Raw genomic sequence first — 72,089 nt, forward strand, 5'->3', positions numbered from 1 at the left:
TCCAAATACAATTTTGAGTCTCCTCAGTGAGGTCTTACCTGGTCCCTGAAAGCAGTCTAGGTCAAGCTTGGCCTAGGTATATAACCATATGCTTTCCCACCCATCAAATCAAATCAATCGCATTAGGATTAGTAGAATAGCGAGATGGGGTGGAGAGGGATTCTGGGTTTTGAGTATGGAATAGTCCAAGCACCACTGGGACCTGATATTGCTGGACCGGAGCTTGTAGCTGCTGTTGCTAACGCTGGTGGCCTTGGCCTTCTTAGAGCTCCTGATTGGGTATTAAATCCTAGTATTTCCTTTTGATGTTCATAGTTTTGAATGATCTTCCTCAGCAAATACTATTTACTTCGCTGTTGTTAAGTCATCTCATGAGACCACCTTAGTTACTACTCAGTTACTAAGTTTGGTTTCTGACTTTCTGTTTTTGTTTATCGTGGGAAACCTTAATTAATGAAGGCAGTTAATGTATAAAGAGAAAAACTGTACTGTTGGTTAATTTCCAAAATAACAAACCAGATACCAACTTGCAAGAAATCTTTTAACGGTTGAGCCATTATGGTCATCTTACTATTGGCAGTAATCCAGGGTTCAAGATTGGCAATTTCTAGTCAGCGATAGTGAGTTGTATTGACTATTAATTTACTTTCCTAAGTTTCTCAATCTTGAACAGCTTTCGTAATAATGGGCAGTTATCCAAACTATACAATTTGTTTGGGACAAGTAGATGAATTAAAGGTCTTGTTCCGTTTGTTTTTGATTCCTAAGTAGATGTTTTCTAAGTAATGCTGAATTTTTGTAGTCCAGATAATATAAATGGGCTAGCTGTTACTACTCTTATTTCAGTTTAAGCTTATCAATGGGCTGTTGCTTTTCCCGTACTCTGCTGTGTTAGGAATCTCCGGAGTACTTGAAGGAGCTGATAAGGAAGACCAGAATGTTAACTGACAAACCCTTCGGGGTTGGTGTTGTTCTAGCATTTCCTCACAAAGAAAATATAAAGGCTATACTAGAGGAAAAGGTAGCAGTGTTGCAACTATATTGGGGAGAATGCTCGAAGGAGCTTGTACTTGAAGCCCATAATGCCGGGGTCAAGGTTGTTCCCCAAGTGAGTATCGTGTTTCTCCTTTTGTTGCACAGATAAACATGCTTTATGTCTTATTATGGAATGCTGATTTAACCGAAAAAGCAAAAAGATACAACAGACAACCTATATGTTATATTGCTTTGTTTAGTCTATTAACCTTAATTTGATCTTATTTTTTATAAATGGGGAGTTTCATGGGAAGGGGATGGGGGCAGGGGAAAGCCTGGACACAAACCCAGGACTTTATGTGACACCACTATAGTTGGTTATCACCAGGTTATGGAGTAACTTTGCCTGATGTGATTCTCTGAACACTTTGAGAATACATTCATAATCATATTGCATTTCTTGTTCACTAAGATTTTCCTTTGATGAGATTTAGTTACCTTAATGTACATTTAATGGAAAGTAATACCAGTAGTTTTTGCCTTTTTGGGTCCAAGAGAGATGGATAAATTGTAGGGACACGGTTTGCATTTGTTCCATTAATTAGCACTTATTAGGTTGACGTGCAAGGATGGTGTGGGAAAGTAATATAAAAGGTCTTTACTGGGGACAATAACATTTATTTGTGAGGAAAGTTTGAGAACACTAGTTTAGAGGGTTCATGTTGGCATCAATTTCTCTTTTCAAACTGAAGGGTAGAATGACATATTTTGCATGTATTATTCTTCCTCTTGGACTATCTCATGAGCCAAATGTAACTCCATTGAAGGTTGGGAGTGTTGAGGAAGCAAAAAAAGCACTTAATGTGGGTGTAGATGCAATCATTGTCCAAGGCCGTGAAGCAGGAGGGCATGTAATTGGACAGGTATGAACAATTTTTTTTGAGTTTTGTTATGTTGCAACTATATAATAAATCTCTTGGAGCCTCTTCCTGCCAAAATTAACACTGTGTCTCGATACATTCAACAATACGATACATTGAAAATTAGTAAGATTCTGATACTTAACTACATCTCCATGAACCACACCCGAGCATTTGGTTCATTGGTTGGTGCATAATCCCCCTGCTTAAAGAGTAGGGTTCCGAACCCCCCCCCCCCCCCCCTCCTCCAATTATAAAAAAAAAAAATTACATCTCCATGAACTAACTTTTTATTTGCTTTTCTCGTTCCTATAAAACTTGTAAAACTGAAAAATTAGAAAATGTTGACTTCCCTCTCATGGTGATGTCTAATTTATTTTCAGGAGGGTCTAATTTCATTGTTGCCACAAGTAGTTGATCTTGTTGGTGATCGAGATATTCCTGTAATTGCTGCTGGGAGTATTGTAGATGCTCGTGGCTATGTTGCTGCTTTGACTCTTGGTGCTAAAGGCATTTGCATGGGCACTAGGTTTGGACTATCTCAATTAAAATTATGCATCACTAACAGTAATCTGGAAATTTGGCTGCATTTTCAAAACTTGTGGTGCTCATTTGAATACCTCATGCATCTGAAATAATCTCATCTTTGTTTCTATTGAATTTCATGGTGTTTTTCCTCTTTTGCATGTCTTAAAATCATTTTGAACTCTGCTTATTGATGGAAAAATAGATCATGTTAGTACATCAAATAGCAGCATGAATCTTTTGGCTTGACTTCTCTATTTGTTTCATAACATCCTAAATATGTGTATGATTCTGTTCCCAGTTTTGGCAAGAGGAACTGAGCACTTATTTCTTTTCTTTCACAAAAAAATGTGGACAAATTTACTTGTTTTATGTCTTACTAGCCAAAGCTCTAATTGTTTTCTCAGTGTTCTCTCAAAGGGATGCAGAAATTACTAAGATCCTACTTGCCATGTCTTTAATAGACAGAAATATCATTGAAAGATAGGAAATTAATTTATGCCAGTCATGCTTAAGTCTTAGCTGATGAATGGGATGATATGTAGTTTTCTGATAGCATTGCCCTGCCCTGCTGAAATTCTAAACTTATAGTCGAAGCATTTATAAAGCCTCTTAAGCCTGTTTGTGCTAAAGTATGAATGTTTACAGATTTCTTGCAACTCATGAAAGCTATGCTCACCCCACATACAAGAGGAAACTGATCGAACATGATAAAACTGAGTACACAGATGTGTTTGGCAGAGCAAGGTGGCCTGGTGCACCACATCGTGTCCTGCAAACACCCTTCTTCTGTGATTGGAAATCCCTTCCTGTTCACGAAAATGAGACTACTCAGCCAATCATTGGTCGATCAATAATACATGGCGTGGTGAGAACACTTGTGAAATAATTTTGCAATTAATCATTTTGATTTTCTTCCAAAACTTGGAAACATTTATCTCCAGGGTAAAATGTCACATTTAAGATATAGCTTGTCTTCATTTTTCAGCAAAGAACTCTTACTTGGCTACTTCACTCCAAGAGAGGGATTGCACTTTCAATTAGTAAAGACAGATCTTTGGAATGATCCTTTGCTGAATGAAACTTAAGATTTTCTTGATTTCATGATGTTCTTTAATAGGAAAAAGAAATTCGACGTTTTGCTGGTACAGTGCCAAATCCAACAACAACAGGTGACATTGAAAGCATGGCGATGTATGCAGGCCAAAGTGTAGGCCTCATCAAGGAAATCCTACCTGCTGGAGAAGTGGTGAAGAGGCTAGTTGAAGGGGCTCAACTTGCGATCCAGCAAATATTGAGTGGGGAATCTGTCTAAATTAATTATGAACTGGAACTGCACATGTTTATATGAATTGTATGCCTGGGTCAATAATGTTCTTACAATATTTTAAAGTATCAATAACCTGAAGAGACTATACTGTAATAAACCATATTACCATGATTTATATGATTATCTCTTTTGCTTTTGATTTGGGATGCTTCTTCTATCCCACTTATTCTGCTTCTTTTTTTGGATTTTGGTATTAAAATTTTCAACCATTCAAATACTAGCAATTAATGTTCCTCGGAGGTTAAATGAATTGGACCTTGCTCTTGCCAAAATCAACAGTAGCTTCGTACTCCACCAATTTATTATTCATTAATCAAATTGGTGATACTCTGATAATTACATATATCCTCCACCACGAACTGAATTTTTTCTTTGTGTTCCCCTATTGGACATTAGTACTTGTGAAACACAACAATTAAACAGTAGTTTCGCTGTTTTAGTACTAAGGGTAGTAAATTAACTGACAATTTTCCTGCAGAATTTTGAGCCCATGTGTCTCAACTATCAACCTTTGATGAAATAAATAGCTGCGGCAACAAACAAGAGACAACTAGGTTCAACTCTGACAAAGCCGAGTATCCTAACATAATCCCATTAAAATAGTCAGCAACTCTTAACTTGAATATTATAACTAACTGTCTTCATGAAGATGACTTCTTTGTCGGGTTTCTTGGCTGCTGTCAAGGAGGGCTGCGAGTGAGGCTTAAACTCCAAAATATGTCGGTTTCATACTCATCGTCAATATAAACGTGAATTCAACTACTGATATTTTTTTTGAGCTTGAGCCGCCCCAGAAGACTTTTCTGGCGTTCTAATAACATTTTTTTTATCTATAAAAACTTATTTGACTTGAATTTGGTCATAGAAGGTAATTATCTCGATATTATCCCTAATGTCTCTTCCATGATTTAGATTAAAATTTATAAGAAAAGTTTAAAGTTCTTATGGGGGGTAGACCGTCTCCAATTTCTTTATAGGCTCACAGTACGAGCCAATTTGATTATTCTTTGCTTTATTTTAATTTAACCCCATCAATTGATTTTAATAAAGGATTTATTGCATTTTATTTCTATGAATCTTATTCTTAGTGTCAGCAATTACAGCAATCAACTAATGACTATTGCTTCTCTCTTCAAACATCACTTATATACAAGGGCATCTAATGATACTGTCTATTTACACTTGGTGTTTAACAACTCTATTTGTTATGATGGCGTGTTGCAACCTTCCGTTCTGGTCGCTCGCGTGTACCAACTAAACTCACGTTGTACCAAGTCATATTATAGACATGGCGTGCCGCAATAGATTATATATGCATGCGGTGTATCAACAAATGCCTACAAGGTCTTGGTGTGTAGCAACTGTTTTGCAAAATTTTGAACGTTGCTGCTGCTTACAATTTCAGAGAAGCTATACCTCAGTCCATCTTCCATATTGCCATTCGTTTCCTTAACACGATGCAAAAGGATTTTATTGCAATAACAAACTATATTAACAAGCAGCTCAAACATCAAACCTGTCCATTATTAGATACCAAACAAGAAATATGAATGTTAGAAACTGCATGGCATATCAATCTGTCCTACTTACACATTTTGACCTGTTCCACCTCTAACTGCTTTGCATGTATCATAGGTAATAAACATGGCTCACATAGTTACTTAGGTTGATCGACTGTCTTCATCTATAAGACACTCTACGTTATCAGACATTATCCTTTGTAATGGACAGGTGTTGCATGTGTGATTGCTTTGTAGACAAATTGAACATGCTTTCTATCGACGTTGTGGTGGAGGCACGAACGAACTTGGAAATGGTGCTGCATTTGTGGTTGGAACTGCAAACGGATATGGGCAATTTTGTTTATCATGCTTATGCCTCTTGCATTGTGAACACCTCTGTGGTCAACTACCTTCCCCAACCGATGGAATCATTCTTTTCCAAGATCTCCTTGCTTCACCTCACCAAGGTCGTGGCAACACAACAATTTCTTTCACATCAAGGGGGATATCCCAGTCACTGGGATGCCCAATAGGCCGAATGGACCCAGCATAACCCTTCACCAAATAGGTTGTCTTGTAGTAGTCAGTGCAAAATTCAACGGTTTCACGTTTGCACTTACTTCGAATCCAATGAACTCACCATTTAAGCACAAATAAAAGTTAAGTTAATTACAAAGTAAATACCAAATAAGGATTTTCGTACCTTACTGCCGTAATGGCATGTCTGCATGGCAGTAGATCTATATGGAACTCACAACATGAACACGTCTTCATGGATAAGTTTACAAGTCCGTCCACTTTCTTGTCTTTAACTTCAAACTTTACCCAATTGATAGGTTTAACTATAAAGTGATGTGCATTATTGAACCGTTTGCTCAACTGCTTGGCAGCCTAAGGGTTGAGGGGCATGCTCACCTTGACGGCCCTCTCGTACCGATCATGGAACCAACGTTGGAACATGTCTCTGAAAAACTCGATCAGAACAGTGATTGACATTTGTTTTGTATACTTTAAACAGGAGTTAACACATTTTGCAATGTTGGATGTCATGAGTTGGTATCGTCTTATCGGTGATAGTGGATGTGTTCATCTCTTAGGGCATATTCTTAGAAGGTTTGAGTAGGCTTCCGTGTGAATCTGCTTTAGCTGGTTCATATGTCTTTCGAAATCATCAACCTTGTAGTAGTCTCAAGCAAGGGTGAAAATAATTGAAACGTCATCATATTTGAACTTGTTGTTCAAGTTTTTCTTCAAGTGGTAACCGCCTAAACCATTGTGCACGTTTAGGTATGCTATTTCGATTGCTTTCTTAGTGTTAAGATGTTGGTTAGAGATGAACATTGTGTTTTCAGGACAACCAATGGCACGACGCAGGTTGGTAAGAAACCAGGTCCACGAGTTGTCATCCTCAACATGGCCAATGCCAAATGCATTCGGATATATGCACTTGTTCGCATCTTTGCATACAACAACGAATAGAACATTTTTGAACCTGTCTTTTATATGTGTTGCATCTATAACAACTACAAGACGCATTAGCTCTGTAAACCCCTAGATACAAGCCCTGTATGACCAAAAATAATATTTGAATCGATGTACCTCATTAGTAGCCATTGTTATGACTATATCGAGATTTTCACGTTCCAACATATGGAAATACGCTGGTAGAAATTGGAATGAGTCCTTTAGGGGACTGAAACAAGCCTTTCAGCATACTCCTTCGCTTGCCATGCCTTGCCATACAAGTATTCCAATTCCCACTGCACCCTCATCTCACAAATTATGTCTTTGGGTCTCAATGCTACTATCACATCCCATTTCCTTGAGGAATCGTGACCTATGCATGGACCCAGACAAGCATAACCTTGTTAGGCCCAAGCAAGCCTCTTATCATAACATCATCAAGCATTTATCAGCTTTTGCAAAAGCATTACATAACATCCATTAACGTATGTAATCATAATACATACATTCATAAAACTCATTATACAATTAAGAAACTTCTCAACTTAATTGTATAAGCTCAAGCATTTGGTATACATATATATCTGAAAAAGTGCCACTATAATAGAGCACATGAACATTAGTTGTCAATAAAACTTTCGGGTGTCCATGTATGTCACGACCTAAATTTCGGGCCATGACCGGCGCAAGGGCCTAATGGACGTAGTCTACTAAGCCCAAGCAAGCCTATCTATTATCCTGCTCATTATCCCATCTAATATTGCTAAGTCACATTTCATAACTTTGAATCAAAATAGTGATAGATATTACCATCTTAAAGTGGCATACTCATTTCAATATACATACATTGTCTAAACATATGGCTTAATAATTTTCATTGGGTTTATCTATACACAACAAAAAAAAAGAGTACTCGACTTTCAGCGGAGAGACTAGGACGAATATACAGTTATTGAATGCCGAGACACCTACCAAGGGTCGAATGTATGAAGACACCTCAACCTAGCTACCAACTGTCTCGTGATCTGAAAACATGAAGTTGAAAACGGTGAGTATAAACCTAGTGAGTGAACAAGGAAGGGAACAAACAATTTATAAGGAAGAATTTGGAAATCATGATGCACTTGTTTTGAAAACAATGCAATTTGGTTTAATTTCTTTCTTAAACCCCCTTGTTTTGGACATTGATCAGTGGACTCTTAGTATTGCAAAGACCCATACTCAATCATGAAGATAAGGGAGTGAAGGAAATTATATCAGAACCTGAGCAAGGTAGCAACGTGACAACACGTTTCTCGCTGCAGCAAAAGGCATTCTCGGTTTGCATATGGTTCAGTTTTTCAAGCATATCTTCCACTACATGGGTCTAATTGACATGCTTGTTGGGTCATTAGAAAGCTAAGAGGCAGGGCTATGACTTTAGTGTCTACCACTTTGCCTAGTTCAGATCAAAAGGTGGTCAAAATTGCTGTCAAAATGACAGTACTGCACCACTACCGAGAGTTTTTGGCGGCAACGAGAATCCATTTCGCTATAGCCAAATTCCTTGTTGCAATGAACAGCAATTTGACAATACTAAGCAACTTTCAAAGTTCAACATGCAAGATTCACATATGCAAAACCATATACCATACTCATGAACTTTGATTTCATAAACATAGATGTATATATATAAATGCATAGATAACACCAATATCAGCATAATCACACCCGGCTCATGTACATCCCCCACATCGTGCACATAGCCGGCGCCATCATGTGCATCCCCCCACATCGTGCACAATCAGTGTCATCGTGTACATCCCCCCACATCATGCACACGGGCACTATCATCATCCATCTCCCACACCACCATCATCATTGGCATGTGCATCCCCTCACATCGTGCACACACACGGTTATAGTCATCATACACAATATCAACTATCATGCACAACATATATATATCATCATAATGAAATGGTGCATGAATCAATAACAACCACATATCACACATAAAACCATTTAGCAAAAGCTTGTTCCCAAGGCACTTGTTTAAGATAAAGTTGTATAAAATCATTCAAATACTTTGTACAAAACAGTCACATTCCCAAAATTATTTTGAAATGCAGTTCACTCACCGGTAGTAGTTGAGCCTTTAGCCAACTTTAACCTCCCTAATGGTCCAATTGAGATAATGGGGCTTCGTTGGAACCTACCATCAAATTAACATCACCATAATATCAATTCATACTTATAAACCCTAAAAGCTACCCCTTAGCTAGCTTTCAATTGCCATTTAAAATGGCTATCTATTCCCACTATCCTAGTCACAATAGAGTCAATATACAATCTCAACAATAAACCCACAAATCAATCACTAAATATTATTAACACTTAAAACCTAATGCTAATTTACTACTTACCTTGATAGTTTTGCAATTTTGAAATTCTTTCCAACAATTCCCAAGCTATTATAGGACTTTTTTCTCTCTTTTTCTCTCTAAACACCTAGCTAGTGAGAGAAAGTATGGAAACAAGATTTTTCAAGGGTTTGAAAGTGAGAGAATGAAAGAGCACATTGTTTTTAAAAAAGGGTGAACCAAAACATGAAAATTTAAGCTATTTTGAGAGAGGTTATAAAGCTTTGATATCAAGCTTCCATGGAGGATGGAAGCAACGTAAAAAGGAGAAGAAGAAGAAGGAGAAAAGCTACTGGAAAAAATGTCAGAAGTTGTTGGAAGCAAGATATTTATAGCCCAAGCTTATCTAATTCCTTTTAAAATTACGAAAATGCCCTTTAGCAAGTTAACTTGTTCTTCTCCAATCATGTGTGCAATCTTTTTATTCTTTTGACACTAGGACAAGGTCCACAATGATCTAAACAACTTGGGTTCACGAAAACTTAAAATTTTGACTTGGGGTGCAAAATGACCATTTTACCCTTTTTTGTTTCCTTTCATTTTAATTTAGTACTCTCAACACCCATTTAACTCCAATTTCCTTCTATTACTTTCTTCTACACATGTACAAACAAAGTATGAAGTTTGTACTTCAACACGGTGTTCCTATAATATTTAAAATATTTATCTGCCTGCTCTATCTTTACTTAATAAAGACACACGACCCTATTAACATCATTTTTTTCTCCAAAATTCTTTCATTCTTCTTCTCTCTCATGTAGATTGACCATATACTCCTTTTTCATGAAAAATCTTGACACTGAATAAAATATTAATATTTTAATATTATTTTATTAATAAAATATTATTTTATTCCAAAAATTTTCTCTTGCCTCCTCTTGTCTCCTTGGCTCCCAAAATACCTTATTATGCCTACTTAGACCTTAAAATATCATAAAACTTTCTTCTGAGAGCTTATTAAAAGAAATAACGAAACTACCCCTAACTCGTGTTATTACATCTATACTTAATTAGAAGCCTGTAGAGGTTGAGGTCTCATAATGTAGACTCTCGAGCCATTATCATAATCTCATACATAACATTATCAATATAGAATGCCCAACATGGCAATATTAACATAAACATGTTCATAGTTTGTAAACACAAACATAAAGTAAAACACTGACTCGTTAACAGAACGTGACCAACCCTCTAAGCAACAAGTGGCTGCTAAACACCTACAAAAAAATGAAGACCGGATACTAGTATTCGTGACACTAGTTGTTACCAGACGCTATCATTGATATGCAACAAAATAAATAAAAAAAATAACGTGTGAGTCACAAAGACTTCATGAGTGGATACGGGAAGGGGACAAGTTAGGGGATAAGAGTATTTCATAAACATGCACTTGTAATCTCAGGTCTTTCATAAACAATTTAATCATAGAATTCATAAAACATGTTGTTTGAAAACATTTGAATAGTATTTGTGTGAAAATATGTCAATACAGACCTTTGGGAATATTTTACCTTTGAAATTCTCATCAAATTCAATCAAACAACCTATTCTGCACCAAAACTATCGATACATTCTTGAATGTATTGATAGTTTCATACATCTATCAATACATTAGTAAAATGTATCAATACATTTCACACAAAAAGCCTCATAAAGCGTTCTGTTTAGAATGTATCGATATTTTTAGCCCAAAACCCAAATTTCTAGACAAAATCCTCCATTTTTACCATTCTTTAAGTTCCCCTACCTTTTAGGAGTTTCTCTAAGGCTCAGTCTTCTTCACTAAGTACATTTCATGTCATCATAGAGTACAGATCATGAACAATGCTCAAGCAACATTAGTGTGCAACATGCCATAAACATAATAATTATGATCATTCCATTAACATTAAACTTATACTTTGTGATGGTATATCCCCCATCAGCCTTGAGCCGACAATGTACAGTCCTATTGCACATTGGACGTTTATGATGCATCATTGGAGTGAAGTCGTCACTTGCACCTCGTGAGAGTAGAATCAATCACACTTATAGAGTTCTCATACTCGTAGCATTAGGTATATGGAATGTTCTTTACATACAAGCTTACTCATCTCATAAGATATATGAAAAATACATCATATACATAATCCCATGACATTCATCATATTTTCTCAATCATTTCATGTAGTATATGCAATATACATGATATACACAATCTTATGGCATTTATCGTGCTTTCTCAATCATTTCATGTAGTATATAGAATATACATTATATATATAATCTCATGGCATTTATCATGCATATTAATCACCTCATATTGTATATGGAATTTATATCATAGACACAATCTTATAGTATACATCATGCATACTTAATCATCTCATATGGTATATGAATTTTACATTATATACATAATCTTATGGTATTCATCATACCAAACATGCACATTATAACATTTATAAATAAACATACAATATATCGTACCCACACTAGTTCCAAGACCGGAGTAATCAAGTGGACTTTAAACACAAGGTGCTTGTCCTCCTTTGTTGAAAACTAATACATAGTAGAATATTTATATACATAGTAGTTTCGTAAACAATTTGAAAACCATTATATCAATCATATCACAATCACTAAGAATTTATTTTTCTTAGAAAATCATTTTCATTCTTGAAACTCAAATCCTTTGATAAACCATTTTAAAGATATCATTTCAACATACATAAATAATCCTTTTCATGGAAATCATGCTTACTTTACATATTAAAATAATTTGAAAGTGGTGTATCCACTCACCTAGTTGGAGATTCGATTCCTAGCTCCAATCACAACTCTGTTTCGACGGAATCCATGGAGTTTTTAATTATTCCTATCATACAAAAATCATCACAATTATTTCCTAGAATACAAATCTCATAATAATCATTTTAGGTACTTTTAAAACTACTCGCTTTTAGCTAAACAATTTTCTAGTTAAAACGTATGCTTAGAAACCAAAATATTTCATCCTTAGCTTAGGTGAGCTTTGATGCTAGGAAAAATCACAAAATCTTTGAGCTTTAATGTTCAACAGAAATCTAGGCATAAAAATAATATTTTTAGTGCAGGAAAAATTCATAAATTAAGATTTGAAAGTTGAAAGATGTCACTTTTGTTTGAGAAATCCAAAACCAAGCTTTCAATGTTCCAAAATGATGATTTAGGGTGAAAATGGGTTTAAGAAAGCTTAGAGTTGCTGAAAAACTAATGAGAGACAGTGTAGAATGAAAAACCCTTGGAGTTGGGGTCATATTTATACCATGAGATGTAAAAATACCATTTTACCTTTTTTATTTTTCTAAAATTGGTCAAATGTATCGATACATTTGAGATAGAATGCAGTTTCTAAGGCAAATTGCTTATAAAAACCTGCACAACTTATTTACATTAAATACTATTTAAGTAAATGCCCTTTTTACTTTTTACTCTCCATTTACTTAAGATATTTAATATCAATAAGCAAACAACCCCCCATTTGGATTTAATAAAAATATAAAAAAAATCAAAATCCAAAAGAATCAAAATCTAATTTTTGATTTCAAGAACCAAATCGAAAAAGTTCAACTAAAATTAAATTTACGGTTCCCATTTACCATAGCAAACGTACTCCAAAAATTATGAAAAAATCTCTTTTGATCATTTAAAAATTAAGGGAATCATTACCACCAGTTTTTTATTTTCAAAAGATTAGTTTATAAAAATCACATATTTTGACCCTTTCTAAACTTAGAAAATTTTCTGCTTCAAAGTGATAGACAACCAAAAGTGTCAATGAATCCTTTTGAAGGTTAAAACTAAGTTTGATGTTCAAAATATATAATCTATATGCTCACCTAAGGATTTCCTAACTTTTTCTTTTACTCAATGTGAGATTTTATAGCTACTCCATTATCCTAAAGCTTTTTTGACATTAGTTCCTCAGTTATCTTCACATTTGCTATTCAGAACCGTCCTTGCAAACCATCAACAATGCATGTGTGTACTTTGTGAAATGCCTGAATTTGCCAATAATCCCTTTCAGGTAACTTCATTGTACTGACCCCAAACTTGCATGCTTTATCCTTACAATCAACTTTAAAATGAACTTGACTTGACCATTTAACTCTTATCTTGAATTGCTCTTTAATGTTAACATGTTCAAAGCTCGTTTTAATTCGACCTTCAAGGAAAACATTTTTCCTTTGTATAAGTGGTCATTGATTAATGTTGACTCCTCAGTTGCAACTGTTTTGAATGAGAATGTTTCTGCATGAGGAATAAGTCACGTATGAGATACCCCTGCATTTCCTCTTTTCGATCATTCTCATCTAGCATTTTTTTAGCCAAAAGAATCCCACTGTCACCATCGATGGGGTTATTATATATGGGGTCTTTGCACTGAACATCTCCTACATGTACACCTTCAGCATGTTTTGTTACGCCTTTAATAGTATTTTAATTCGGAATGCCATTGTGGTAAATCCAGTCATCCTGCCAGCTATTAGTGCCCCTATTTAGAATTGTCATCAAAGTTATCTTCACGGGCAGAGAACCTTTCGTCCTCAACCAAATTTGATGCAGTGTCGTCCTCTAACATTGTAATGTCGTCTTCCATTGTAGCAGTATCATTTAAAATGGGCATAACACCCTCTATAGTTTCACCTGACATTTGTATTGGTGGGACAGAAGCAAGTAATTGGTTTAATGCACATGCCGACACATGCTAATTGAAATTATGCAGCCAACTATTGTGACAATGTCGTGTGTGTACTGAGCTACACAAAGTCATCTGTATACATCCAATGCCATTATTGTGGGTTAGGGACTGAATGTTTTGGTATATGTGAAGCAGTGTAAATCTCAATCTGATTGACTTGATTAACATGTTCTATAGCTTCTTCATGTGGCATAACATTTGCTCTAATATTTGTCTGGTGCTCCTTAACGATGGCGTACACTGTCGGAACATTCCTCTCCTTTAGCAGTATTAACGTAACATCTTCGTCGTCCTTGATAATTGGCTGTGATAGCTTTTTTGGTGTACTGATCAATGCATGTAACTTAATTTCATCATTGTGTGAGTTTACTACAACAACATCTTCAACCAGTTTCCTCAAGCTCGCAAATGACAAATCACTGCCCTTGTAAATGCCATCGACCCAGTGACCACCGTGTCTTATCACAAGTAGTAGAATTGGCACGTTGTTGAAATTTAAAAACAAAAAATAAATGTCTAAGTCAATTTACACATTATGTTGCTACATGCCATGTTTTAAAATTTTGCTACACTCCTTATTGAAAACGTGTTGTTTTACTCACCATCTTCTAAAAAATTTTGCATGTTTCATCTTCGCACAACCTCTTGCCACCCCACAACATTTGATTTTTATCTCATGCTGGAATCCAGGTGAACTGGGCTTCACTTTTAATATTATGATATGCTTATTTTGTCTGATACTAGTTTTTTCAATATCAAACAATACATGGTAATCAGTGGCCTTGCTGTTTCCCTACATAACAAACACGACTATTCTTTTCCTTTTTCTTTTCAACCCCACTAATTATAAAGTATTGTATGATGATAACAACTTCACTTCACACATCTTTCAACTGCTCAGAAACAAGTTTTGTTACATTTAACATACTATAACGTGTTTTCATCTTTCTCTATAATATCTTAAATCCAAAAAAAAAAATCAATTTATAAACTTCATTACAGATGCAATGTTCTAAAATATTATGACAAGCCATGTCCAAAAATGTTTATAACATCTATAATTCAAATGGCTTGTAAAAAACATATTGAAATGGCATGGTGTATAGTGAATATGGCGAGTAGCATAATCTGTAAAAATAACGTGTAAAAATATTTATTTTGGTATGGCATGTAGCACATTATTTTTGAGCATTAATGGCGTGTAGCGCATTTGTTATGTGCATGGCGTGTAACATATTGTGAACATTGTGTGTAACGAAATGTCTTTACTATGTTACAAGCAATGTGCATAATGTTAGAAAAATTGGGAAATAAAAGAAAAGAAAAGAAAGCAAGTAAAAAAGCTAAGTAGTTTGAGGTGAAAAATGCTAGGAAGTTTGAGGTGTAGTATCACTATCCTTAAGGATAATTTTCGCCATTTCAGAGTATAAAACTCGATGCAAAAGTACTATAACGATTATCCTTTAGGATTCAATGGAACCTTCCTTATAGTTTGCACAAACTAGTAAGAGATGGCAAGAACAACAGAAAGAAAGAACCCAATTAGGAAAGAAAGAAAGAAAGTAGAGAAGACTTAAGAAAAGATGAGAGGCTTTGGTGTGTTATGAGTGAGATAGGGAGGTTATATTTATAGGCAGGAAATGAAGTGAATGTTGCACCAAATAAGGTGAATGTTGCATCAAATCAGAGAGTTGAGAAAAACTTGATCAGCATGTATACTTAGTCAAGTATACACTGTAGCAAAATCAAGAAAGTCATCAACATGGTAGAGTACTTGGTCAGATAGATGTTGTTTTGTTGTAGAAAAACCAAGAGAGTCATCAGCATGTAGAGTTTGAGTTTGACTCAATCAAAGGCTAAGAAAGTTAAAAAAAAAATTAAAGCCAAGGAACAAAAATTCACTTGGGGCTAGCCCACGTGTATACTCACGCGCAAGAGGAAAAATCTGAATTTTCTCAAGGCTTAACCCCATATTGTGTGTGTGCTAGCCCACTCCTTTTTCTTTTTGCAACAAGCCTATAGTGGGTTTGCTTATTTAAAGCACTCACACCTTTATGTACCTTAACAATGTGGGATGTTTGAACCTTATGAAATACAATTATCCCCTACATATTTCATAAAGTTTTATAGAAAATTTTTGTTGGGTTAAATTTTATTTAAGTGTAATGCATCGTGATTGGTGCTTTTTAAGCGATGAACCAGACCTAGAGAGAATGAAACATAAATCACAAAATTTTGGTGAAGTTTATAACTTATATGAACTAAAAAGTCTTTATGTGAAATATAGTTTTCAAGAATCACATTACACCTCCACAATTTTTACTGTTCAATGTGGTTTTGCATGAATAGATCATGCGCATGCTTGGTTATTCATAAGTACTATAGAGAATTTGCTACGATTCTCATAGGAGCAGCCCTACCCCATACTTATATAGGTGATTCCATTAAATGTATACTCTAGTTTAATACACTACCCATAAGAGATATGGAATTCATTAAGAGTTGAACTCAACGTCTCTTGCATTGTAATTTTGCATTATTCATACACCATAGGAGAGACAATAATTTTAAGAATGCATTAATTTATCAACAAATAACTTGTTATTACCCATATGAACATAATTCATGGGATCTCTAATCACATAGGTTGGGTTACTATTATTTGTTGATTTCATCAATTAGCTTAAGTCCTATTCCCCTCGATGTAGCATTAATTAATTTTCTTCCCAGAGGTTTAGTAAGAGGATTTGCCAAATTAAACTCTGAGTTCATATAATTAATGGACATAATTCCATCTTTAAGCATCTACTTTACTACATTATGTCTTAAACGAATATGTCTATTTTAACCATTGAAAATTTTATTCTTTGCAATAGCTATTTTCGCTTGGCAATCACAATGCATAAACACATAAGGTGTTGGTTTTATTCCAAACAGAATATCTACTAAGAGGTTTCTCAACCACTCAACCTCATTGCTACAAATTCTGACTCCATTGTAGATTTAGCAATTATTATTTGTTTGGTTGATTTCCAAGCTACAACACCCCAATCAAGGGTGAATACATGACCACTTGTGTATTTTCTCTCATCTGAATTTGAGATCTAGTTAGCATCATTGTATCCTTATAATACAGTGAGAAATCCATTATACAAAGTACTATAGTTTATGGTATCTTTCAAATATTTCATCACTCTGCTCAAGACAGTCCAATGATCTTGATTAGGGCTTTGTTTATATTTGCTCAATTTACAAATATCATAAGCTATATCAAGTTAGGTATAATTCATCAAATGCATCAGACTCTCAATAATCTGTGCATACTCAAACTGAACTACACTATCATCTCTATTTTTCTTTAATTCGATATTCTTATTATAAGGAGTACTCATAAGTGTGACATTAAAATGTCCAAACCTTTTAAGTAACCTTACAACATAATGCTCTTATGTTCACATTAAGCCACTATCACATCTCATGATTTTAATACCCAAAATAACATTGACTTCTCTTAAATCTTTCATATCAAATTTAGAAGCCAAAAAACATTTTGTTTTATTGACCACATCAATGCATGTAACAAAAATAAGCATATCATCAACATATAAACTAATAATCACAAATTCACTATCAACAACTTTTGTGTACACACATTTATCAACTCCAATAGTAGAAAATTCATTACTAACAAGAATTTGATCAAATTTCTTATGCCATTGTTTTGGTGTTTGTTTCAATCTATATAAGGATTTAATCAATTTACAATTTTTGTTTTCTTGATCAAGAAAAACACATCCCTCAGGTTGTACCATATAAATTTCTTTTTCTAGATCACCATTTAAAAAATCTATTTTAACATTCATTTGATGAACAACAAGTTTGTAAATTAAAGCTAAGGCAAATAAAGTATAAATAGATGAAATTCTTGTTACTAGAGCAAAAATATCAAAATAATAAATATTTTGTTTTTGAGTAAAACACTGTTGCAACTAATCTAAGTTTGTATTTATCAATAAAACCATCAGGTTTAAATTTTCTTTTAAAAATCTATTTGCAACCAATTGGTTTGGCTCTAGGTGGTAAATCAACTAATTTTCAAGTTTGATTTTGTACAATCGAATCAATCTCATTTTGTATAGCTTCTTTCCCGAATGGACTTTCTTTTAAAGAAATTGCATCTACATAAGTTAAAGGATCATTATCTACAAGATAAGTATGAAAATCACTACTAAAAGAAATTTCTTTCATTAGTCTTTTACCCCTTATCAAATCATCATTTTATATTTCAAAATCCTTTTTACTAAAAGGTGCATGAGAAATTGTATCAATTCTCAATGGAAAAATATGCTCAAAAAATTCAGTATTCTTTGTTTCAGCAATTGTATTATAACCAAGAACATCACTTTTTACTACAAAAAATCTATATGCAGCACTATGTTTAGCATAACCAATAAACATGCAATCAAATATCTTAAAACCAATTTTTCCTTTTTTAAAATCAAGAAGAATTACTTTAGCAAGACACTTCCACACTTTCAAATATTTTAAGTTAGGAGAATAGCTTTTCCATGATTCATAAGGTGTTACCAGTTTTCTTATAAGGAATTCTATTTTGAATATGACATGCAGATAATAAAGTTTCACCCCACAAATTTTCATGTGCATTAGAACTAATAATCATTGAGTTCATCATTTCTTTTAAAGTTCTATTTTTTCTTTCAACTATACCATTTGATTCAAGGGACTTTTTCACAAATATCATTAATCGGTACATATTCACCCCCTTTATTTGATCTAACTCTTTTTATCTTATTATTCAATTGATTTCTTACCTTAGCTTTTTATTTAATAAACATGTGAAAAGCTTCATTTTTATGCCTAAGTAAATAAACTTTAGTAAATCTAGAATAATTGTCAATAGATGTAACATAGTATTGTTTACCACCTCTAGTCATAGTTTGTTTTAAATCTCCTAAATCTGTATGAATTAAATTTAATAATTTAGTTTCTCTATTTACTGAAATACAAGTTTTCTTATTTGATTTCATTTCAGCATATATTTCGCACTTATTAAAGCATCCATTTTTAATACTGAAAATTAAACCCAATGACTGCATTTCTTAATATAAGGAATGCTAACATGTCTTAGTCTATCGTGCCATAAATCAATAAAGTCAATTATGTAAGCGAAAGAACTGACATTTTCATTTAAAACATTAGAAATGTTAAGTATAAAGAGTCCTTGATTGCAATAACCCTTACTCACAAACACATTATTTTTTATCATTACGATCTTGTCAGATTCGAATAATAGTTTCACTCTAACCTTGCCTAATAAGACCACAAACATCAGGTTTGCCTTTATATTGGGAACATAAAGAACATCATTTAGAGCTAAAGTTTTGCCAGATGTGAGCTTGAGAAAGACTTTCTCTTTACCAAGAACTTGAGCAGTTCGAGAATCACCAAGGTATATTATCTCTTCTCTTTCCCCTATTGGAGTATATGAGGTAAAAGCATTTCTATTTGCACAAATATGCCTCGTAGCACCTGAGTCTACCACTCATTCCTTCACACTGGCCACCATATTGGCTTGTGAAATGACTGCAGCAATTACATAATCGGATTCATCTACTTTGACTAAGTTGACTCTTGGATTAACAGGTTGTCATTTCCCTTTACTCATTTCCTGCATTGTGTTGCATGATGCCTAAGCTTTCCATAAACAAAACAACTACATTTCTTTTTAAAGGTGGGATGAAAAGCTTTGGGTTTATTGTCAAGTTTATAAAAGGTACCTTTGTTGACGCTAGGTTCTACTTTGAATCAGATTGGCTTTAGTTGTAACTTTCTTCGTTTTAGAGGCCTTAGTATCTCTCTGGGTTATGTCTTCAATGATGATGTGCACAATCAAGTTTGTAAGTGACAACTACTTTTCCTTGTGCTTCAGTTGTTGCTTGTAGTCATTCCATGATTCTGGTAGCTTCTCAATTAGCAACCCAGCAATGAACTCTTCTTATAAGTTGATTTTTTCAGCCTTCAAGTCATCCATCAACTTGTGGTATTTATTGATTTGACTCTTGATGTCCTTGTCATCTGTCATCTTCCAATGATAGAAGTTGCCAATCATGAACTTCTGTTTCCCAACATCTTTAGCAGTTTATTTGGCAATCATTGACTTTCATATTTGCTTTGCTTCTTTATAGGGACTGTACATCAAATAGCTCATTAGAAAGTGTGTTAATGATTGTATGCCTGCATACCTTATTTACGTGCGTCCATGGTTCTAGCATCTTGACATCATCTAACTTGGAATCAATTAGCGCAAAAGCCACACCATGAACATCAAGGATTAAAAATTTTTTTTCTTGACATCTTTTAAAGTTTCTATCATCAAAGATTTCTATTTTAGAAATATCTGGAAATGGTTTGGCATATGAAATTAAAGGCATATGAGGAATGGTCAACGGAGTGGGAGCCATGGTGGAACCATTAACAGTGGTGGTGGTAGTAGGGACAGAGGTAGTGGTAGGAACAGTGGTAGCAATATTATTAACATAGAAATCCATTATCCTTAAGATTGTTAGAAAAATTGGGAAATAAAAGAAAATAAAATAAAAACAAGTAAAAACGTTACGAAGTCTAAGGCATGGAATCATTGTCTTTAAAGATAATTTTTACACCTTCGGAGTAAAAAACTCAATACAAAAGGACTGTAGCGGTTATCTTCCAAGATTCAACAAACTTTTTTTTATAGTCTGCACAAACTAGTAAGGGTTGGCAGGAACAGGAGAAAAAAAGAACCCAGCTAGGAAAAAAAGGAAAAAAAGAAAATAAGTAAAGAAGACTTAAGAAAAGATGATAGGCTTTGTTGTGTTGTGAGTGAGGTAGGGAGGCTCTATTTATAGATAGGGAATGAAGTGAATGTTGTACCAAATAAAGTGAATGTTGCATCAAATTAAGGAGTTGAGAAAAACGTGGTCAGCATGTATACTTAGTCAGGTATATGTTGTGGCAAAATCAGAAGAGTCATTAACATGGTAGAGTACTTGGTTAGATAGACATTGTTTTGTTATAGCAAAACCAGGATAGTCATCAGCATGTAAAGTTTGAGTTTGACTCAATCAAAGGCTAAGAAAACTTAAAAAAAAAAAATTAGAGCCAAGGTACAAAAATTCACTTGGGCCTAGCTCACGTGTATACTGGCGTGCAGGGGGAAAATATGAATTTTCTCAAGGCCTAGCCCGATCTTGTGTGCGCCTTAGCCCACTCTTTTTTTTTCTTTGCAATAAGCCAATAGTGGGTTTGCTTATTTAAAGCACTCACACCTTTATGTATAGTAGTAATGTGAGATATTTGAATCTTATGAAATACGCTATTTTTTCAGCATATAACATGTATGTTACAAGCCATGTGCATAACACGTATGTTACAAGCCATGTGCATAACACGTATGCTACACGCCATTAATGCTTAGAAACATTATGCTACATGCCATACCAAAATAAATATTTCTACACGATAATTTTACAGATTTTGCTACTTGCTTACTACATGCCATGCCATTTCAATGTGTATTTTACACGCCATTTGAATTACAACTGTTACATGCATACATGCATGCCATGTAACAGCTTTATGTATTGTTTTAATTTCCACCCAAAGTTTAAGAAACGCATGAACTGGGTTTTCCATCAATGTTGTGTTTATGTGATAAGTAATAACCTAAATAATATACCTTGATGTCATATTTGCTCTTGGGTTTGTATATCGATGACGGTATGGAGAGATGGCGATAGATAGACCACGGTGCAATGACGATGGTTCTCAAATTAGAGACAGTTAAATGGCAAGAGAGAGCTGAAAGAGTTTAGGGAGTTGAAAGAGCTAAAAAGTTTAGGGAGCATTCAATTTGTCTGTATGGTGGGAGGGAGGGATATATATATAGGGATTAATTCCTTTGTAATATATTGAAGGTTATTGTTGCTAAGAGAGTTCAGGGAGTTGAGAGAGCTAATGGAGATGAAAGAGCTTTAATTTGTTTGTATGGTGGGAGGGAGGGAGATATATAAGGATTAATTCCTCAGTAATGTATTGAAGGTTATTTTGTCAACTCATGATTAAAATTGACTAAAAACAATTATCTTTATGTCGAAGGTTATTTTTGAAATGGAAGAGTTATTTCTTATAATTTTCTTTATATATAATAATATTTAGAAAATCTCTCTTTTTATCATTCTTAAAAGAAGTAACTCTATCCAGTGATTTATTTTCAATAGAAATAGTCTTCTTTTTATCGAATGGAAATCTCCTGCCCGTAGTTAGTGCCCCCATTGGTAACCCTTCTCTAATTTAATGCCAAGTGTCCTTGAATGATAAAAGTTACTTAACAGTGGTAGAACTAAACGGTACTAGGGTAATTAATAGTGTTATAAAACCCTTGCCGCTTGTCGTTGGGCAGTTGGAATACCTCAGGCTAGCCAAAGAGGTACTGCTTTTACGATCAGGAAACTCCCATTCGATGATAACATTGTTGCTTATAGATAACTAAGAAGGATTAGATTGTTGGAAGAGAGAATTTGGTCATTTACGGAGGTTGTTTTGCTTCATTATCATCATTCTGTCATCGTCGTTTCTCATTTATTTTTCTAGTAAAATTAATAATGAAAAATAAATTAAAAATGGATAAGAAAATTCATATTTTGTAGAAATTTTGATAATAAAATGAAGGGTTACTGTAAAACGTGGTCTTTAAAGGATTTGGGAAATTAACCAAATTTATTTATAGGTCTTTAAATGTGGGTCTCGTGCAAAGGATGCCACACCCTTTTTTTATTTTTTTCTTATCAATTTTCTTAAAATAAATAATAGTATTTTGAATTTTTTTTCTTCTTTCATTTTTTTTATTTGTTATAAAGGATCTGTTTCATTCCTCAATAACATGTTCTTGATCATGAATGATCCATTGAACTCTCTATCTTAAGAACTTTTGGCAATTTTCTTTTGAACCAAGTATTTTATAGAGCATTTGCTTGTTCCTTAAAGCACCGTATATGTTGGAACTTGGAAGGTGACCTTCCTTGTTTCTGCTATTTAGGTAAGTCATATTTTCAGAATCAAGACCCAAATTTTCTTTAAGGATTTTCATCAGCCTTTAATTCCTAGTGCTATAAACGACCAAATCTAGATTATCTTTTCCAACAATTCGATCCTCTTTGTTTTCTCTAAGCAACAACGTTGTTGTCGAAGAGGAGTTTCCCGATTGTAAAAGCAGTGTCTCGTTGGCGAGCTCGAGGTATTCCAACATCACAACAACAAGTGGTGAGAGTTTTATAACACTATTAGCTAACCTAGTATTTTTAAGCTTTAACATGTAGAGGTGTGCAAACGGTTAATTCGGTTAGTTTGGTTTTGGATATCTAATAACCGAACTAATCGAATTCATTTTTAAAAATAACCAAAATCGAACCGAACTATATAACTAACCGAATTAATCAAAACTGAACTAATTCGGTTAGTTTGGTTCGATTTTCAAAAACCGAACTTAACAAATTTTTTATTTTTTTATTTTTATATATATATATTTATTTATGCTTTATTTTTTAAATAAATCAATATTACAAAAATATTAAAAAAGATTCTAAAAAATTATAAAAAATAAAATGAATACTCATAAATTTATATGATATAAATAATAATAAATAATTTAAGTTTAAGATTTTTTCATATAAAATCTCTATAATACCCTTATTTAAGTTCGATTAGTTTGGTTAGTTCAGTTAGAAATTTTTTTAATCGAAACCGAATCAAAATAATTTTACTAACCGAATCAAAAAAATTAAACTTATTTTGATTCGGTTCAGTTGTTTGGTTCAGTTTATATTTGGTCACCTTTATTTAACATAGTTACTTAACTTGTATCGTTCAATTAAAACTTAAGAGGAACTCGGCATTAAATTAAAGAAGGGGCACCAATGGGGGCACTAACTAGGGGTAGGGGATTTCCATTCCTTTTTATCTTTTCCCTTGTGCAAGTTGGATCGAAAGCTTATTATTTATCATACAGCCATGTGAGAAACTTTGGGAAACAGATAAAAGCTTGAATTTTCTACCATATACCCAGGTGAATGACAAACAAAAATTAACGGACAACTGGTTCTGGCTTTTTTAGCCTCATAAACGTTGAAATTCTTCACAAGCAAATTGGTCACGTCCAATCACTGGAACCAGCTTTTTCGCTGCATAATTGGCCATTCATTGGATTTTACTTGTTCTGTTGTTCATGTTTTTTTTTTTTTAATAGCAAGTGTCAGCTTTATTCATCATAGAGGGACCCAATTCCTTTCATCATACAAAAACGAGATCCACGTTGGGCTTTGAGTTATTATTCAGGGCTCTACATAATTTACAGTGACGGATGACTCATAACTACAACCCTTTTTCCAATTTATTTTATTTATTTCTCCTGGAGTGGAGATATTGCGGCGATAAAAGGGCGTTGGGATTTTGGTTTAATCCAAACAGTTGACTTTCATTGTTGGAGAGAGAGAGACAGAGAGAAATGAGTTCATATTTAGTTGATGCTAAACCTCATGCTGTGTGTATTCCATATCCAGCTCAAGGTCATATAAATCCCATGCTCAAGCTAGCAAAATTCCTTCACCATAAAGGGTTTCACATAACTTTTGTCCACACTGAGTACAATTACAAACGCCTGCTTAGATCTAGAGGCCCAAATTCAGTTGATGGTTTGCCAGACTTCCGCTTCGAAGCCATCCCGGACGGTCTTCCACATACTGACGCTGATGCTACCCAAGACATCCCTTCTTTGTGCGACTCCACTTCAAAGAACTGTTTAGCCCCGTTTCGTGATCTTCTTTACAAACTCAATGACGTCGCTGCTGCATCTTCAAGTATACCTCCCGTGAGCTCTATTGTGTCGGACGGTGGCATGTCTTTCACTGTAAAAGCGGCTGAAGAATTTGGCATTCCGGATGTGCTCTTTTGGACTCCCAGCGCTTGTGGATTCCTGTGCTATCTCCAGTTGCCAAGTCTAGTTGAAAGAGGTCTAACACCTGTCAAAGGTATAGTGCTCTCATTACCATCAAGTTTTGAACCGATTTACAAAGGGATGTCGTTTTTTTTTTTTGAACTGTTTTGGTTGCATCGCTTAATTACTCTTTGATATAACTCCTCTTGGACTATTTGCAGATGCAAACTATCTAACAAATGGATATTTAGACAAGGTTATAGATTGGATTCCTGGGATGAAAAATATCCGTTTCAGGGATCTTCCAAGTTTTGTCAGAACTATGGATCCGAATGATATGATGTTCAATTATCTTCTCAAGGAAGTTGAAAGAGCCTATAAAGCTTCAGCTATGGTTTTGAACACTTTTGATTCCTTGGAACCAGACGTTCTGGATGCTCTCTCGGGCATGCTATTGCCTCCTGTTTACAGCATTGGTCCTCTTCACTTACTTGTTGATTGGATTAGAGATGATGAATCGGAAGATATTAATTCAAATTTGTGGAAAGAACAAACTGAATGCATCGAATGGCTGAATTCAAAGGAACCCAACTCTGTGGTATATGTAAATTACGGTAGCATCACGGTGATGACTCCTGAACAACTGATTGAATTCGCTTGGGGACTAGCAAATAGTCAAAGACAGTTTTTGTGGATAATAAGGCCTGATCTCGTTGCTGGTGAGACAGCCATTCTGCCGCCTGACTTCGTCTCTGAAACTAAAGATAGAGGAATGTTAGCAAGTTGGTGCCCACAAGAGCAAGTCCTAAAGCACCCATCGATAGGAGGGTTTTTATCTCACATGGGATGGAATTCAACGCTTGAAAGCCTGTGTTGCGGTGTGCCAATGGTTTGTTGGCCATTCTTCGCAGAGCAACAGCTAAACTGCCGTTTCGCTTGCAGGAATTGGGGGATTGGCATGGAGATTGATACCAACGTAAAGAGAGAAGAGGTAGAGAAGCTTGTGAGGGAATTACTGGAAGGGGAAAAAGGTATGGAAATGAAAACAAAGGCCATGGAGTGGAAGAGGGAAGCGGAAGAGGCTATCAGACCTGGAGGTTCATCTTTCCAGAACTTGGAGAAGCTGGTAGCTGAAGTTCTTCAAACTGATAAGCATGCCAAGTAGTGGATAAGCACCAGAAAGAAAGCCACGGTCGAGGCGGAAAACGGCTTTCATCTGTGACACCATCATCCTTACTATACATGTAACACTCTCAAAATAAATTAGTTGAGCATATGGAGATGATCATATCATAAATATTAAATCAGAAACGGTGAGAAGAAGTCGCTTTGTATCACTAATGGAGTAAATATTTTCTGCAATTATTTTTCACAACATAATGTTGATCATTACGCCAAACTTCCCGTTCGGGCTGTGTAACCTATGCAGTCAGATGTAGAAGAAAAGATAAAAGTCACTACCAAAGTCAACAATACCTACAGAAAAAGATAATATAAAGTAATAAACAAAACTTGTAGGATTGCCTAAACTTGCCAAATTTCTCACCATGTGCAATTCATTCTTGTAAACAACGGCCAAAAAATGTCCTTGCAAAATCTTTTTTATATTTGCATTAGGCTTTTACCGTCATTGTTTAATTCAGCTTTTCTATTGTTTTACGCGTACGCCAATTCTTTTGTTACGAATTCTGATCGTATTCGAAATAACAAAATAGATCTTTTTAAAATTTTATTATATTTGCAACTATATTTTATAGTCGTTACTTAATTGAAATTTTTAAAAATTTTTAATGCGATGAGAAATTTTATCATTGTGAATCCGTGTCATATTCATAATATATTTATAATGATGAAAAAATTATTACGAAATCTTATTATATTCACAATCATCGTCTAATTAAATTTTTTTCAAGTTTGTACAATGACCCAAAAAATGGTTCCAAATTTTTATCATATTGCTTAGGACAATTTTTTTTTTTGTGCAATCTTATTATGTTTTTAATGACATTTTATAGTTATTTACTTAATTAATGTTATTTTAAGAGAAGCTCTAACTTAATTAATGAATGTACGTTGTGCTGGACAATTTTCTTCTTCTTCTTATTGAATTGCCTCTTGCAAAGTGGAGGTTAATCATAATTAATTAAGTAGATGATGATGGTTTGGCTAGTTATACACGTATTAGTGTATGCAACCTAACTTTGTGAGTTCACACATATACCACTTTTTTTTCCCTGCTCGTTGATCAATACACATAGCTGGTCCGGCCAGCCTGCACTATAGGAGAGTCTGCCTCTGATCAAACTCTGTATTCTCACTTTCTGGATCATCGCTCCGTTGTGTCAAATAAATTTCCCACTGTCTCTTCCCTTTCTTTAAGTTTTTCTTGGTAAATTTTTAAATTTTGATCAGGCGTAATTGTCGTTTTCTGGATCTTATCAATTTTAAAGTTTAGGGTGAAAGGATTTGAAATTCTTGTTGATATAACAAAAAGTAGTAGTACTGTAAGCAAAACGCAAATTATTTTATAGTGTGACAACTAGCTTCCCATGACAGACGCTAGAGGCCAGATCCATTGGACTTGTTAAAAGGCCTACTGAAGAAAAGACAAAAGCATTGAGACAGCTATGCTGGGCGTGGAAAAAGCGTGAGGCCCTGGGATATTTTATTGAACATGGACATGGTACAGTGGAACGATACGATCCAATATCCATGAACATGGGAGTGCAGCTTGACTGTGTGGATTATTTTACTTCAGCAACACATCCTTGATCAGGTTTTCCAAATTCAAGAATGATGAGCCATTCGGACTGGCGGCTTGCTCTGCTTTTTTCTTCCACTCCATGGCTTTGTTTCTCATCCCCTCACCTTTTTCTCCTTCCATCAATTCCCTCACGAGCCTCTCTACTTCATCTCTCTTCACATTATTGTCGATTTCCATGCCAACGCCCCATTCAGTGCAAGCAAATCTACAATTTGTTTGTTGCTCCGCAAAAAATGGCCAAGAAATCATAGGCACCCCATATCCAATGCTTTCCACGGTTGAATTCCATCCGCTGTGTGTTAAGAAACCCGCAATTGCTGGGTGGTTGAGCACTTGCTCTTGTGGGCACCAACTCGCCATCAAACCTCTTTCCTCGGTTTCTTCAAGGAACTCTGGGGGGAGTATGGATGAATCACCCCTCACCAAATCAGGCCTAATGATCCACAAGAAAGTATGCTTGCTATTAGCCAGACCCCAAGCGAACTCAGCGAGTTGCTGCGCTGTCATGACTGTGATACTGCCAAAATTCACATAAACCACGGATTTGGGTTCCTTGGAATTGAGCCATTGGAGGCACTCGGGCTCTTCTTTCCACAGATTGGAGCCGATTGATTCTAAAGGTGTCTGTGGAATCTGATTGAGAAGCAATTGAAGAGGTCCAATGGTGTAAATTCGAGGGAGCATGGAAGAGAGAGCTTTGACAACATCATGCTCAAATTCATCAAAAGTATTCACAATAACGGCAGAAGCTTTTGCAGCTCTCTCACTCTCTACCGCCAGGAAGTTTAACATGATATCGTTCCGATCTGTTGTTCGGACAAAGCTTGGAAGGTCCCTTATGCGGATATTTTTCATTCCTGGAATCCAATCAATAACAGTGTCCAAATACCCGTTGGTTAAATAGGTCTCATCTGCATAATGAAGAAAAATTGTCAGCAATAAATCAAATCCACAAAACCATTCCAAGTCCCAAGTATGATGAGATGTAGAAGTCTGCAATTTTAAAGTATTTTGTTGTACGTACCTTTCAATGGTGTAAAACCTCTTTCAATAAGGCGTGGATAATGCATGTAGCCCAAGAAACCACATGCACTGGTGGTCCAGAACAACACTTCGGGAATTCCAAGCTCTTCAGCAGCCTTGAGAGTGAAGGACATGACGCCATCTGAGACAATGCAAGTGACAGGTGGAACGCCAGAAGAGTTGAGTTTAGCAAGAAGTTGGCGAAAAGGGGCCAAGCAATTCTTGCTAGTGGAGTCACAGAGGGCGGGGATGTCTTGTGTTGCATCAATATCCGGCGGGGGCAGACCGTCGGGGATTGTCTCAAAGCGGAAATCAGGCACACCGTCCAGGGCATTGGGGCCTCTGGATTTGAGCAAGCGTTTATGGTTGTACTCAGTGTTGACGAAAGTGATGTGAAAGCCTTTGAAATGAAGTAGTTTCGCTACTTTAAGCATAGGATTTACATGACCCTGAGCTGGGTATGGTAAACACACCGCATGCGGCTTGTTGCGAGCTGTAAGGGATCCCATCTCTCTCTCTCTCTGTCTCTTCCTCGGTGCCTTGTCCACAAACAATGGCAGACTCCCACAGGTTTATAGGAAATTTTACTATTGCATTAGATCTATTCTTGTACAGATAATTAAAAACTGTGAAGTACTGATTATAATCAATTAAGCAGATTCTTACATGTGGACGCCTAACCAGTTATAATCATTTCAATTTCAAAGATGAATAAATAAATCTAAGAAGTTGTCACCTTTGTCTTTTCTTTTTGCTGCCAAGAAATAAAGGGAGATTGGGAAGAGATTTTTCCCAATATAATACAGCTCCACTTTCATCAGATCTCCGTAGTAAGCGGAGCTGCCTAGTTAAGCAAATCAATTTTTTTTAATGTTTTAAAATTCTGAGTTTAACTCATATAAACGTATGATCTCAAGGCTTTCTTTTCGAGTCGGCAGGCGGCGGCTGTGAGTTTGAGACAGTCAAAATCTTCAAATGGTTCCCAATCACAATTAATTAAATTATACTTATCTATGCGGGCATCATTTTCAATACACAATGTAAAATATTGTAAATACAGATTTTCTAAATAATTAAGGTAATTAAAAAATCATATAGTTTAGTGCACCCAAAAAATCATAGTTTATATACATAATTTTTATGTATTTAAGTGTAATAGTTGGTTACAAATATTTCATCTGTCAGATATATTTTTATATCATTTTTTACAGGACGTTCTAAGATTGCAATTTTATTAGAGAGAGAAGCTGAGGGGGCTAGAGAAAGAAAAAGGGCAGAGGGAAAATGAAGACCAAGGGTGGTTCGGGGCATTTATACTATGCAAAGCGGCATCGTTTTGGTGGGGAAGAAAAGAAAAAAGCAAAAGGAAAAGAATTTTTGTAAGTCCCAACAGACTGTTGGGAAGGCTTAAAAAAATCACTAATATTTAAATAATGGTAAAATAAAAAAAGGTGAAAAAATAGAGAAAAATATGAAAATATAAAATAAAAAATTAGGGAAACAAAAGCAATTCTGAAGTCAAGGATTATTAATTAATGTTAAAATAAGATAATACATGATTCATTATTATTGTTTTTTGAATAGACATCTTTAGATGTTAATACTTTTTTCGCATATTATCGTATTTCAAAATGTTAATACTTTTCTTGCGCAATCTTAAATATGTTTCATTAATAAAAATTTATCATTTTTAATGAATTTAAATTTAAATTTATCACATCTAGCAATCAAATTTGTAGATTCGCACATTGTTACCATATAGTTAGGGGTGTGCAAATGTAAAACGAACTGAAAAACCGAACCAAATTGAAGTGAATTCGATTTTTTTCGATTCGATTAGTTTGATTTTTTAGATAATTCGGTTATTAGAATTAATTCAATTTAGTTTTGGTTAAGAATATTTTTAACCAAATTAACCAAACTAACTGAACTTGAATAAGCATATAACAAGATTTTCGTATGAAAAATAAATCAAAAACTATTTGTTGTTATTTTTATCCATATTTTTAATTATTTGTTGTTTGTATGAATATCCATATTATTTATTCTAATTGTTTATCATCATTTTATTTTTGTGGTATTGATTTGTAAAAAAAAATTGCAACATAAATAAATATATACATATAAAAAAAATTTTAAATTTGATTTTCTAAAAAATGAATCAAACTAACCAAATTAATTCAGTTGTTTATGAAATTCGATTCAATTTTGATTATATTTAAATATAAATTTAATTAATTCGATTATTAGATATTCAAAACGAACTAATTAAAATAAACTTTTGTTTTATCCTACTGCATTGCATCATTACTTTTTCAATGTTTCCTACTTCTGACAGCAAAATGACAAAGAATTAGCGAATTACTGTGAATAATACCATCCTTTTCATTTTCCCTCTAGGTAAATTTCCAAATCAATCCAGAAACAGAATTTCAATGGTTGAAACTTCATACAATCATTGACACTAAAAAATTTACCATCCCCTGTTTCAACTGCCTAACAAGCTTATCAAAGTTAGTGTAAGAAGACCCTTCGGGGCTTGTAGCTACTTCAGCTTTCTTCTTCCAATCGATAACCCTTTGCCTTAAACCTTGGCCTTTCACCCCCTCCATCAACTCCCTCACAAGAGCTTCTACTTTCTCCCTTTCCACATCACTGTCAATTTCCATTCCAGTGCCCCACTTCGTACAAGAGTAGAGACAATTCATCTGCTGTTCTGCAAAAAATGGCCAACAGATTAATGGCACCTCTTCGCAAATGCTTTCCATTGTAGAATTCCACCCGCAATGAGTCAGAAAGCCTCCTACAGAAGGGTGGCTCAGCACACTCTCTTGCGGGCACCACCCTACAAGTAGACCCCTATCGCTTATTGCCTCCATAAATTCCTTCGATAATATTTCTTCTCCACCATTGACAAGATCTGCCCTAATAACCCACAAGAATGGATACTCGCTGTCAGCAAGTCCCCAAGCAAACTCACGCAATTGTTCTGGCGTCATTGTTATCAAGCTCCCATAATTTACATATACAACGGACCTGGGTTTTCTTCGGTCTAACCAAGCTAAGCATTCGGCGTCTTCTTTCCACAAATTGGATCCAATGGAGTCCAAATTTGTTGGGCAAATTTGCGGATGAAGCATTGATAGTGGACCAATAGTGTAAAGCTTGGTGAACTTGGTTTTGATGGCATCCAAGACCATCTGTTCGAAATCATCAAAAGTGTGCAAGATTGCAGCTGCAGCTTTCCTGGCATTGTTCACTGATTGTAAGTTGTAATTGAATATTATGTCATCGGGATTCGTGGTTCGGATAAATGTGGGTATAACTTTTAATCGAACTCCTTTCATTGCCGGTATCCAATCAATGGCAGTATCAAGATATCCATTATTCAAGTAACTCTCATCTGCAAATAATTAACATAAAGAAAATAAAGTTCTGAATTTAAAAAAAAATTATAAATGAAGAATTTCAATCGAGATTCAGAATCTTCTTCTGTAATTAACAGGCTAACAGCCTGATACTGGATACAAGATAGAGTGGACAATAGTACCTTTCAGTGGGAAATATCCTCGTTCCTTAAGCTCTTCAAAGTGAAGGTAACCCAACATGCCACAAGCACTAGGAGTAAACAAAACCATCTCCGGGATGCCAAATTCTTGAGCAATTTCCAAGGTGAAGCTCATGACTCCATCAGAATTATGCAAGTAATAGGAGGGGCATCTGATGAAGCATTAAGTTTTATTATGAGCTCTCGGAATGAAAGTAACCCCTGAACTGGTAACGTTAAGCATAAGGCCGGTAGGTCTTGTATTCCCCGCTGATTGGTTGGTGGCAAACCATCAGGCATTGTTTCAAATTGGAAATCGGCTAAGCCGCTGAGAGAGTCTAATCCTCTAGAGTTAAGCAAGCGTTGGTAGTTGAACTCTGTATGGACAAAAGTGATATGGAAGCCCTTGAAATGGAAAAGTTTGGCAAGTTTCAACATGGGGTTTGTGTGGCCTTGCGCCGGTAGAGGAATACAGACAGCATGGTGCTGCTTTGCGGGTTCCATTTGCCTTTGGGAAAGTGAAGCAAGCCGAGGATCTAACTTATTATAGGCCTAAGCTCCAATGCAAAAAGAAGGCATTTAAATAGATAAGGTTAAAGCAAAATAAAAATATGAAGCACTTTTACATTTGATTTATTCATTGTTATATGATTTTTCTATTTAAAATATAAGGTTTGAATTTTCTTTTTCTTAATATAAGGTGATAAGAGAGTCCCCACTCCCCACCGATGACTCATCAATTCGGCCAAATGATGATTAAACTTCTTGTGTTCTGTTCACAAGGGAAAAGTCAATTTTCCTATAGGGATACCACTTTAATGTGTCTGTTCAACTCTTTTTCGATTAAAGAAGCCCCATAAAAATACCACTAGCAAATTGCCCAAAAACTTTAGCCGGAAGATATATAGAGTTTCTTTCTCTTGTATTTTTCCTTTGATGTGAAAATGGATCTCTACTTATTGTTAGAAAATAATGTATTTCATAAGGTTCAAATATCTCACATTGTCAAGATACATAAAAGGTTAATGCCTTATATATGAAAATCAACTATGAGTTTGTTGCAAGTAAGGAAAATAGAGTGGGCTCGCGCGCACACAAAATTAGGCCAAACCTTCAAAAATTTCAGATTTTCTCCCCCTGTGCGCGAATATACACGTGGGCTGTGCCTAAGTGACTTTTTGTACCTTGGCTTTAATTTTTTTAAGCTTTTCCAACCTTTGATTAAATCAAACTCAAACTTTATCATGCTTACTTGATTCTCCTAATGTTGCTCCAACGTTTATCCTGGTTTTGCTCCAACGTTTATCTGATTTAGTTAAATGCTAACTAGGTTTTTCTCAACTCCTTAATCTGGTGCAATGTTCACTTCACTACATGCCTATAAATACAGTCTCACACCCTCACTCACAACACACACCAAAGCTTTTCTTCTCTTAAGCTTTCTCGACTAATTTCCTTTGCCTCCTTTCTTCTCTTAAGCTTTCTCTGCCTCATTTCTTTTCTAGCTGGGTTTTCTCCTTTCTGCTGTTCTTGTCATCCCTTAATAGTTTATGCAAATTATAAGGAAGAGTCTGTTGAATCCTGGAAGATAACCGCTATAGTCCTTTTGCACCGAGTTTTATACTCCGAATGGACAAAAATTATCCTTAAAGACAGTGATACCATGCCTCAGACCAATTACTGTTTTTACTTGTTTTATATTTCTTTGTTGCTAATTTTTTCTAACATTCTTAAGGATAATGGATTCCCATGTTGATAATGCTGCTGCCACTGTTCCTAATGCTGCCTCTGTCCCTACTACCACTACCATTGTCAACGGTTCCCCTATAGCTCTCACTCCGATGACCATTCCTCCTATGCCCTCGGCTTCATATGCTAAACCATTTCTAGTTATTTCCAAAATAGAAGTCTTTGATGGCAGAAACTTCAAAAGGTGGCAAGAAAGGATTTTTTCAATCATTGATGTTCATGGGGTCGCTTTTGCACCAATTGGTTCCAAGCCAGATGATGTCAAGATGCTGGAACCATGGATGCATGCAAATAAGGTATGCAGGTATACAATCATTAGCACGTTTTCTAATGAGTTGTTTGATGTATACAGCCCTTACAAAGAAGCAAAGCAAATATGGGAGTCAATGATAGCCAAATACATTGCTGAAGATGATGGGAAACAAAGTTCTTGATTGACAACTTTTATCACTGGAAGATGACAAATGACAAGGACGTAAAGAGTCAGATTAATGAATACCACAAGCTGGTGGATGATTTGAAGGCTGAAAATATCAACTTACAAGAAGAGTTCGTTGCTGGGTTGCTGATTGAGAAGCTACCAGATGCTGGAATGGATACAAGCAACAACTGAAGCATAAGGAAAAGCAGTTGTCACTTGCAGATTTGATTGTACACATCATCATTGAAAACAAAACCTGTAGGGAGATTAAGGCCTCCAAAGCTAAAGAAATTGCAACTAAAGCCAATCTGGTGCAAGGCAAAACCCAGCATCAACAAAGGTACTCTTACAAACCTGTTCATAAACCCAAAGCTCTTCATCCCACCTTAAAAAAGAAGGGTAGTTGTTTTGTCTGTGGAAAGTTAGGGCATCATGCAACACAATGCAATAAAAGAGCAAAGGAAAATGACAAACTTGCTAATCCAAGAGTCAACTTGGTCAAAGCAGATGAATCCGACTATGTAATTGTTGCGGTCATTTCACAAGCAAATATGGTGGCCAGTGTGAAGGAATGGGTGGTAAACTCAGGTGCTACCAGGCATATTTGTGCAAATAGAAATGCCTTTACCTCCTATACTCCTATAGGGGAAGGAGAAAAGACAATATACCTTGGTGATTCTCGAACTGCTCAAGTTCTTGGTAAATGGAAAGTTCTTCTCAAGCTCACATCTGGCAAGACCCTAGCTCTAAATGATGTTCTTCATGTTCCCAATATTAGGGCAAACTTGGTATTTGTGGCCTTATTAGGCAAGGTTGGGGTGAAAGTGTCATTCGAATCTGACAAGATCGTGATGACAAAAAATAATGTGTTTGTGGGTAAGGGTTATTACAATCAGGAACTCTTTGTACTTAACATTTCCAATGTTTTGAATGAAAATGGCAATTCTTCTACTTACATGATTGACTCTGTTGATTTATGGCATGGTGGACTAGGACATGTTAGCATTCCCTATATTAAGAAAATGCAATCACTGGATTTAATTTCTAGTATTAAAAATGGATGCTTTAATAAATGCGAAATATGTGCTGAAACAAAATCAACTAAGAAAACTTGTATTTCAGTAAATATGAAATTTGAATTATTAAGTTTAATTCATACAGACTTAGGAGATCTAAAATAAATTGTGACTAGAGGTGGTAAGCAATACTATGTTACATTTATTGACGATTATTTCAGATTTACTAAAGTTTATTTGCTTAGGCATAAAGATGAAGCTTTTGACATGTTTATTAAATATAAAGCTGAGGTAGAAAATCAACTGAATAAAAAGATAAAAAGAGTTAGATCAGATAGAGGGGGTGAATATATACCGATTAATGATATTTGTGAAAAAGAAGAAATAATTCATGAAATTACTCCTCCATATTCTCCTGAATCAAATGGTGTAGCTAAAAAAAAAATAGAACATTAAAAGAAATGATGAACTCTATGCTTGTTAGTTCCAATGCACATGAAAATTTGAGGGGTGAAGCTTTATTACCTGCATGTCATATTCAAAATAGAATAACTTATAAGAAAACCGATAAGACACCTTATGAATTATGAAAAGGTTATTCTCCTAATTTAAAATATTTGAAAGTATGGGGGTGTCTAGCTAAGGTAATGCTTCCTGAATTTAAAAAGAGAAAAATTGGTTCTAAGATATCTGATTATATGTTTATTGGTTATGCTAAACATAGTGCTGCATATAGATTTCTTGTATTAAAAAGTGATGTTCTTGATTGTGATACAATTGTTGAAACAAAGAATGCCGAATTTTTTGAGCATATTTTTCCATTAAGAACTGATACAATTTCTCATACACCCTTTAATAAAAATGATTTTGAAATACAAAATGATGATTTGAGAAGGAGTAAAAGACCAAGGGAGGAAATTACTTTTGGTAATAATTTTTATACTTATCTTGTAGATAATGATCCTTTAACTTATGTTGATACAATTTCTTCTAAAGAAAGTTTATTTTGGAAAGAAGCCATACAAAATGAGATTGATTCGATTTTATAAAATCAAACTTGGAAATTAGTTGATTTACCACCTAGAGCCAAACCAATTGGTTGCAAATGAATTTTTAAAAGGAAATTTAATCTTGATGGTTTTATTGATAAATATAAAGCTAGATTAGTTGCAAAGGGTTTTACTCAAAAACCAAATATTGACTATTTTGATACTTTTGCTCCAGTAAAAAGATTTACATTAATTCGTGTTTTATTTGCCTTAGCTTCAATTTACAAACTTGTTGTTCATCAAATGGATGTAAAAACCACTTTTTTAAATGGTGATTTAGAAGAAGAAATTTATATGGCACAACCCGAGGGATGTATTTTTCCTGGTCAAGAAAACAAAGTTTGTAAATTGATTAAATCATTATATGGCTTGAAACAAGCACCAAAATAATGGCATGAGAAATTTGATCAAGTTTTTGTTAGTAATGGATTTTCTACTGTTGGAGTTGATAAATGTGTGTACACAAAAACTGTTGATAGTGAATGTGTGATTATTAGCTTATATCTTGATTATATGCTTATTTTTGGTATATGCATTGATGTGGTCAATAAAATAAAATGTTTTTTAGCTTTTAAATTTGACATGAAAGATCTGGGAGAAGCCAAAGTTATTTTAGGTATTAAAATCATAAGATGTGATAGTGGCTTAATGTTAACACAAGAGTATTATGTTGAGAGGCTACTTAAAAGGTTTGGACATTTTGATGTCACACTTATGAGTACTCCTTATGATAGGAATATCCAATTAAAGAAAAATAGAGGTGATAGTGTAGCTCAATCTGAGTATGCACAAATTATTGGGAGTCTGATGCATTTGATGAATTATACTCAACTAGATATAGCTTATGATGTATGTAGACTGAGCATATATACACAAAGTTCTAATAGAGATCATTAGACTACCTTGAGAAGGGTGATCAAATATTTGAAAGGTATCATAAACTATGGTATTTTATATAATGGATTTTCCTCTGTATTAAAAGGATACTGTGATACTAACTGGATCTCAGATTCAGATGAGACGAAATCTACAAGTGGTTATGTATTCATCCTTGGTGGAGGTGCTATAACTTGGAAATTAACCAAACAAACAATAATTGCTAAATCTACAATAGAGTCAGAATTTGTAGCTTTAGAGTTGGTTGGCAATGAGGCTGAGTGGTTGAGAAACCTCTTGGCAAATATTCCGTTAGGAATGAAACCTACACCTTCTGTGTCCATGCATTGTGATTGCCAAGTGGCAATAGCCATTGTAAAGAATAAAACTTTTAATGGTAAAAATAGATACATTCGTTTGAGACATAATGTAGTAAAGCAGCTGCTTAGAGATGGAATTATATCCATTAATTATGTGAAGTCAGAGCTGAATTTGACCGATCATCTGAATAAACCCCTGAGAAGAAAATTAATTAATGCTACGTCGAGGGGAATAGGACTTAATCCAAATGAAGAAATCAACAAATAATAGTAACCCAACCTATGTGATTGGAAATTTCATGAATTAGGTTCATATGGGTAATAACAAGTTATTTGTTGATAAATTAATGCACTATTGAAATTATTGTCCCTTTTTTGGTGTGTAAGTACTGCAAAACTGCAATGTAAGAGAGGTTGAGTTAAACTCTTAATGCATTCCATATCCCTTTTTGGTAGTGTATTATACTGCAGTATACACTTGATGGAATCAACCTATATAAGTGTGGAGTGGGGCCGCTCCTATGAGAATTATGGTAAATTCTCTAGAGCACTTATGAATAATCAGGCAACCGCATGGCCTATTCGCGCAAAACCACATTGAACAGTAGAAATTGTGGGGGTGCAATGTGATTGATAAAAACTATATTTCACATAAAGAATTTTGGTTCATATAAGTTACAAACTTCACCAAAATTCTGTGACTTATATTTCATTCTTTCTAGGGGTGGTTCATAGCTTAAAAAACACTAGTCACGATGCATTACACTCAAATGAAATTTGACCCAGCAAAACTTCTTATAAAACCTTATGAAATATGTGAGGGATTGTTGAAAAATAATGTATTTCATAATGTTCAAACATCCCACATTGCCAAGATACATAAAAGGTGAATGCCTTATATATGAAAACCAACTATGAGCTTATTGCAAGCAAGGAAAACGGAATGGACTCGCGCGCATACAAGATTGGGCCAAACCTTTAGAAATTTCAAATTTCCTCCCCTGTGCTCGAATATACATGTGGGCTGTGCCCAAGTGACTTTTTATACCTTGGCTTTAATTTTTTAAGCTTTTTCAACCTTTGATTAAATCAAACTCAAACTCTATCATGCTTACTTGGTTTTCTTAGTTTTGCTCCAACGTTTATTCTGGTTTTGCTCCAACGTTTATCTGACTTAATTAAATGCTGACCAGGTTTTTCTCAACTCCTTAATCTGGTGCAACATTCACTTCACTCCATGCTTATAAATACAGCCTCACACCCTCACTCACAACACACACCAAAGCTTTTCTTTTCTTAAGCTTTCTCGACTAATTTCCTCTGCCTTCTTTCTTCTCTTAAGCTTTCTCTGCCTCCTTTCTTTTCTAGCTAGGTTTTCTCCTTTCCGCAGTTCCTATCATCCCTTAATAGTTTGTGCAAACTATAAGAGAGGGTCTGTTGAATCCTGGAGGATAACCGCTACAATCCTTTTACACTGAGTTTTATACTCCGAAGGAGTGAAAATTATCCTTAAAGACAGTAATACCATGCCTTAGACCAATTACTATTTTTACTTGTTTTATATTTCTTTGTTGCTAATTTTTTCTAACACTTATTATTCGTTGAAAATAACCACTATTGTCTGCATCATAGATTAGCGTTTTCCTGTTGGTTTTACTTTGAATTGATAATGTGAGCAGAACAATACGAGAGATATATGCGTATGATTCGATGAAAGAAAACATATCCAATCAGATAGACTAAAATTAAAAATTAGGTTGTTTTTTTAATCTAGGATTCGATTTTTTTCACCATAGAGTTAAAGAAATAAGAATAAATGAATCAGCTTCAAAACTGCATCTGTTATCTAAAATGAAAAGCTACCCTAATCGTCTTGAGCAGTGCCTAAGTCTCTCCTACTAATGGAGTGTTTCAGGAGATAATCATAGTGTAATTCCATGTGTCACCAATCCTGCACTGTCCCTGCGTACTACACCAATTAGCTAACATAAGTTCACTTTGACTTTCTTCCTTGATAGATTGTAGTAAGTGTTAAACAAAGCTATGTGCCTAAATTCATTTTTTGAACCATTTGCAGAAGTTTCATTTATCCAATGGAAGCAGACAAGCCGCTGTAAGAAGGAAATTTCTGTAAATTTCATTTTTGAGTTGGCATACCCTTTTTGTCTGAGGAAGCCATGCAGGGTGCTCAAAATAGCTCATTTTAGGTTTGGATTTCTTTTCGATTATATAATGGTATTTGAAAAAAGAAAAAAAAAAAAGAAAAAGAGGCAAAGCAAACCTAAAGGAAGCACTAAGAAAGGAAGCCATATGAAACAGGATGTACCTGTTGATGGCTTGACAAAGTTCAGATTTTTGTCTCCAGGACACGTTAGTTATCTATTTTTCCAATTTAGCCATTTATGTATAGATGCACTCACTGCTTTCTTTTCTCTTGTTTTTTCCAAATCGATGATTTGTTGGAGTTTGGACTTTGGACGGCCTTTCCAGAGAGTGAAACCACGAAGTTCAGTCTTGGCCCAAAATTTATGGGCAAAAAAAACCAAGCCCTTTAAAATACCCACTCATTCAAAAAAGCCTCAAGAAACAAAGAAAGGTTTTTCCTTCTCAAGATAAAAAGTAGAAGATAAGGAAAGACAAAAAGAGTAGTATCATTCCCTGACTTAAATGTTGTAGACATGTTAAACAATTTCTTCAAGTTTAAGCTCACTTAGTTGTCAGAGATGAAGTGATTTGAAGAAATTGATCGAGTAAATAACCCTAACTATTATAAGTACCATCACTTGATTACACATTTTGTAAAAAATGCTTTATTTTGAGTGATAAAATCATAAAATTTTATAAAAATCGAAAAGTTAAGTTCAAAAAAAAAATTGTCATTAATCTGGTATCAGTAACAAGTATGATTTCTCAGCTTAATTTGTTGAGTACTTCCATAATCTTTGAATTTTTAAACCCCATCATGCTAACTCCAAATGCAAAGGAAGTAATCCATCTTCTAAGAAAATAGAGACAAATGCTTGTGACCAAACAATTGAGGGTCAAGAGAACAAAGAATGGATCCTACTTACCCATGGAAAAGGATGAAAGAAACATCCTTTCAGCTCTAAACAAGTGTCAAGAAGATCTAAAATGGTGAGACAATCACCCATAAAGAGAACGTCAAGGGTAATTAAAAAAATAAAATAATTCTATTCAAGTATGAAAATTCATACTTGTAGACGACGGATTCAATTCATTTACAACATTGCCAGAGTGCTCTAGACTACCGAAGCAATCTACGGGAGAGACGCATAGAAGTTTTCCTTTACAGGTGACATTATTCCCACAAATATGACTTTTCATTTCTTCTTATTTTAGAATTGAAATCAAATTATTGAAATTCCATTTTGTGATTCTAGAAGTAGAAATGACTAACCTTTTTCTTATCCATGCAGTGGTGGTCATGGTATAGTTGTTCCGCGTATATATTTCTACTGAATAATGCATGCTTAACCTTAGACATTGATTGGCGGCCGTGGTTCTGTTAATGGTCAAGTTGCAGGGTGAATTTGTAAACTTTGCCCATAGCTTCCAAAAATTTTCCCTTTTCATTTTATGTTTGAAATGATTCTAAAGCAAGTCACATGCAATCTTTATTTCCTGTTTTTTTCTCCCTATACTCTATGTAGGTACACGATGAAATACACTAATTATAGATATGAATTGACTTATGCTAAATTTGAAGGTAAAGAAATCACAAAATTCTCTGCTAAAGAGCGAGCAGGAATGAAACAAAAATCAAAAGTTAACAATGTTTCTTGTCGGACGTATAGATAAATAACAGGGGGCAGGTCGTTCTCCGATCGAGTACAAAGGCAAGGAATGTTACAACATGTTCGAACGTAGATCCATCAATATCCTCTGTTATCAAGAACCATTTTAGTATGCGGCGCAGAGTTCATCTGATGCTGCACTAGCAGTGCACCATTTATGTTGCTAAGTAAACCATTTTTTTTAATAATTATTTGAGAATCAATCAAAAAAAGAAAGAACAACATAGATTAACGAAGATAAACAAGAAATATAATGTATATAAATCCACATATAGGAACATTTCTCAAAGTACACCAATCAAAAGGCAATTAGGCAACTGCCATTTGCACACAACAAATTAATAAAGCATCATGAAATGAAACGAAGACAAAGGAAGTAGTCTTTCTGTATAAAGGAACAAAGAATACGAGCGATCCATGCCTCTCTCTCTCTCTCTCTCTCTCTCTCTCTATATATATATATATATATATATATATATATATATCAGGTAACTTAAACGGACGGTTTCAAGGGCTAGTTTTTGCAGGTGGTGGGGAGAAGAATGGGATGGATGGAATCGTAGTTGGGATAGTGGGGATTGAGGGCATGCTAGGCAGTGGAGGCAGGGTGAACTTTGGGGCAGTAGGCAAGGTCGGAAGGGTGGGCATGCTAGGAAGTGGAGGAAGGGTGCCGACGTTGGGCAGAGATGGTTGTGTAGTTGGCAATGTGGGAATTGTTGGCTGAGGGAGACTTGGCAAAGATGGCAACGGTGGTAGCGCTGCTCCAGGCAAAGTCGGCATTGCAGGCAAAGGCGGCAACTGAAGAAGATGACGAGCCCCCAGACTGACATTGATGCTGGAAAATGACAAAGCCATGAAGAAAGCGAGAATGAAGCTATTGAAAGAGGCCATTTTTTGAATATATTTTGTAACAATCAAGAGTGTGTTTCTTAGTAGAGGAGAGGAGTTATCTTAATCAAGGTTTGAGTGAGGAAAACAGGGCAGGTGTTCGATTTATATAACCTGAAACCAGGGACTTGACCTATCAGGTTGGTGAGTTTATGCTCAAGTTTGGTTGGGAAAAAGTAGATATTCCTTTGGAGCTTCTTGTTGTAGCTCACCTCCTCAATACGTCTTGCCCTAGGGAATCGTCAAATATTGTAGTTGTTGTTGGCCAAATATAGGATGGTCAACTGGTTCAGGGTGGTAAAAGTTTTGAGTTCTGATTGGTGGGTTAGCTAACTCCATTAGCCCAATCAAGATCAACAATTAGCTTTGCCGCGACAGCAAATTGGAAAATATATCTAGACCGGTGTATCCATTTTTCATCTTTGGTTGGTATGGATGCATGACTCTTACTTCAGGAAAAATCAAATGACCTTCAGTTGATAAACTATAGGAGAATTACTATTAAAGCTCCGACATTAGAAACTGTATGTTTTTCACTTCTAAAATTTGCCTTTCGAAAAAAAAAAAAAAAAAAAAAGATATTACTAATACCAAGCTGCTGCAGGCAGACTGTTTGAGTAGGCTGTTCAAGAGCTGAAAATGTGGCAACTCTACTTCTGCTAGCCGGTTTTGCCTCTAAAATGGTGAGATGCAAGCAACTTTTAAATGAATAAAAGAAGTCGGCAACGATTGGTAATGTTAACCACAAATATATGATATATATCTAGGAATCGTCTGTCCTCGCGTGCTATTTTCGTTTATTAAGAACATGTTCAATAGAATTACCATGATCAGACAAAGGGGTGGTGGCGCAGTTGGCTAGCGCGTAGGTCTCATAGCTATCTGAGTTATCCTGAGGTCGAGAGTTCGAGCCTCTCTCACCCCATTTTATGTTTTCTATCTTTATAAAATCATTTTTACACAAGATGTAACACAATACTTTTTAAGACTAATAAAATTGTCATTTCTACATAGGATGTAAATATTATAATGTATTGTTTTTCTATATAAGTATTATAGTGTATTGTTTTTCTATCTTTACAATGTCATTTCTACACAAGATGTAAGTATTATAGTGTAAAATCAAATTCATAGTAACACACAAGACGTAAGTATTATAGTGTAAAAATATCATTTCTATACAGGATGTAAGTACACAGGATGTTAGTATTATAGTGTATTGTTTTTCTATCTTTATAATCTCATTTCTACACAAGATGTAAGTATTATAGTGTTTTGTTTTTCCATCTTTATAATGTTATTTCTACACAGGATGTAAGTATTATAGTGTAAAAATGTCATTTCTACATTGGATATAAGTATTATAGTGTAAAATCAAATTCACAGTAAAACAATATTTTCTAAGACTACCATTATGTTTTTCTCTTTTCATAGTGTCATTTTCTAAAACTACCTATGTAAGTATTATACTGTAGAATCAAATTCATAATAACACTATTTTCTAAAACTACCATTACGTTTTTCTTATTCTCATAGTGTTATTTTCTAAGACTACCTGTGTAGTGTCATTTCTACACAGGATGTAAACATTATACACATCAAATTCATAGTAACACAATATTTTCTAAGACTACCATTACGTATTTCTACATAGGATATAAATACTATACACATCAAATTCATAATAACACAATACTTTCTAAGACTACTATTACGTTTTCTATTTTTACAGTGTTGTTTTCTAAATCTATCAGTTTTTCTACACAGGATGTAAGTATTATTTTTCTTGAAAGGTGAATTCGTTGGCCTCATCAGCCACAAAACGCCATTGACAGTCTGAAGCCGTAACTGCCAAAGACTCCCTATGGCATATCCAGAGTGGCTGGGGCAAAGAGCTGTACAAGTCAAGAGCTCTGTTGCATTAAGCGACATTGGGATCTTACAATGACCAGCAACCGAACCAGAGACAAAAAGACAACTACTCTAAAAAACTGCTGCGCTTGAAGATTTTGGCAGCCAACAAGGAGAAACTATCGGGACAAACAAAAAGGAGAACTCAGACCTCCCTGTAACCTCAACACCAAAAGATACAGAAGAACAACCCAAAAATGACAAGCCAAAGTCCCCTGAATCAAGCAGAAGAACCAAAGCACAAAAAGAATCCTACCACAAAAAAGCATCGTAAGGAGAAGAACTCAGAATCCTTCGAAGAACATCTTCCCCTGCAAGTCTCCCATCAGCAGACACACAAGACGACAATCACCAGGCACTCAACAGCAAGAAGGAAGGCTCACCTTCAAAAGACCACAGCACCATCTAGATGTAAGTATTATACACATCAAATTCATAGTAACACAATTGTCACTTTCTAAGACTACCAGTCTTTCTACACAGGATGCAAAAATTATACACAAATAAAAATTCATAGTAACACAATTGTCACTTTCTAAGACTACCAGTCTTTCTACACAGGATGTAACTATTAAACACAAATAAAAAAGAAAAATCATCCAAAAGAATACTTCAATCGTTGCAGCATAACTTGTTATATGGAACCCACAGGCATTCCAGAGTTAAGGCTGATGCCAATATGCCCCCTATCTCCTACCATTAAGAGTCTTGGTCTTCTTCAGGTTGGCTAGTTCTTCAACAAGCTTCCTTTCTTCATCACCCAGCTGTCTTGCGATTTCAACCTGTACTCTTAGTAATTGGTCCCCCCTCATGTTGCTTTTATTCAGCAAGGGCACACCTTTCTTTGCCATGACCCAGGTTGTTCCTGGCTAAATACCAGCGGGGATTTTAAGATCAGCCATTCCATCCACTGTTGGCACCTTCACTATTGTCCCCAACATTGCATCAACATAAGAAATCTTGCATGTATAGAGAATGTTCACGTCATCCCGTTTCAATACAGAGTCTGGAATCACTTTGATGACAACAAAAAGATCACTGGGAGTACCCCCTCTCCTTCCTGCATTGCCTTCTGATCTGACTCTCAACCGACTACCAGAATCAACCCCAGCAGGGACCTTCAAGCTAATCCTCTTCGATTTTCTTACCCTTCCCTCGCCGCCACATGTGTTACAAGGAGTCAATTTTTCCCCAGTCCCACTACAGGCAGAACATGTCATCACCTGCTGGAAGACGCCCAGTGGAGTCCTTGCTGATGAGACAACTTGCCCTTGCCCACCACATGTGGTACAGGTAGTTGTGTTGGTCCCTGGCTTTGCACCTGAGCCATCACAGGTGGTACAGCAGTCAAGCCTGGATACGTCAATCTCTTTTTCTACCCCAAAGATAGCTTCCTTGAAAGTCAAGACAAGATTGAAAATTAGATCTTCGCCATCTGCAGCCATATTTCTGGCACCTCTATTTCAAATGTCCATGTCGAATAATGAGCTAAATAGATCGAATGGATTGGTGAAGTCCTATCAGAATAGAACAATAAAGATTTGACTATGTAAGAAGAGAGATGTGTTTAAAATAAAGGATGATGGAAATGAAAAACAACCAATCTCATTGTGTTATTTCTTTAATCGAATTCACTTACCCCCATGCCCATATTAGAACCTTTAAGACTATCGTGCCCATACCTGTCATAAATAGAACGCTTTTCATCATCAGACAGGACCTGCACCAGAGTATTTGTGATCTTTATTTTACAAATATCTTAAACAAGCAATTGCCATGGTTATCAAAGCCCAATGCTCAACCAGGCATCAACAACCAAGAACCCAGGTTTGAAATCACATATTACCTCATAAGCTTCACTAATCTCCTTAAATTTCTGTTCAGCTCCTGGTTCCCTGAGGCCACAATATATATCACAGAATTTAGCAATTGCAAAAATTTTTCCAGAAAAATGTGTACTCATTTAAGTTATGTCATGTTAAGAATATTACAACGAGAACTATCAATACAGACAAAAACTTGTATGCAAACAGAAACAGGGACAGACATAACAGTGGATAAAATAGTGAACAATGTGGATCTTAACTACATGTTTTAGCTAATGGAGGGATCAGAAAGGCGACAAAAATGAAAAAAAGAGGTTGCAGATGATAAGAAATTCCAATACATCCCCTCAAACAGAAGTACAGAAATAAGGCACAGACCACTGAAATAATATTTCAGATCAGGCAATGTTTATGTAATGATTGGACATGGCAGATATAATAAACCTACAAAATGATTGTACCAAATGTAAATAAATTAATTATAAAAGCTGAGGGTGCATGTATCTAGACTCAAACAAAATATCACCAGACTCCCAGTCCCAGATTTAGCATTCACAAGCTTACAACTAGTTATTTCAGCCATTTTATTGGAAACTGCTTCCATGGCATTGTGTTAATTTGGATAAGTTTGAACAGTTGCACTTAAACAACTACAATCTTACTAATTGCTATAATAATGCTCAATTTTCAACGGGCAGTTCTTGTTGTCTAATCAGTGCCTTTGTGCAAACTTCATAAAGGCATGATAGCAACCACTAAAGCACATCAATACACTATTCAAGTACTCAATTGAGCAAGTGACACACATGATAAACCAGTGATTCTGGTGAATTACTGTGGTTCAAGGTGGCAGCACACCAGTAGAGTCAAGGTGGCAAGTCAATCTTCAGACTCCAGGAGCGCTGATTGGCAAACACAAAAGAACTAATATTATTTGTAGGATCCCAAGTCAATTCTATATATAAACTAAAATTGAAAGAGATATATTAGTTAGCTTTATTGGTGTGAAGATGAATTCACACTCTATTATTCTTATTGCCATAAAAATAATGTCTTCGCATGAATATTATATGATTATTAATTTTGATCTCATTGTAGCAATACATTAACAAAAACAAATGATAAAATCGATTTTTCCGCAGGAGAGGGTGGAGTGATGTTGATACTTGATGGATTTGATAGTCCAGCCGAAACCAGGACAATATGAACAGTTGCATAATTTAAAGGGTAACTTAAATTACTTGTTCACATCAGGATGATAATTCCTGGCAAGCTTTCGATAAGCTGAACATGGAAAGGATATAATCAGTAAAAATAAATCAAAAGAAAATATAATTATAATTCTAAGTTACATGATTATGATGGGTGAAGGAAATATTACAAAAGGGATTCTCCCAGATACTTAGGATGTATGGCTCACTTAGCAATAGGAACATAATAGGGATTGAACTCCCAATCAATGACTCTTGGAAGCCACCCAATTAGAACCTAAGGAGAGGTAAAGTAAAGGAAAAAGAGAGATTTAACTGGATCCATTGATCTATAAGCTTTCAATGAGTATGATGACAGTAAAGTACGCAAGGTGAAGGGGAAGACAAATCCTCCCACTGCAAAATGCATAGAATATTTGTACATAGAGTTACTACGATAGGACATTGACAATTCAAGACAAGCTGTCTTCAAGGTCAGGAATGGTAGATGAATATTCAACTCTACTGTATGGTGATGTATGGTTCAGAGTAGAGCTCAGATAAATAATGAATGTGAGATTGTTCCACAAAGACTATAGTGGAACAAGAAGAAAAATTAGGGGAAGATGGTGATACACATAGACCTCAAGGCCAGTTACAAAAAGAAAAGGCCATCATATGTGCCATGCCAAGTGAAAAATAGACAGATAAGGTACAAACATAACAGGCAACAGTGATCAGGGTAGTGTATTCACCGCTTTTTATGTCTAATTTGCTGGCACTTTTAGACACCCCAAGGATGGAATAATAATCCTACAATAACATATTTTGAATTAAATAGATATGCATGCAGTTTGGAAACAAAATACCAGAAATCAGGGGAAAAACCACCAGGAAGAAAGACAACAGAACGTCAGTTGTTACCACAACCATCACTGTACTGGAAAAGGAAAATTAAATGAACACTCACCTGAGTAGCTTTGACAATCAGACGCCTTGCCAAGTGGTGACACGGCTTTTTAGATGATGGTGAATGGGATAAAGTATGGGTCAAATTTTGAGAAAAAATGCTTGAACTTGAAAATGATAATGCTCTTATCTCAGTTAACACACTGCATAATAGAACAGAACACAATAAAATGATGATCTAAGAGAAAAATCAGCATTGATGTTTTGCAGATAAGAACACATCATCTGGAAGACAAAGTTGCACCTACTTAAAAAGGGAATTAAAAATTTTACAGCTAAGTGAAAGACATTTACTAAAAGATGTTTTAGTACATTTAGGATCATAGTACCAAAAAAGCTTATATATTTTCCTTTTAAAATAATACTACTACTTTCTATCCAAAAAACTAAAACATGGTCACTCTACATGAAACCAATTCTCAAACCTTTATGGAGAGAATCTCACCGTCCTTGAGGTATCCGCAATTTGTTTGTATTAGAGCTTGACATAAATCGAGGTCGGAATCCTGACCAAGTCACCGTGGTGTTTCCACAAGGTATAGTCGCCATACAAAACTCTGTATCAAGGAATCAAGACTTATCAAATAGTTTATATTTTGCGGTTTTGCCAACACCACACAAAGAATGTTGCCTTTGCATGTGCAGTTGGCACACAGTACACCAGAGATAAAAGAAAATAAACAATGAAAGGAAAATGATCACGGCAATATTGCTAGAAAAGCAATCAAGAGACCCAAAATCTTAAATCTTTTAGACATGTAGAGAGCATTGTAGATTACAGGAACAAAAATATGTAAAGAAGATGGGTTATTTCCGATGGACTAACCCGAAACTGCCAAATATAGCCCTTCTTCTCAGTTTTGGGGTTTGGGTTCCGCTGTTGGTATTGAATTATGCACTGCGTGCGGTGAGGCGCGGCTCCTGTCTTGGGGCAGTTGTGGGTGTGGAGGGAAAGGTTTGAAAGCAGAGAAACGTTTGCTTAGTTATACGTAAAGGGGCTCCGACACCAGCCTGCGGGAGGCAGGAGAGTCTTCTGGAAACTATCTATACCTCTACATTTTGTGGCAGCATTAATTTACAAATTATTATATTATTTATTACTTGTAAATTCTATATTAGGCATGTTTTTATAAATCTATACTACTATTTAAAGCTAATTTTACTTAGTGACACTAACACATTGTGGTAAATAATTAAAATTAGAATTTCTGCATACTCATTAGGCGCGTGAGAAATGAAAAAGTAAAAAAAAAAAAAAAGAGTTTTTGTCAACTAACAAGGTAGATTTTTTTATGTGCATGTAAAATAATTAAAAATAATTAAAAAATTGCACCCACTTAGTAACTTACTGGATGTGCAAAAATCCAGTATAAAATGAGATCATTTCAGCTACGATTTTTTAGCTGCACTGTTACATTTGTTTAATTACAAAATATGAGTTATAAATATGACTCCACATACATAATATTTTAATGGACTCTCATAATTCAGGGTTGTGATTAATTAATTGGAGTGTAATAATTGTAAAAAATATATTCTTGTATAATATAAAGTAGGTGGCCTCAAGAGTTAAATAAGAAAAAAATTAAACCGCTGATTTGATAGTACTTTGTGTGAAAACTAATGCACCATTTAGTTTTATTTATTTAAGTATGTAGGTATGTTGTTACTGAAATTAATATTTTTCACACTATCATGTCGAAGTCTTCAAATTTTATAATATGATATCATATTTTATGCATAAAGTCTTAATAAATGGACCAATCCTGATAAAGGAAGGGTTTTATAAATCGTACCATATTATTTGGGTCACCGCTATCCGCCGGCCACCACCACCCCACCGCAATGGCTACGCTCACCGCCGCTCAGCCACTAACCCTAGACTCTCTCCCTTTCGTAGACCTAACTACCCTAACCCAATCCGAGCTCCTCTCCCTCTCCCTTTGTTCTCCAACCTCCTTCGACCTTCACCGCTCCGACAACCTCGTAATCCCCTCCATCGACCGTTCCATCTTCAATGAATCCGCCGGCTCCCGTCGCCAGACATTCTCCCGCCCTTCCCCAAACAACCACCATTCGTCCCACCACCACCCTCTCCGTCACCGTCTCCCCGGCCTCCTCCCTTCCCCCAAACCGCCCCCTCCTTTCCCTCCTCTCCAAGATCCCGAAGCCCTAGAAAACCGATCCATAATCTCCTCCCTCAAAGTCTCCCTCAAATCCCACCCCGAATTCCACCACCTCGATTTCACTTCCCCTCCTTCTTCCCCGAGGGACGCGATGGTAAGTTACGGAATTAGGGATACCATGGTAAATTTCGAGATTAAAGATGCCATGGTCAGTCTAGGGAAGAGAAAGAGAGGAAGGAAGCCCAAAGTGCAGGCTGGGACTTCTGGGGAAGCGAGAGAGAGGGGTTTAGAGATTATGAATAAAAATGGTGTCGCCGTCGATTTGGAGGCGTTGGGTGGTTTGGACGATCCTTATGGGGAGGAATTGAAAAGGAGGACCGAGGGAATGGCGGGAAATGAGGAGGCTTTGTTTGGGTTTATGAGAGATTTGGGTGGGCAGTGGTGCAGTAGGAGAAGGAAGAGGAGGATTGTTGATGCCAGTATTTTAGGAGACGCGTTGCCAGTGGGGTGGAAGCTTTTGTTGGGGTTAAAGAGGAGGGAAGGTCGCGCCTCGGTTTATTGCCGGAGATACCTGAGGTGATTTCTTGTTCATTTCTTTGCATGTTCTTTTAGTTTCACTGCGAATGTAAATAAAAATTTTAGTAGTTTTCTTTATTGGTTTTTTATATTAATTAATCATAGACACTTAATACTTATTTTTGGCATCTTTATGAGTTATGGAACAGCACTTTCCTGACTAATTAGAGATTCATATCATGCATAAACTTCAATTTCTCTCTTAGGCATTATCTTTCCCTTTTTTTTACAGTCCTGGTGGACGGCAATTTGTATCATGTAAAGAACTTACTGCGTACTTGCAATCCTACTTTGGTGGACTCCATGATGCACACCTGACGATGGATAAAGATGGTGACATTGCTCAGCAGGTCCATCAAATGGTTTCTGAAAATGTAAGTGAAGTTTGTCTTAACTTTGGTTGAACCCATGTAAGAAACTGGAATACTTAACATTGTTCGATATGGTCATGCAATAGCAGGGAGGTACCGTCCAGAAAGAGGATGATCGAAGGCGGTCTGATGAACATGAGAAGGAAGTCAACTTGCTGGGTATTGATAACCTGGCAGAAGTTCAAATACATGATCTTTTTGAATGCCATAAATGCAATATGACATTTGATGAGAAGGATGCATATTTACAGCACCTTTTGTCATTTCATCAAAGGACTACAAGGAGGTATAGACTTGGTTCTTCTGTTGGGGATGGTGTGATACTTAGAGATGGAAAATTTGAATGTCAATTCTGTCATAAGGTATTTCATGAACGTCGTCGGTACAATGGTCATGTTGGGATACATGTCAGGAATTATGTGAGAGGAATTGAAGATTCACCTGGTTTACTGACTCTTCCAAGGAGAACTGAGGTTGCAACTAAGCAAGAGTCGGCCCCAAGGATCTCTAAGATGGATGCTTTAATTGAAATTGCGCAGAATTCTATTCTTGAAACTACTACTACTGTGCCTAGATATGAACTCAATGATGGATTAAGTCCTGATAAATTGAATGCAGCTTCTAATCCAGAAATTCCTGCTTCTACTTCCGATCATGAAATGAATTCTGATTCTCCTTTAAGTGAATCTGGAACAGAGGATGACATGACTTATAGATCTGTGAATAAAGATTTATGTCAACAAAACAGTGAGCCTATGATCCTTTCTGAAAAGACAGAGAAGATTGATGAAGCTAGCAATGTTGTGAATATGGATTCTCTAGTGGATGCTACAATTTCTGCATCTATGGATGAGCAAAATGGTAGTATATCTGAAACTTTTGTCCGGAAAGATAGTTTAACCTTTCATGCTGATGAACTCAACAAGTCTTGTAGTGAGCAGCAAAGAAGTTCTGAAAGCAACTTACTTCTTCTCTCCACGGGCCAGGGTCTCTGTGATGTTGAGAATAATGTCAATTTAGTTGGTGCTGGCGCAAGAGAGCATCATAAACCTGAAGAGGTGGATAACAATGAGAATGCTGAGTTAGATATTGGTTTTGGAAACGGTTGTGGGCCAGCTGAAGATGTTGCACCAGAGACTATACATCAAACATCTGAAGAAAATGTACTTCAGGCCGAAGGGTCTGACTCATCAATGTCCCTATTGCAACCTCTAAATGGTACATTGGCATCAAATGCAATCTCAGATAAGGTATAAAGCCACTGTTCTGTTTTTTTGTTGCTTTATTAGTTACAATGTGGTGTAAACACTTTTGAGAATGTTGTGATATTCACAAAATCCTTATACATTTCCATTTCTAGATAGTTATCATTTACATTTTTCTTTTGCTGTCCAATTTGACTCAGTCTGGTTGCATAGTTGCCATTGATAAGCGTTCCTTATTAATTGATTACATTGGTTGATCTGGTTCATCAAAAGTTTTAGTTGGTTCCTTATTGCTCTTCTTATGATTAGTTTCTAAATGTTGTTTATAATTTTTTTTAACTAAAAAAAAAGTTATCTCTAGATTGGAAAGAAGATTGTAAACTTTGTAGTTTATTTTATATTTCGCTGTAGACACTAAATATGGTTGTGCAATGCGACATAGTTATTGTTTTATTGTTATGACATTGTTTTGTTGTTATGATATAAATTTAAACCATGCATTGATGTTTTTATTTATATGCTAAATCTTTTGCCCATAATAGTATCACACTATTGCAGTTTTAAATGTCATAGCTTTCTTACAGATGTTAGATCTTCTAGGTAAAATGGTTGGCTGAACTTATTTCACCAAAGAAATTAGTTTAATGAACTCCATGTGTATTTGCAGGGAGAAGATGGTTTATGCAGCATTGATCGGAAGCATGACAATGTAACAGGATTTGATGAGCTGAGGTTGGATGAAATAGAGCAGATAAATTTAAGCTTTGGTGGTGTACAAGAATCTCCCTCGTTGCCAGAGGTTCCGGTAGATTTGGCTAATAATCCAGATATAGGAGGTGCTTATGGTTCCTCAGTTCAGTTTGAATCAGAAGCCTTGTTAAATATGGCTGGCAAGCATCAGCTTACAACTGTTTGTGTGTGGTGTGGAACAGAGTTCGACCAGGAGGCTATTGATTCTGAAATACAATCAGATTCGGTTGGTTACATGTGTCCGACCTGCAAGGGCAAATTTCTAGGCAACTCAATGCATTAAACAGTGGTTCAGCCATGCCCTTTGTTTTGTATAGAAGGAAAAATAAAAAAGAAAAGAAGAAGAAAAAAACAGTGGTTCGGCTATGAATTATCACCTCTCAGTCAAGCCTTTCATATTTGAGTTTTAGAACAGGAATTACTTGATGTGGGTAACTTCTATTAACTTTTTAATTGCCTATTGCTGAGCCCTTTGTTATGTTTTTCCTAGCTATTGACTTTGTATGGCTTCTGGCTGCTTTGATATATGTATATATCTTCTTAGATATTGGTATGTCTTAATTTGTTATTGTCTCTTATGCAAGATTTGTGCAAGTGGTTAGGTTATGTGAATTAGAGTAAAAAGTTAACTCAAAAATAGAGATAAGGGCATAATAATTACAGTATCTTGTGAAGTAAAATGATAGATAAAGTACAGGAGTAGAATTTGGGGCAGAATAACGAATATGATAAAGTCTTTTTATTCAGTGATCTGTTCAAATAGCTGATATATGATAGGTTACATGAAATCTTCGTAGACATTAGGGGTTCAAGAAAAGTAGCAGTCTGGGGTTTGTATTAGATTGAAGAAAAAATTTCAGGGCCCGTTTCTCAACTAGGAGTGAAGCAGCCTAGTCTAGGGTCTATTTGGTTTCTGGCGCGGTGGCAGCAGATATAAATGCCTGCAGAAATCTCAGGAAACCAACTATTTTATAAAGAGAACAAATGGACAATTAATTAGCTATCTTAGCATCTGACAATGCGCCACAATGACCTAAGCAAGTCGTAGATTCATTAAGGCTTTAATGGTATAGTCTTTGTACCATGATTATTTTTCAATTCATAGATTTTGCTGCATACATCACATATGATCTGGTAATTTGATGTGATCAAGTGGCAGCAAAGGTGGTAATTGATGTGTCAAATGCATCTGTTATAATTGAGGATTTTTTGGATATAAATAAAAAATTAAGAGTTGGTTTGGATATGATAAAAGATTAGGAACTTAATCAGAAAAATGACCAAGGTCAGGGGCTTTGTTTGCCATTCATTAATTAAATACTTAAGGATAGCATAATTTTGTTGACACTTGAAATATTCCTTATACAACTTGGCAGAGCATTGTCGACATACAACTTGGCAGAGCATTATCGACTATCTTAAAAGTAGGCCATTAGAATCCTCGTTAAAACTGAGGGCTCAGCCTAATTATTAGTACTAACAACTGCCAATCATACTCAGCTATGGTGGATATGCTAGTGATCTGTTGTGAAGTTGCATGCATATTACTACTGTATCTGTATTGTATTTGTTTGACATGCTCTTGCTATAACTCAAGTAGTTGGTTTGTCGACTTTCATTCAGTGAAACCCGAAACACGAAAGAATTTTGGTCTCATGTTCTGGACAATAACCTGGCTTCAACTTTCATCTGTAACATATTTAACCTTTCTAACTAATCTAGATTAGGTTGTCATATATATGTAGTATATTCACGTTCCACCTCTATATAACTGCCCGAACTTCTGTTGCTGTTTCAAAAGAGATAATCTATCAATATCCTAACCATTTGATCTGTGAAGTTTCCTGTTTCCTTTCATTCTGTTTTCTGTCATACCTATATTATGAGAATATGATTATTAGTACTACTCTTATTTTGGTGTCGGCAAATGGAAGATAATGTCAGTTGCTTATATGAATTGGTAGCACAGTGATATTCGACTTGTCCATCAATTTGTGAACCAGAATTAAACCAAAGGTACCCTCGGATATCTTTGAATATAGAAAAGCTCTGGCTTTTCTTTTTCATTTTTGAGTTTGGATAAGATTTTTGAAAACCAAGAGCACTAAAAACATTGTTATTGGTCAAAAAAAAAAAAAAGAGAAATCAAAGGAAGAAAGCTATGAAATGAAATGAATTGGAAGCATTTGACAGCATCGAATTCATGATGGAAACTCCTCTAGTGGGAAAAGCATATTATCACACAATATAAAGGTGTTCTCATTATGAGAGATCCTTAAATTAATGAAAACCCTTTTTTGATTTTTGGGTAAAAAGTGTTGGTGTTTTTTCAAAATTAAAGGATATTTCACATGATGGAAGAGCTATCATTAGCTTAAAAGTTATGTTACGAAAAGTGACATAATGTGTCTATTAGATATATACATGTTTTCATGTGAATGGTTATGTCTCTTGGAAGTTCATATCCAAAAGTTAAGAGACATGATTGAAAAGACACCATTACTCAAAAGTTAAAATGAATAGTTATTATTTCAAGATATAACTCAAAGGTTATAACTTGTGGGATGTATAGTTATCTATTCATAAGATGACTATTGAAACAATAACTATATCTAAAAATTGTATTGGCAAAAATCATAAAGATACTTTCTAGACAAAGAGGTATCTTTATGAAGAGGTTGTGTCCCTAAAGAAGAGACACTTGGAAGCCTATATAAAGGGCTTAGTGCCAACAATTTTAGACACACACAAAACACCAACACCAAAACATACCAAAGATACCAAAAGTGTTATGTTTTATTATAAACATAAACACTAGAGTTCCCACCATCTTCAAGATATTCCGAATTCCTTATCATTTACTTGTTGCAGAAAGTTGGTTATAAGGCCAAGCAACTTTACAAACTCTCGGGTGTATCTAGTGGTCTTCTTCGTCAGTGCAATATGAAAGTTAGACGTTGGCTTCATTTTATCCTTGAGACTATTCGCGTTATTCCTTTTTGCATATCGAGTGGTGGGGGCGAAATAAGTCTTAAAGATAGACTTCTATTTGAAAGGTTCGCCTTGAAGCCAATTTTGCCTATTCTTGAATATCGTATCAAAAACCCCTATAAACACCAACAGTTTTAATACTTATTTTCATGGTATTCAAAATGACTTCACTTAAGGAGATGGCTACCAACTTTGTCAAGTTAGATCGCTTTGATGGAGGAGACTTCATTCAATGGTCGAAAAAGATGCGCTTCCTCCTCACGACACTCAAGGTCGCATATGTTCTAGAAACACCACGACCGAGTGAGGAAGATGGTGAAGAATCCATGGAAAGAACTCGTTCGAGGTAGAAATGGAATAATGATGACTACATATGCATGGGACACATTCTCAATGGAATGTCGGATGCATTGTTCGATGTGTACCAGAACAAGGCTAGTGCAAAGCAACTTTGGGACAAGTTGGCAGCACGATACATGGTGGAAGACACAAGCAATAAGAAATTCCTGGTTAGTCGTTTCAATAACTTTAAAATGATTGATAATCGTTCTGTTATGGAGCAATTGCATGAGCTTGAACGCATTCTCAATAGCTTTAAGCGACATGGTCTTAAAATGGATGAAGCTATTGTGGTTTTTTCAATAATTGATAAGCTTCCTCCTTCATGGAGAGACACAAAAAAATTCTTTAAACATAAAAAGAAGGATATGTCTCTCGAAGACCTTGGTAATCATCTTCGAATAGAAGAAGATTATCGGAAACAAGAAAAAGTCAAGCAAGATGAAAAAGAAAAAGATTCTAATGAGAAGAATCTTGAGACTTCAAAGGTCCATGTGATGGAAATCAAACCATCAAACAAACCGGTCAAAAGAAGACATTCAGCGCGTATGAAAGACAAAAGTCTTAAGTTCAAAAGGAACAAAAAAAGGCCATGTTTCTATTGTAACAAACTTGGTCACTTTAAGGCGGAATGTAGACTTCTGAAAAGCAAGACACAAGGTGTGAACAATCACAAGTTTGTGGCTGTGGTTTTCGAGGTCAGTCTTCTCCAAGATTATGGAGCATGGTGGATTGACACTGGTGCAACTAATCATGTATGTAACAACAAAAGTTTCTTTAAGACTTTGGAAGAAGTTGATGATGGAAACGTGCTATACATGGAAATTCCTCCACTGCACAAGTGAAAGGAAAAGGCACCGTGGAACTTGTGTTTACTTCTGGAAAGACACTTGTATTAAACAATGTCTTTTATGTACCAAAAGTAAGAAAGAACCTTGTGTTAGGTGGCTTGTTGAATAAGTATGGCTTCAAATTAATATTTGAAGCAGATAAGTTCATCTTTACAAAATGTGGACAATATGTGGGAAGCAGATATTATTGTGAAAACATGTTCAAGCTTAATGTCAATAAAAGTATTGCTAGTTCTGCTTATATTGATGCATCGTTTCATGTTCATGATAGTGAAGCAATCCTAACCAATTTATGGCATAATAGATTAGGTCATGTTCACTATAGAAGAATGCATGATATGGCTAAATTAGAATTAATACCCAACATTGATGAAAGTAATGATATGTGCAAGACATGCATGGTCACTAAAATCACGAGAAGTTCATTTCCTAAGGTAGAAAGAAGCACTAAATTGCTTGAATTAATACATTCTGATGTTTGTGACATGCATAGTACTCATTCTATCGGTGGAAAGAAATACTTCGTAACATTTATTGATGACTTCTCTAGATATTGTTATGTTTACTTATTGCATGCTAAAAGTGAAGCAATAGAGAAATTTAGAATTTATAAAAGAGAAGTTGAATTGTCTTGTGAATTGTTTGTTAAATGTTTACGAAGTGATAGAGGAGGTGAATATTATGATCCCAAGTATTTTGAGTCCACTAGAATTATACATGAAACTACCACTCCATACACACCGGAACAAAATGGTGTAGCGGAACGTAAGAATCGAGTTCTTACAGAAATGGTCAATGCTTTGCTTTCTAATTCGGGTTTGGGAAAAGGATTTTGGGGTGAAGCCTTATTAATGGCTTGCCATATATTAAATAGAATCCCAAACAAAAGGAGTAAAACTACTCCTTATGAACTATGGAAAGGACGAAAGTCGAACCTTAATTATTTAAGAGTTTGGGGATGTCGAGCCATAGTAAGGGTTCCGGAGCCAAAGAAAAGGAAATTGGGTGAAAAATGAATTGAATGTATATTCATAGGATATGCTGAACTTAGTAAAGCATATCGTTTCCTGGTGATAGAGCCTAATGATTCATATTCCGTAAATACGGTTATAGAATCAAAGGATGCTATCTTTGATGAAACAAGGTTTAACTCAATTCCAAGACCCAATGAACAAATAACAAAAAGTGATAGTTCCTTAGAAAATGACGAGAAAACTATCAAGCTTCGGAGAAGTAAAAGAATTAGAAAAGCAAAGACATTTGGATCCGATTTCCTCATATACTTAGTAGAAGGTACAATGGAGGAAACATGTGAATACCTACCTTATTGCTTTAATGTAGAAGGTGAAGGTGATCCTCAAACTTATGAGGAGGCAATGAAGTCTCAAGATGCTTCTTTTTGGAGAGAAGCAATACAAGATGAGATGGACTCAATAATGGGAAACAAAACATGGAAATTGGTAGACCTTCCACCAGGTTCCAAGCCAATAGACTGTAAGTGGATTTTCAAAAAGAAAATGAAAGTTGATGGAACCGTGAAAAATTTTAAAGCAAGGCTAGTGGCAAAAGGTTTTAAACAAAAGGAAGGTGTTGATTATTTTGATACATATGCACCGGTAGCAAGAATAGCTACAATTAGAGTGTTTATAGCACTTAAATCTATATATAAGATAGTAATTCACCAAATGAATGTTAAGACAACATTCCTAAATGGTGAATTAGATGAAGAGGTGTATAAGGTTCTTGTCAAAGAATTTTGATATGAAAGATATGGGCATGGCGGATGTTATTCTTGGTATAAGAATAATGAAAGACAATAATGTCCTAATATTGTCTCAATCTCATTACATTGAAAATATTGTAATGAAGTATGGAAAGTCAGATTATATGCCTATGAATACGCCTTATGATTCTAATCTAAGGCTAGTAGCCAATGAAGACAAGCAAATAGCACAAAATGAATATGCAAGGGTGATTGGATGCCTTATGTATGCAATGGTCTGTACAAGATCGGATATTGCATTTGCGGTTGGGATGCTAAGTCGGTTTACAAGTAATCCGAGTAAACAACATTGGTATGTTGTTCATAGAGTTCTAAGGTACTTAAAGAGTACAAAGAATTATGGCATCTACTATTCAGGTTTTCCTTCGGTTCTAGAAGGGTATACAGATGAAAGTTGGAACTCAAATAGACCGGATTACACATCCACGATTGGATGGATTTTTACACTTGGTGGGGGTGCTGTTTCTTGGGGTTCTAAAAAATAGTCTTGTCAAGCGGACTCCACCATGGCGGTTGAATTTATAGCCTTAGCATTTGCCACCCAAGAAGCGTAATGGTTGATAGACTTACTTTATGAAATTCCGTTATGGCCTAAGTCAATGGCACCAATCTTGATATATTGCGATAATGAAGCAATTGTATCAAAGGCATATAATCAAGCTTACAATGGAAAGAGTCGATATATTGGACTTCGACACAGCATTGTAAGGCAAAGGATTAGTGACAGTATAGTCACTATAAGTTATGTGAGGTCTGGTGAAAATTTAGCGGATCCGTTTACTAAAGGTTTGAAAAAAGACATGGTTATAAAGACCTCAAGGGGTATGGGTCTCAAGCCTATTAATTAAATCGCCAATGGTGGGAACCTCGACGCTTGCGGCTGACCTGCAAGTCTTAGGTAATGACCATTCTACCACATGGTGATTGCAAGCACTAAATTATAATTTCCATCCCAAGGTGTATAGTGCTTGGTTCTCGTAATGTGTAAGGTAAGGCTGAACGAAAAGTTCTTAATAGACCCATAACATATATATGTTGAAGTACTATAATTACAGGGTACTTCTGATGGGGGCTACCTATATGAGTGGAAGTGCGACCGCTTTTAGGAGTTAAACGCTTGACTCTGACAGCACTCATGAATGGATACAAAACTCATGGCCATAAACGTGTTGGCAAAACTAGATACAATGTAAGCAAGGAAGCTTGTGTGTGTTTAGTGGCCCGATTAGTCAATGAAGAATCGATGGTTCAATGCTTGGTCAACCACTCAATTCAGACTAGAACCAACCACACTCACTAAGTGAAGGTTCAAATCTGTGGCATACCTTCATTTATGCACAAGTTTCCCAAAGTTGTTGGTATTTGGAATTTTGAAAATGGTGGGGGATTGTTGGTGTATTTTCAAAATTAAAGGATATTTCACATGATGGAAGAGCTATCATTAGCTCAAAAGTTATGTTATGAAAAGTGACATAATGTATCTATTAGATATAGACATGTTTTCATATGAATGGTTATGTCTCTTGGAAGTTCATATCCATAAGTTAAGAGAGATGATTGAAAAGACACAATTGTTCAACAGTTAAAGAGAATAGTTATTGTTTCAAGATATAACTTAAAGGTTATAACTTGTGAAATGAATAGTTATCTATTCATAAGATAACTATTGAAATAATAACTATATCTAAAAGTTGTATTGGCAAAAATCATAAAGATATTTTTTAGACAAAGAGGTGTCTTTATAAAGAGGTTGTGTCCTTAAAGAAGAGACACTTGGAAGCCTATATAAAGGGCTTGGTGCCAACCATTTTAGACACACACAAAACACCAACACCAAAATATACCAAAGATACCAAAAGTGTAGAGAGCAAGAGCAAGAAAGTGTTATGTTTTATTATAAACATAAACACTAGAGTTTCCACCATCTTCAAGATATTCCGAATTCCTTATCATCTACTTGCTGCAGAAAGTTGGTTATAAGGCCAAGCAACTTTACAAACCCTCGGGTGTATCTAGCGATCTTCTTCGTAAGTGCAATATGAAAGTTAGACGTTGTTTTCATTGTATCATTGAGACTATTTGCGTTATTCCCCTTTGCATATTGAGTGGTGGGAGCGAAATAAGTCTTAAAGATAGACGTCTATTTGAAAAGCTCGTCTTGAAGCCAATTTTGCCTATTCTTGAATACCGTATCAAAAACCCCCATAAACACCAACAAAAAGAAGCACCACTTTACTACAAAAAAAAGCAATGCGAATAGAATTTGAAGCAGTGACTATTTCAAATTCCTAATGGGGAATCTCATGAATGGATGGATGTCCATTAACAAGACTTAAAATGCATTGTACTTAGCTCAGGGAAGTTCAAACTTATGAATGTTGATGTGTCATTATAAAGAGAAAATCATACCATGATCCTCCATACGACCTAGGGGTCTGCTTGTTATAGATATTAGTAAGACAAAATAAAGAGAGAGAACAAAAGGAAAAAAAATACAATTATATAAATCATTAAAATATTATCTTATAGGTAAGGGTTTAGGATTTAACTAATGGGTACGTGATCACTAAATTATAAATTAAAATTAGATAAACATATGTAATAAGTAGAATCAGGGAAAGCAGGAGTAAAGCAGAAGCCTTAATCTCATCTCTGTAAAGATAAGATTATATATCATATGAAATTTGGGATATTTTGCAACTACCCCCATGTGTGTATTTTTCAGTAAGGTACCTGTCACTGTATGCTTCATCCCTAAGACGAAGCAAGAATCAGACAAAGCAGGAGTAAAGCAGAAGCGTTAATCTCGTAGCCGCAGAGTTTGAAAGGAAAACGCATCTGATTCTTGCTCTTTATTCTTCAGTAGAATAAAGAAATGAATCAGTGGCCGAAAGGTTAAATAAATAAATCAATCACTAAAGTTTCCATTGGATGATCACAAAAGCTATGGCCTCACCTTGGTTTAGATTTTGAATTCCTTAAGTTTGTATATATGCTTCAGGAGCCTGCTCTAATTAATTTGTATAATCTCTTGATTGAATTAACGAATTTTCTTTTTACTGTTTCATGAATGTTATTCATTCAATCCACCTTGATCCGTCTTTATTCGTCCAAATGCTTGGACGTCATTTGTTAATCGAACATTAAAAGTTAAGCAACTTGGGCTTAATTCACGAGGATTGGAATAAATCACCTAAAGTTATCCTTATCTTTCAAAAACAAAAAAGAAAAAAAAAAGAGAGAAAGTCTCTAAATATCAAAGTTAAGTCAATCCATTAAAAAATGTCATGAATGTATGATGAGTAGAATGATTAGCTAAAAGTCTTGATATCATTTAAGATATCATGGGTATATAAAGCAGAATGACTAGCTTTTTAATTAGTTTGGAGGCCAACCCATAATTCTAAAGGAAAAAATATTGTAGAAAACTAACAGACTAAATAATTAAGCAGCGAAAGTGATCAGTGCTTGAACATGAAATCCCCGGCTGCTATCTCAACAATATTTGATACCTAAGGAATTTAATTTGGTAATTTCATTTACCATCAAGCTTCTAATAAATTTACTCCAAGCGGACATAATTTTCTCTTTTATTTTCGCATGATCTTATGCCTTGTCATAAAGATAAATTGGACTCAAACATGTGAACCGTGAGAATTAATGTATTAAAATAAGACAAACAAAAATAGCAAAGGGTCGGGGTCAAACCATCTTAATGGCTTGGGCATCAGCACATAAAATAGTTTGAACTCAGCCAATAGAATGAAGAATCATAAGAGATTATGATTAGATTACATATCTAAATTTTGAATTCTAAAGTTGTAAATATAATATTTTTATATATATCCGCGCATAATAATAAGATAAAGTTAGAAGCAAGGAATGACGTAGAAGTGGCCCTTGGCCTTGTCTGGACCTTTTCTCTCTGTTTTGTTATGTTCCATTTAGACTTCAAATAATAAGTTTCCTCCCGATCAGGCAGCACACTTTTGCTTAGCCTCCAGGCTCGTAAATGCTGCTGAGGCGAGATGGAAATTAAAATCGTATGTCAGCGTTGCAGGCTAAAGTTTGCAGCGGTAACCACTGCTGAGACACTTGTTTGTCCACATTGCCTTAAGGTCAATCCAAATCGAACGTTACAGAGACGAACATCTACCGGCGATGAAATAAATTTTCCCTTTTGTTTGAAAGGCACTAGAGATGAAATAAATGATACCATTGTAAGGCCACCGCCTCGAGGAGCCACACTGCATGCAACCGTTGATGCCTGCTACAGCTGCAGAGGCGAGATGGAAATTAAAATCGTATGTCAGCGTTGCAGGCAAAAGTTTGCAGCGACAAGCAATGCTGAGGCAGTTGTTTGCCCACATTGCCGTATGGTCAATCCTAATCGAACGTTACAGAAACGATCATCTACCGGAGATGAAATAAATTTTTCTTTGTTTTTGAAAGGCACCGGAGGTGAAATAAATGACACCATTGAAAGGCCACTGCCTCGAGGAGCCAAACTGTATGCAATCGTTGATGCCTGCTACAGCGGAACTGTTCTTGATCTGCCTTATGTTGCAGGATGAACAAGTTAGTTATTTGCAAAATTCTTTGCTTGAGCTATTAATCAATTTAATCTTTATTTGTCATGCTTCACTAATATGCAGTCCATCGTTGTCTCCTACAAACTTACTTCTTCCAGAATATCCGGTCCATATTTTCTTTTACATTTCGTTTTTAATTATGTAGAGAAGGGTTCTGTATATGGGAAGATCAGAGAAACCCTTTATTTTACAAGGGTATAAGTGGTGGACTAGCCTTCTGTTTTAGTGCTTGTGATGATAATCAAATCTCTACAGATACCACTGTGAGTTACTCTTTTATCAGGTTTACCTGATTAATTATCTACCTGGAAAGGATCTGATCAGGTTTCATCAATTTATGGTTAAGTTGGGAGAAGGGAATTCGAATTTGGAACCTTCCTTTTGAAAGTGTGAATAGTTAAAAATGAAGTTAAGCCTCAGGCCCTCAGCTGCAATTAGGAATTAAACATTATAACAAGAAAGAAGTAGAAAAATGAAAAGAATATTGTTTTATCCCTTTAATACGTAAAAGGTAACTAATATCAATTAGCTTAGATTGTTGTTTAAATTGTTTTCTTGTAGGCTTTCACTGGAACAAATACCAGGACCGGTGCCATGACATTCAGCTTCATTCAAGCTGTGCAACATGAGCCTCGATTAACGCATGGCCGCTTGCTTAATGCAATGCGCAATGCGATTCGTGATGTTAAAGCTGGTTTACGCCTAAATGGTCCGATTGCAACTCTCATTAATAAAGTATTGTTTGGAACAACCACACAGATATTCTTCTTTACCTAATTTGATAAACACTATGACAGTTGAATAATAATATCCTTGCCAAGTAAACGAAATGAGTTCTTGATTTGCAGGAGCCACAGATATCTTCATCAGAGAATTCGATATCTACTCAAAGCAGTTTGTGCTGTAGTAATTTCCGTTATCTTTCATAATTGTTTTTGACTATTTGGCTCTGTAATCATTAAACATTAAAATGATTATAAGTAACTTATTTTGTATACTTTTATTTGGTATTTAATATTTGTAACCTTGTAAAAAGAAACCTCTCACAGTAGCTAGATCCCACGACTGCATGGGACTAGCTAATATTTTCCAGTTCTCTTTTATGTTAATCCGATCATATGATACAAGAAAAAGATTTATAGAAGGAAGAATCATAACGTTTAATAGGTTCCTATTAATGAATTCAATACACAAGATATATTCTGGTTAATATTATCAATGGAGGAGCAAGAGCTTGCGAGAAGTGCCAGCAAGCATATGATTCATGGAGGTTGGGCCAGTCGGAGGATGGTGAATGTGTGAAGTGGTGAAGCCACAGGGAGAGTACTTGCTCTTGCTCCTCTTTTTCTAGCATTTCAATGGTCTCTTCCAATAACTTCTCTAGTTCAGCTCTTTCACTTATGCGGAGCTCTGGTGCATCGGTGCCATTCCTAGCTCTGCATAGCAATGGCAACCATGATGTTAGCATCTTCAGCTTCGTTTGCCTGAGGTTCTCTTTGTTGCCTTCTTCAGTTTCTTCCACTTCCAGGCCCATTTCCTTGGCTTGTTTGAACAAGAATGCTGCATATTTGAATAATTAAGCAAAAACAAGGAACAAGAATAGGAGTATATGTTCAGATAAATCCAAGAGACTTTTTTATACTGAAACATATTTGTCTTGAATAAATAACTGTGGCAATTAAGAGTTTCAACTAGAACCTCCCAAATATCCATCTATCAAATCACAACCTTTCTTTTGAGTCCTCATATTCTGTTGAAATATTAAAATGGTAACTTTGTCAAAGCATGATCTTTACTGTCATCACTTAACAAATATGTATAATTAGTAGGTTGTAGATATTTGGAGTCAAAGTCATGGATTTTAAATTTGCTTGCTTAAGACTACTTATTCAGCAATTCCTCTTCAAAAATTAGAAATTGTTCGGTTATAAAGGCAAATACTAACCCAAGATATGCAAGCAGTCTGTTAGGGACCTCATACACAACCTCTTTGTATTTGTTAGGATAGTCTTGAATTGTAGTTGATTAGGATTGTTTAATTCTTATTAAAATAGTATACCTTTTTGAGATAGTCTTTAAATTTAGTTAGACTAGTATAACATATCTTAATTGTATTAAGATAAGATTATTATACTTGGCCTTGTAAAAGGATCCTATGAGGTTAAAGAATAGTCATCACTTAGATTTAGAGAGAGTGAATTGAGTGCATGTGAGATAAGAGTTGCGAGTTTGAGACTGTTCTTGTAATCTTCTTATTTTTCTCTTAGTGGATCTTTCTCTGTTGCTGTGCCCATACACATAAGTCATCAAAAGACCGAACCACGTAAATTCTTGTGTTCTTGTGGGTGTGCTTGATTTCTTTCTTTCTTTATTCTATTGATTGGGTAAGATCTTGGGTAACTCTTTAGAGATAACTCCGCAATTTCCATAACAAACGAGTATAAGAGCTTTAAGGTCTTGATTCAATCTAAATCTCGCGATAGTAACTTTTCGACTAAGTATGAGATTGAAAAGTTTAATGGAAAAAACAATTTCAGCTAGTGGCGTGTTAAGATGCACGCATTCTTAGTGCAACGAGGACTATTGAAGGCACTGAATGAAAAAGGTCATCTTCCCTCGAATTTATCTGATAATGAGAAAAATGTCTTTATGAAAAAAGCACATAATACTATTCTCCAAGCTTTGCCTGATGAGGTCTTAAGAGAAGTCACGAATGAAGAATCTGCTACTGCAGTGTGGCTTAAACTCGAGAGTATTTATATGATCAAATTCTTGACGAATTGGCTTTATATGAAGCAACGATTGTATACTCTTAAGATATGTGAAGGTATGTCCGTCAATGCCCACATTGATGAATTTAATAGGGTTATTTTTTGTTTAAAGAATATCGATGTTAAAATTGAAGATGAAGACTTAGTTTTAATTCTTCTATGTCATTTTACCTCAATTGTATGAAAATTTCGTGAATACTATGTTATATGGATAAGAAACTCTCACTTTCAAGGATGTAAGGGCATCTTTAAATTCGAAGGAATTGAAGAAGAAAAAAGTTGGTGGTATCTGAAATGAAAATCAAGCAAAAAGCCTAGTTGTGAATAGAGGAGACGATATAGAGAAAGGTCTAGACAGAAAAAGTAAATTTAGAACAAAAGGAAAAACTTGTTAGAATTGTGGTAAAAAAAGGCACTTTCGTCAAAACTGTACCAAATTCAATAATGATGAAAAGATCAATAAGTCTGAAAATACTGCAAACGTAGTTGAAGATCATTTTGATACTTTTGAGGAAGTTGATAGTGTTCTTGCAGTTACTAATGGTAACTTAAAGGATATAGATCTTGGAATCGGCTTGTTGCTTCTACATATGTTCTAGGAGTGATTGGTTTACAACTTATCAATCTATTGATATGAGCATTGTACAATTAGGAGATGATTTTTCTCTCTCAATTGTTGGGATTGGCACAATTCGAATCAAAATGTTTGATAGTATAGTAAGGACACTTGAGGTGAAACATGTTCTTGACATGAAAAAGAATTTAATATCCTTGAGTTTTTTAGATAAGAGTGGCTACAAATATAGTGGGCAAGATGGTGTCTTGAAAGTATTTAAAGGAGCCTTAACTATCATGAAAGGTAAGTTATCCGGTGGCCTTTATCGTTTAGTGGGAAGCACGATTATTGGAACTGCTTTTGTAGTCTCATCCCATGATCTTGATGATGATGTTACATATTTATGGCATATAAGGTTGGGTCATATGAACAAAAAAGGAATGACAAAATTGAATAAGCGTGGTTTACTGTGAGGTCAAAAGATTGAGACGTTAGATTTCTGTGAGCATTGAATCTATGAGAAGTAACATCAAGTGAAATTTAGCATTGCTACACATCGAACCAAGAGTAAAGTAGACACATTTACTCATATTTGTGAGATCTTTCTTCGATGGCAGCAAAAGGTGGATTATTATGCATGTGGACTTTTATTGATAATTTTTCAAGAAAGGTGTTAACGTATTTTTTGAAGGTTATGAGTGAAGTGTTGACCACATTTTTACATTGGAAAAGATTGATAGAGAAGTAGACTAAGAAAAGGATCAAGAGCTTTCGAACAAACAATGGTTTGGAATTTTGCAAAGGTGAGTTTGGTCTGTTCTGCAAAAGTTACGAAATCATTAGACATCGCACTATCGTCAAAAGACCACATCAAAATGATGTTGTAGAATGGATGAAGAGAACATTTTCGGAAAGAGCAAAATGCATGCTCTCTAATGCTAGTCTACCCAAAGTATTTTAGACAGAAGCTATCAACATGGCTTACTACTTGGTAAATCGGTCTTCATCAACTACAATTGAATTTAAGACTCTCGAGGAAGTTTGGTCTAGTAAGCCCACTGATTACTTTATATTGAGAGTACTTGGTTGTCTTGTTTATACTCATGTGAGTGATGGTAAACTTAAGCAGAGGGCGACGAAGTGCATATTTCAGTGTTAGTGTAAGCCCTGCAAGCCAATCGATTTTGTGCTTGTAAAACACTATATTAATTAGTCATATTTCATGTTAAATATATTATGGATATTTTATATAATGTATGAGGTATTTCTTTATCCAAGAGTTTATTTATAAAGAGTTATGAGAGACTTATGTAGATAAAGTCATTGGAACATAATGGCCTTGCAAAGAAATTATAAAGGTTATAATTATGAGATTCTTATGCATCAAAGCCTTGTTCCTAAATATGTTATTGGTCATTGTATTGTCAAGAATAAGGGCATTGACAATGATCAAAGGCTAGTACATGTTAAGCCTCCTTACTTTAGAAGTAAGCAATTGATCTCATAAGTTGAAGTATGTTAGATACTTAGGGATAGTATGTGGGTGCTTGTTAAGGAACAAGTTCACTGAACATGACCCGCTACGAGAGTTCCATTTGGTATTTCACTCAAGTGTCTATGAAAATACTCTCATGTGTCAGTAGTGTAAGTAATCCTTAGACTTGTGATACCAGGTCATCTTGTATGTGAATTGTCATGCTTTGATTTCACCTTTACGAGTCTGGAGATGACCAAATGCTTAAACAAGGTGCTTTTGGGTAAGGCATGAAGCATGCGAAGATGAATGAGTAGTCTAGAGAGGATTCATCACCCCAAGTGATTTGAAGGGGACATATCTCATTTGCTCCTGGCTTATATTGATTGAAAGTTCTTGGCCAAGGCAGTCTTGATAGGTCAATCTAGAAGCTGCAGGACTAATATGGATAAGTTAAAAAGTAGACACCAAGCTAGGCTTTCTATCTATATGGGATATATGATGAAATGATCGAATTACATTGAGATACTATACACTCAAAAGGTTAGTCAAAACATATTAACTCTCATGACATTTGGGTGGTCATGATATATTGCTAGATGCCGCTCATGATCTATAAAAATAAATATAAATTCTTGATTGAATTAATTTATATTTATTGCCAACATGTTGGGAACCTAATAGGTCACACACATAAGGTGAATTGTCAAAATTAATTTGAGTTCAATTGGATGTGATCTAATTGATTTTATAGAGGCTTAATCTAATTAAGTATTGGGCTAAATCAAATATGATTTGATGGAATATTAAATAAAGGCCCAATTGGCCCAAGACATTTTATAATCCTTATTGGTTATAAAGTAGGTCAATTAACTCTATAAAAGAATCCCTTAGCTGCCTCTTGAATATATAGAAGAGTTCTATTTTATTTTCTTGAGTGTTCAGATAGAATCATAGCCAAAAGAGAGAAACACAAGGGAGCTCAAAGTTGAGAGTTTGCTAGCACAAACTTCAGCTTAGGGATTCACACACTCTTAGTAAAGAGATTTCAACAAATCACTGTGTGGATCACCATTAGAGGTAGGACAACTGTGCTGTTGTGGTTTGATAAGTCCTAGTTGGTGTACAAAAGTTAAAATGAAAAGCCAAAGAGGACTCCACCAAAGAAAGCAGACTTTCAGGTATGTCCAAATTTCTTTTGTGGTTTTTCTAATTAGTTTCAATTAAAGTGATCCATATGGCTTTAGGGATTAAAATTTTAATAATATTTTGCTACGTATGAGTTGTCTTAGCATGATTTAAATCCTGAACAAGGTGCATATATTTTATATATGTATTATATATATATATATATATATATATATATATNAAAACTGTTTTGTTTATATGTCGATTTGATGCAAAGTTTGAAAAAATTATTTAGAATAATTCTGAATGGATTTTTTTCAAAACTAATTTATGTTTCAAAAAGGCCTTTAAAGTCTTGATTTATGGATTTAAAATCTAGATTTAATAAGTCCTTAAAGATTTTATAGATTTGTTTTAAGAGAATCCAAATCTAAAAAAATCTGGCAGCATAACGTGATCTATTTTTGAAATTTTTTTTAGGGACTTAGAGAATGAGTTTTGTACATGATTTTTAGAGGGTAGAAGGTCAAGAGGATGATCTCAACCTCTGAAAATTTACAGCATTTAATTACCTCGTTTGGGTGGTGATCTGACGATGTTCTGCACAAACAGTTTGCTAGAATTGTATTCTTGTGTGACAAGGACTTGCAAAATCATGGCTATTTGTATTCTGAATTTGCTGAGGTTTTGAGAGCTTTTTGGCATGATGTTTGAGGCATGGGATGTCTCTGAATTGGTGTCAAAATCGCAGCAAACAATGGAGTATGGAGCTTCAAAGGATTTGGGACAGCTTAGGTGATGCAAACCTAATAAAATTACACTAGCATGTGCTATTTCTTCTCTATATAATTAAGAGTTGTACTAATTTGGTTGTGACCTGAATTTAGACTCTTAATTGTAATAGAATATATCCTAAAGAGTTTAGGATTGCCCCAAATATGATTCTAAAATCAAATTGGCAAAGAAATAGGACTCTTGGCCATAAAGATCTAATTCTAGTTAGACTAGAATTGTAAAAATTAAGGACAACAAGGATTAAATTTTCTAATAAGATTAGAATGCCTAATTGGATTAGGATTCCTTTGAATATTAAATTTCTAATATGATTAGAACTCCTATTGAGAATAAGGGTCAGATTTAAATTCATAATCCTAAAAGGTTTAGGATTACAAAGTCTATGCTTAATTTAATTCCTAGTAGGACTAGGACTTCTAAATTGGCGCAAGACATTTAATGGGACTTGAACATCAAATTATTTAGATTAATATCTTCAAAGGTTGAGTAATATTATTGCCAAATGACATATGAGATCTTCAATTTGAATTAAACATAAGTTTTATATGTTCATTATATGGTTATGAGTGTATGAGGATGATTATGGACTTAAACCACTATAATGTGTTATGGATGGTTATGGTTGAATGTATTTGGTATTTATTTTATAAATAGGAAGTGTGTGCCCTGCCTTTCCTCTATTTTATTCAGGAGTTGTAAAATTCTCTTCTCATCTTACTCCTCTCAAATGTAACTTGAGGTTTCTTTACATATATATAATTATAATTTATAGGATTAGATTAGGAAATTTTTTTTGTAATTCCAAGAATTAAGGACGAAGGCGCCAAGAGACATGAAGATTACAAGACTACAAGATATGGTGATATTTGTATGTAATCCCTTAGGATTTGACCAATTAATTTCCTTCGATGGCTCAAGGAAATTAGATTAGATAAAAGTCCATAATCATCCTAGTAGTATGCATGTTATAGATTTATTTTATGCAAGGTTATAAATGCTAAGCATGCCAAATTTGATGAGACCTAAATAACAAGATAAAAGCAACAAAAAAAATCCCTCATTAAAATATTAAGTCACATGCTTCGCATGATTAAGTTGCCTTCCACCATATAACAAGATAACCAGGCTACCCTTTTAATTGGAGACTTGTTAAGTCACTCAAGGTCAAACTTTTACACGGGCACGTTTGAATTATTGGTGGGTCTTACTTAACTAAAACTATGTGGTTCGGATGTGTCACACTTGACCACATGGTCTTAGAGGCAGGGTTAGCCGAAATGCATATGATGCATTTAGACAATGAGTTGTCACCTAATTGATCTGGGAGTTGCATGTAGATGTAATTGATAAGCTACGTTATCTACCTAATTAGGCTTATTGTGATTTGTTGAGTCACTCAAGATTGCAACAATTCGAAAGGGGTCCCAACCCACTAGAAATACCTAGTAGAGATTTTTGTATAATAGTGAGGGCTATTATTACAAAAAAATTAGTGAGAGAATCAGTGTAAGATTTAATACCTCGTCTTAAATTGATTTATAACATGAAAGGCTAATACAAATATTTTTTCTATATTTATAGGTTGT

At 35.2% G+C, this 72,089-nt stretch overlaps 6 protein-coding genes, 1 long non-coding RNA gene, 1 other non-coding gene and 2 pseudogenes across 11 annotated transcripts in view; 5 read left to right on the forward strand and 5 right to left on the reverse strand.

The window, feature by feature from the left end:
* The window catches only part of LOC18608263 (nitronate monooxygenase), a 4,150-nt gene extending 234 nt beyond the window's left edge, over positions 1–3,916 (forward strand). Inside the window, exons 1-6 of one of the 2 annotated variants that reach the window (XM_007042855.2) lie at positions 1–279; positions 896–1,108; positions 1,803–1,898; positions 2,279–2,424; positions 3,069–3,288; positions 3,409–3,666. The exon at positions 1–279 is cut by the window's left edge and continues 234 nt beyond it. In XM_007042855.2, coding sequence (XP_007042917.1) covers positions 145–279; positions 896–1,108; positions 1,803–1,898; positions 2,279–2,424; positions 3,069–3,288; positions 3,409–3,486 — 888 coding nt within the window. In that variant the 5' untranslated portion in view covers positions 1–144 and the 3' untranslated portion in view covers positions 3,487–3,666. Of the gene's footprint in view, positions 280–895; positions 1,109–1,802; positions 1,899–2,278; positions 2,425–3,068; positions 3,289–3,408 lie in introns of both variants that reach the window. The other variant, XM_007042854.2, reaches the window with a different exon arrangement.
* On the reverse strand, positions 7,668–9,162 carry LOC108660876. The gene is made up of 3 exons (XR_001926574.1): positions 9,122–9,162; positions 8,837–8,910; positions 7,668–7,741 (listed from the first exon to the last, which is right to left on the reverse strand). It is a non-coding gene; the product is annotated as an uncharacterized LOC108660876 (long non-coding RNA).
* LOC18608264 (7-deoxyloganetin glucosyltransferase) lies at positions 24,228–26,201 on the forward strand. The gene is made up of 2 exons (XM_018114698.1): positions 24,228–24,925; positions 25,053–26,201. The coding sequence occupies exons 1-2, from the start codon at positions 24,403–24,405 to the stop codon at positions 25,994–25,996; spliced, it is 1,467 nt and encodes a 488-aa protein (XP_017970187.1). The 5' UTR covers positions 24,228–24,402; the 3' UTR covers positions 25,997–26,201.
* Positions 27,348–29,376, reverse strand: LOC18608265 (7-deoxyloganetin glucosyltransferase). Its single transcript, XM_018114737.1, has 2 exons — positions 28,620–29,376; positions 27,348–28,506 (listed from the first exon to the last, which is right to left on the reverse strand). Exons 1-2 carry the CDS (start codon positions 29,125–29,127, stop codon positions 27,581–27,583), a joined length of 1,434 nt encoding a protein of 477 aa, XP_017970226.1. The 5' UTR covers positions 29,128–29,376; the 3' UTR covers positions 27,348–27,580.
* On the reverse strand, positions 30,991–32,674 carry LOC18608266 (annotated as a pseudogene).
* On the reverse strand, positions 41,919–42,302 carry LOC18608267 (seroin). Its single transcript, XM_018114866.1, has one exon. The coding sequence runs from the start codon at positions 42,300–42,302 to the stop codon at positions 41,919–41,921; it is 384 nt and encodes a 127-aa protein (XP_017970355.1).
* On the forward strand, positions 43,139–43,224 carry TRNAM-CAU. Its single transcript is given in 2 exon segments — positions 43,139–43,176; positions 43,189–43,224. It is a non-coding gene; the product is annotated as a tRNA-Met (tRNA).
* On the reverse strand, positions 44,725–49,270 carry LOC18608268 (annotated as a pseudogene).
* LOC18608269 lies at positions 49,944–53,784 on the forward strand. 2 transcript variants are annotated; one of them, XM_018115601.1, is made up of 4 exons: positions 49,944–50,897; positions 51,130–51,271; positions 51,355–52,518; positions 53,141–53,784. In XM_018115601.1, exons 1-4 carry the CDS (start codon positions 50,041–50,043, stop codon positions 53,504–53,506), a joined length of 2,529 nt encoding a protein of 842 aa, XP_017971090.1. In that variant the 5' UTR covers positions 49,944–50,040; the 3' UTR covers positions 53,507–53,784. The 2 variants fall into 2 exon arrangements, with proteins under 2 accessions (XP_017971090.1, XP_017971091.1); XM_018115602.1 differs by having other exon boundaries at positions 51,358–52,518.
* LOC18608270 (metacaspase-3) lies at positions 63,088–64,721 on the forward strand. Of its 2 annotated transcripts, XM_018115603.1 has the most exons (3): positions 63,088–63,765; positions 63,925–64,042; positions 64,341–64,721. In XM_018115603.1, exons 1-3 carry the CDS (start codon positions 63,758–63,760, stop codon positions 64,554–64,556), a joined length of 342 nt encoding a protein of 113 aa, XP_017971092.1. In that variant the 5' UTR covers positions 63,088–63,757; the 3' UTR covers positions 64,557–64,721. The 2 variants fall into 2 exon arrangements, with proteins under 2 accessions (XP_017971092.1, XP_017971093.1); XM_018115604.1 differs by lacking the exon at positions 63,925–64,042.

This window comes from Theobroma cacao, chromosome 2 (assembly GCF_000208745.1).
Source record: "Theobroma cacao cultivar B97-61/B2 chromosome 2, Criollo_cocoa_genome_V2, whole genome shotgun sequence".
Taxonomy (NCBI): domain Eukaryota; kingdom Viridiplantae; phylum Streptophyta; class Magnoliopsida; order Malvales; family Malvaceae; genus Theobroma; species Theobroma cacao.

What these genes read in the sequence shown, in the direction of transcription:
- LOC18608270 (XM_018115603.1), top strand. An exon ending in AAATCTCTACAGATACCACT is followed by an intron (nt 64,043 to 64,340) that starts GTGAGTTACTCT and finishes GTTTTCTTGTAG; the next exon opens with GCTTTCACTGGAACAAATAC.
- LOC18608267 (XM_018114866.1), bottom strand. Translation starts at nt 42,302, where the DNA reads ATGGCCTCTTTCAATAGCTTCATTCTCGCTTTCTTCATGGCTTTGTCA.
- LOC18608264 (XM_018114698.1), top strand. Translation starts at nt 24,403, where the DNA reads ATGAGTTCATATTTAGTTGATGCTAAACCTCATGCTGTGTGTATTCCA. An exon ending in AGGTCTAACACCTGTCAAAG is followed by an intron (nt 24,926 to 25,052) that starts GTATAGTGCTCT and finishes GACTATTTGCAG; the next exon opens with ATGCAAACTATCTAACAAAT.
- LOC18608265 (XM_018114737.1), bottom strand. Translation starts at nt 29,127, where the DNA reads ATGGGATCCCTTACAGCTCGCAACAAGCCGCATGCGGTGTGTTTACCA. An exon ending in AGGTTTTACACCATTGAAAG is followed by an intron (nt 28,507 to 28,619) that starts GTACGTACAACA and finishes TTCATTATGCAG; the next exon opens with ATGAGACCTATTTAACCAAC.
- LOC18608269 (XM_018115601.1), top strand. Translation starts at nt 50,041, where the DNA reads ATGGCTACGCTCACCGCCGCTCAGCCACTAACCCTAGACTCTCTCCCT. An exon ending in ATCAAATGGTTTCTGAAAAT is followed by an intron (nt 51,272 to 51,354) that starts GTAAGTGAAGTT and finishes GTCATGCAATAG; the next exon opens with CAGGGAGGTACCGTCCAGAA. An exon ending in CAAATGCAATCTCAGATAAG is followed by an intron (nt 52,519 to 53,140) that starts GTATAAAGCCAC and finishes GTGTATTTGCAG; the next exon opens with GGAGAAGATGGTTTATGCAG.